A 72,089-nucleotide genomic window follows, 5' to 3' on the forward strand; every position below is an offset into this window, starting at 1 on the left:
TAGGATTTGCGAATGAAACTCACACATAAATCATATTCATAAAAAATTTTGTACTGGATCTTGTTGGGTAACAAACATCGTGGGTTGCGAATGTTTGATCAAGACCACACATGCGAATTGAATATGATTTGGAGTTTCGAAATTTTGGTACTGAAACAAAAGTTTTGTTAAAATCTGGAACTATGTTCCCCGTCAATTCCTCAAAGTTTATGATGTTTGGGTTTCACTTTCATCACGGACTCATGATGGCAGATCATAAACACAGAATTTTTGTATATCTAAGTCTCGATGGGTTTGATCAGAGACCTCTCGGATATACGTCTTTGTGTGTGATTTGTGTGAAGAATTTTGAGATGAAAAAGATTTGTTATAAGATCGAATGTACCTCTGTTATTTATGGACCAAACAGAAAACTCTTAACGCATATGAGAAGAGTAAGGTAGCTCTTTTGACTTATGCAAATACAAGCCTTTTGGGAAGAAATTTTCATGTGATAATTTCATTAAGGCTTTCTTTTTCTCACACATAGAGTCATATGAGGCTTGAGTCAACATGCTGCAGCATGCTTCTAGGGACATCCTAACTAGTTCAAATTAAAAAAAAATTGATACCTTCCCATAGAAACATATAAGCAGGACCTCTTCGCATTAAGCCCTGGACTAAACTCAAAACACACAATGCTTAAAGAACAAACAAAAACAAAAAAATATTTTTGTGATTTTTGAATTTTTCAAAAATAAAAACATAACAAAATAAAATCTTTTTGGATTTTTGATTTTTCGAAAATGAAAATGAATCAAAAGAAAATATTTTTGATTTTTCAAGTTTTTTTATTTTTTATTATTATTATTTTTTTAAATATAAAATGAATCGTAAGCCTAACCTTAGTTGTCATGTGTGCAAATGCGAAGAAATGTGGATGCGAAGCCTCTGGATGAACAGTAACATCTGAACGATTCTGACTCATAACTGCTGAATGAACCTTTCATGCTTGATATTTTGAAATTGAATTCACATCAATCATCCCCAAACCTGCTAAAATTCTTACAAATGATTTTTCATCAAAAGGTTTAGTAAAAATATCAGCAAGTTGTTCAGTTGTTTTAACAAAATGAATTTCAATATTCTCATCTTCCACATGATCTTTGATAAAATGATATCGAAGAGAAATGTGTTTTGTCTTTGAATGTTGTACTGGATTATGACAAATGTGAATTGCACTTTGCGAATCACAATACAAGGGAATCTTTTTCATGTTTATTGCATAGTCTTGAAGTTGACTCTGAATCCAAATAATTTGCGAAGTACAAGCAGCAGCTGCAATGTATTCAGCCTCAACAGTTGATATAGCCACACAAGTTTGCTTCTTCGATTGCCAACTTACCAACTTCCCATCCAATAGTTGACATCCACTACTCGTACTTTTTCTATCCAAAGTACATCCTCTTAGATCAGAATCTGAAAAAGCTTGAATGAAAAATCCCGATTTCAAAGGATACCAAAGTCCTAACGAAACTGTTCCCTTAAGATAACGAAAAATATTTTCACTGCAGTCAAACGAGGTTCTCTGGGATTAGCTTGATATCTAGCACAATTACATACCGAAAACATAATATCAGGTCTACTTGCAGTTAAGTACAATAAAGACCCTATCATGCTTCGATAAAGTGTTAAGTCAACAGCAGGAGCATCTAACGAAGGAGTTAATCTTGTTCCCACTGCCATTGGTACTCTCAGTTTCGTGCTGTTGGTCATTCCAAACTTTTCAAGCAAGTTCTTCATGTATTTTTCTTGATTGATTAAAATTCCATCACTGTTCTGTCTTATGTTCAATCCAAGAAAATTATTAATTTTCCCATCATACTCATTTCAAATTGACTCTTCATTAGATTTTCAAATTCAATTGACAATGTTGGGTCAGTTGAGCCAAAAAATAATATCATCAACATAAATTTGAACAAGCATTAGATGATTCCCAACTTTCTTGCGAAATAATGTGGGGTCAACTGATCCTTGTTTAAATTTAGATTGTTTTAAGAAATTTGTAAGTGTTGCGTACCAGACTCTTGGTGCTTGTTTTAATCCATACACTGCCTTGTCTAGAATGTAGACATGATCAGGATGTTCATCATTTATAAATCCTGGTGGTTGTTCAACATAGACTGTTTCTTTAAGTTCTCCATTTAAGAATGCACACTTAACATCCATTTGAAAAACATCAAAGTCTTTGTGAGCTGCATAGGCTAAAAATATGCGAACTTCTTCGAGTCTTGCAACAGGAGCAAATGTTTCTTCATAGTCTATTCCTTCTTGTTGCGAATAATCTTTAACAACTAGTCTAGCTTTATTGCGAATAATATTGCCATCTTTGTCGGTTTTATTTTTAAAAATCCATTTTAATCCGACAATTGAAACATTAGATGGTTTAGGAATTAATCTTCAAACCTTGTTTCGTTCAAATTCAGCCAGTTCAGATTGCATCGCAACAACCCAATCTGAGTGTTCCACAGCATCCTTTGCTGTCTTTGGCTCTATTTTCGAAATAAAGACATTAAACATACACAATTCTTGGTTCGCATTCAGTACCTCATTTTTCGCACGAATTTGAGCTCTTGTCAACACACCATCTTGTGGATTGCCAATTACCTGTTTTTTGGGATGATTTCTTGTCCATTTTTCAAGTGGTGGAAAATCAAGATTAAATTCCAATGGTGCATCTTCATACATATCTTCATTTTCAGATCCTACAACAGAAAAATTATCATTTAGTTCATGAAACTCATCATTTTCATCAAGATTAATTGTCTCTGTATCATCATGCTCCCCCTCAACATGATGTTCATCTTGATGCTCCCCCTCAAAATGATGATTCTGTTGAATTTGCGAATGCTCCCCCTCAACTTGATGATTCATATTTTCATTCTCCCCCTCGAAAGTTTGCTTTCTATGTTCATTGTTAATTGTATGCTCCCCCTCCATACGAACTTCAGGCACACTTTCGCAAGATATTGAACTTGTAGTGATTGTTGAGTCATCAGTATGTTTTGAAGATTTTGATGTTTGATTATCAGGAGCATTGTTTTCCGCATTAATTGCCCTGTCAGGAGTTCCAAAAATTAAGTCATAATCAAAATCATTTATTTCAGAATTATCAATTTGTGTATCTGAATCAACAAGAATTGATTTATTTTCAAATTTACTATCCGTTTGTTTGAGATAGTAATCATCAAAAGATAAGTTGAAAGTTTCTTCAACTTTTCTTGTTCGCTTGTTTAGCACCCTGTATGCAACTGAATTTTGCGAATATCCTAAGAATATGCCTTCATCAGCTTTAGCTTGAAAGTTTGTCAAATTATCTTTGAGATTCATTATGAAACACCTACAACCAAAAACATGGAAAAATTTGACATTAGGTTTTCGATTGTTGAGTATTTCATATGGAGTGATATTGAATCTGCGATGAATCAATGATCGATTCTGAGTAAAGCACGCAGTTGAAACTGCTTCAGCCCAAAGAGATTGAGGTAGATTCGCATATGTTAACATGGTTCTGGCTGCTTCGCATAGAGATCGCTTTCTTCTTTCAACAACACCATTTTGTTGTGGAGTATATGGTGATGAGAAATTATGCGAAATTCCTTTGCCTACGAGAAATGAATCAAGAGTTTGATTTTTAAACTCAGAACCATTATCACTTTTAATTTTGCGAACATTCTTTTTAAGGCTAGTCTCAATCATTTTGATAAAATCAATCATCGTCTAAGCAACTTCAGATTTTAACCTGAGAAAAAATACCCATGTGAATCGAGAAAAATCATCAACAACAACTAAAATGTACCGCTTTTTATTTATTGTAGCAATAGTCGACGATCCACATAAGTCAATGTGAAGAAGTTCCAATGGTTCTACGATTTTTGAATCTATCACAATCGGATGACCTTTTCTATGTTGTTTTCCTTGTTCGCAAGCTGCACACAGAGAATCATTGTCAAATTTTAGTACAGGTAAACCTCGAACTAAATCTTCAGTGACAAGTTTGTTAATATTGCGAAAGTTCAAATGTGACAATCTTCTATGCCAAAGCCAGCTGACATCATTAGATGCCTTTGATAGTAAACACACAGCAAGTTTGCCCACGATTGGTTTGATGTCCAGTGTAAACATATCACCATATCTTTTGGATTTGAGAAGTACTTCATTTGTCTTCGCATTTGAAATGATATTTCCTTCTTCATTAAACACAACCTGGTTTCCAGTACCCACAACAAGTTGCGAAACACTAATCAAGTTATGTTGAAGACCTTCAACATAAGCAACCCTGTTAACAGTGAATTGTCCATTTTTTACTTTCCCATAGCCTTTCACTTGACATTTGTGATTATTTTTGAATTTGACTACTCCTTCATTTTCCAAGCTTCGATAATCTCGCAAGTTCTCATTTCTTCCAGTCATGTGACGAGAGCAACCACTATCAATATACCATTTCGCATCATACTGCTCGTCACACATCACCTGCATTTATTGACAAAATTTACGAACCCAAGACTTATTGGGTCCTCCATTAGTATTTTTGAACAAATGCTTTTAATTTAAAAACCATGTTTTCACTTTGTCTGTGACACTATCAATTATATCAACATCATTAGATCGAGATATTGAAATATAGTTGTTCATCAGTTTTGGATTTTCATTGAGTTTCATCTCATCTTTCACAACATTCGCAACTTTGATAGCTGGTTTCCATTTTTGTACTGGAACTTCCGAATTATAAGATGATGAACTACCAGTGGAAGAGTTATTTGCAAACTTCTCAAATGCATTTTTTATTTGTTGCTCTGAAAACTTCCCATTTTGATATTGTCTTCCTTTCCCTTCAAGCCAACGATTGATCGTACTTACATCAGATTTTCCTTTTGTATACGAAACTTTGGTCGGTTTTGAGACTGAAGGATTTGGAAAATTTGGTTGTTTAGGAGAAAACTTCATTTTTGTTTGAGTTGTGACATTCAAAGATGATGAATCATTTGTGAATTTGCCAACATTTTGAAACTTTTGATTTTTCACAAATTTTTGCGAATTCTCAAATTTTCGATTGTTGTCATATTTGCGAACAAGTTTATCATTATTTTTCATTGGAATCTTGTCAACATAATATATTGGTTTATGAAAAATTGTATCCTTTTGTTTATTTATGCTTTGAAATTTTGACGATTTTGACTTTGAAATTTGTTCTTTTTCAAATTTTGATTTATCATTGGACACAACTTGCCAAAAAATTGCTTTTCTTGCTTTTCTTTTTGAAACATTATTTTCTGTTGAATAATTTCCAACCATCAATTTAAATTCATGAGAATTTAATTTCACTTCCACCTTTGGTTTTTCAAAAACTTTGTTTGCTTTTTCACCTTTAACTACCCATTTTTGTGATGATTTTTGTCTTTGAGAAACATAAGGATTTTAAGTTAAATTGTTTTCTTCTATGTTTTGATTTGCAAAAAAACCTTCACTAGTGGACCTTTGATTATCTTTTTCAACCATTTTGTTGAATTCAGGATGAATTTTCTCAGCATTCCCAGTAGTGACAAAAATTTGATTTGGAAAAATGGTGTTATCAGTGCATATAAAATTTGGATATACCACAGTGTTGGTTTCCAAATAATGTGCACGTTTGTCATTTAAAATTTTATCAAATTCTTTTGTATTTTCAAACACTTGATTAACCACAACTCGTGGAGGTATTTCATGTGAATTCTTCACATCTTCTTTGTTTTCATCAGTGTCATCAGATTTCTAGCTTTCAACTTCCACATTATCAAAATTACAATGTTGCGAAGTAGAGGGTTTTTCAATGTCATCTTTGACCATCGAATCAACTATAATTTCTTTACCTTTGATCTTAGATGTGATATTAATGATTGAGAATTGAGAACAATCAACCTCTTCTTCCTCTTCAATCTCACTGATTTCACTCACATTATCTGAATTGTCATCAATATCAGCATAATTGAGTTGAGAATCAAGATTTGAGGTTTCAGTTTTCTTTAAGATTTTCACTTGTTCATTCTTTGTCAAACTTTCATTGACAATACTAACCAACTCATCAACATTCAAAAATTCATCAATTTTGACAATACCATATGCAAATCTATCATCGGGTATTTTGTCAAATTGAGCAATTGTGTTTTCGCAATCATAAGACACAACATCAACTTTTTCACGATCATATTCAAGAAAAGGTAAAAGTTTCCTATGTTGTTCTTTGCTAATATCAAACGAATGATGTAAAGCAGTTAATTTTGCATACAAACACTTAGCAGAGTTACAGTATATATTTCTTTGAGCTAGCAACAACCTAACTTCATTTCCAAGATTGTCCCTATCACAATTTACATTTTTGATTTGCAATTGAAGTTTGTCTACTCTGCTTCGTTTTATTTCTAACTCTCTTCGTGTCTCAACTAGTTGCATATTTAAATTTTGAGCTTCAGTACTAGCAGACACAATAACATAATCAAAATAAGCAACAATATCATCAAAAGAGGTAATTTCAGTATCATAAGCAGATAAAGGAATATTAAAAGATTCAAGAATAGCACGTACCTTGGTGGTCATTGGTGATTTGTCTGTGGATTTGGATACGAAGCACCGACCTGAAACATTCTCTTCGCAATTTTCTTCAAAGCTTGCGAACATTGCTCCATGAGTTGGATGCCTCATTTCTTCGTCATCCGATCCTGAAGACCATATCTGATATGTTCCACTTTCTTCCTCATCAGACCCACCCTTCGCAACAAGTGACATTCCTTTTGTCTTTGCACGCAACTCTTCAATCTTTTCCGAATAGTAAGCTTCATCTTTCACTTTGTTCTTTTTCTCCTCTTTCTTTCGCAACATGCAATCAGCTGCGAAATGATTCGCACCATTGCAGTAATGACAATAAATTCCAGAATCACCTTTCAATTTCTTCATATCTTTATCATCTTTTTGCTTTTCATCAACTTTTTCCATTTTCTTCTTCTCCTCTCCTCCAGCTTTTGAGACTCCACTCTTTGCATCATTTGCCTTTCCTTTTGGATTAAAAGGCTTTTTGAAAAATTTCTTAACTCTATTGTTTGAGTAGAATGCCACAGCTTCATCATCTGAGTTCATTAAGAAGCCTTCATTGTCTGAAGCATCTGTTTCATTAATTTCGACTTCTGATACCTTTGAAACAAGTCCTAAAGGTCCTCCTATACTTTCTTTTGATTCTTCATACATTTCTGAAACTTCACTTCTGTGTGTTTTTAGCTGATTGTAGAGATCATTCAAGCTAGTTGTATCAAAACTCTGTTGATTCTTAATCATCATACTCACACTTCGCCATTCCTTGCGAAGACCCATGATAATGTTAAATTGAATTGCATGAGAGACCTAGTGATTCCATACCTATTGCAGCGATACACAAGTTCATTCAGACGATCATAGTAATTTTCAAGAGTTTCAGCATCCTTTTGTCTGAATTCCTTCAGTTCAACTAGACATTGCTTCACAGAGTTGATCTTCGTCTTTTTTCTACCTTGATACTTCTCTTTTAGAGTGATCCAGATCTCCTTGGCTGTTTTACAATTGCGGATGTAATTGTAAACCACAGGAGGTAGAGCACCTCTTAGTTCCCTCATGCATCTCTTTTCATTCTTCTTCAAACGGTTTTGTTGTTCAGCAACTTCAGCAGAAGTAGTAGACGATCCAATTTCTTGAACATTAGCAGGAGCTTGCACTGTTCCATTGATACAATTCCAAAGTTCTTCATCAATTCCATTTAAGTAATCCTCCATTCTATCAGCCCACTGATCATAGTATTCAGGGATTAACATCAGAATTTTGGTTGAAGAACCAAGCAAGTGAGAGAAAGAAGTCATTGTGTTCATGTTGAAGTTCGCCATTGATAAACACAGAAATTTCAGAAAGCTTGAAAAACTTGATGAATTTAAGAATTGATCAACTGAAATGATCACAAATTGCTAATTGATCACTCGACTAAACAATTCAAAGACAGAATCAATTCAAATCGGAAGATCAAATGTGATTTTCAAAACCAAAATGCGCGGAAAATTTTGAGTAAAGTTACTACTCAGAAAGCAAATGATTCTAACACGAAAATCAGATCGAAGCAGTTTGAATCATGCTCTGATACCAATTGTAGAGAATTGTTATCGAGATTATGAAATCAATTATGATTGAATGATTGAAAAGTAAGAACACAACAAGTAAATATTAATCAGATCTTATATTGATGAAGACTGATTACAAAGCTTAAGTAGAAAGAATACTCGAGAGCAAAAAGTTCTTTCTACTTCTATCCTCAGTCCCTATTTATAAGAAACCTGAGTGTACAAAAAATATAGTAAGTCTATTACAATACGCTTCGCATAAAACTATGAATTAGTAAAATAACTAAAAATGCGAAACTAAAGAAACAACCATTTCGACTTTTACAATTCATAACCTCTACAGAGACTGGTAGCTAAAGGTTTTACATAACTAGAGGGTGTAGATTTTCACGACACTTTTGCCCTAGTAGCAAATATTGTCATGATTCTCACATTCATTGCTATCATAAAAAAGAAAGATTCGTTCATTCATCAACTCAACATCAAAAATGTTTATTACATGGAGATTTAGATGAATAAGTCTACATGAAGATCCCTTAAGGTTTGGCAAAAGATGGAGACACTAAAGTATGTAGACTTTGAAAATCTCTCTATGGGCTTCGATAGGCTTCACATAATTGGTATTAAAAATTCACAACAACCTTATTGAGTATTAGTTTTAAATAATCACATGTCGATATGCGTCAAGGTAGCTACGTGGCTGCCCTCATTTATGTCAATGATGTGGTGATAGTCGAGAATGATACGAGAAACATTCAACAAACAAAGGATTATCTAAATGACAGATTTAATTTAACGACGTAAATTTCAAAACAAATTTTCACTTTTTAATAATGTAATTTGATTCATAAAAGTTCTCAATTCTCACTGTATCACATAACAAATCCATAAAATCACATCCCAAGATCAAATGTATGAAACTCCAATAGTGTGTACTGATCATGTCGACGCCTTCCCGTGATCCTCATTGGTACCTGAAACACATAACAGAAACACTGTAAGTACAAAGGCTTAGTGAGTTCCCTAAAATACCACATACAACACATACGCCACTCGAGGCTACAATACGACCCTCCTGTCGATGTGTCTCAGTGGGACCCTCCAGTCCTGTAGCTCGTTGGACGCTCTGGTCCGGTCATAGCTCGTCGGACCCTTCGGTCCAGTCTGTATCATTGGACTCTTTGTTCCGGTGTATATCTTTGGGCCCTCCGGTCCGGTTATACAACATACGACATACATACAACAAAATGCACATAATCTCATACATACACATAGCATACAAGACCCTTCAGTCTACACATAAATACCACTCTAGGTAATGTATAGCGAGAATACTCACCTCATGTATCTCGGATAGTCTTGCATACGAACACACTAATCTAGCCCCCGCCTAATCACATAAACAACACTCTCAAATAAATAATGGCTCTTAAAGGCTACATTAAATCCACTCCTACAATCCCACAGAAGGGTAAAAGACCATTTTACCCCTCCTTGACCCAAAAGTCCAAAGGTTGACTAAAACCCTAAAAGTCAACGGAAGTCAACAGGAGGGAGTACGCGACGCGTACCTTCTCTGTACGTGGGGCCTACGCCGGCGAACCATAATCGGGGTCTCAACCCTTACACTGCGCGTACTGAGAGTTACGCCCAACGTAAGTCTCAGTTTCAGCCTTTATTTGAATTTTGGTCTTAAACGGTTAAGACAGTCATTCAACTTTCAGATCTGACTTTCCCTATGCCTCTTATCCCATAAAGTCGGAACCTTTAAGCCTTTGCATGGCTGTAAAGGTCCCTAATCACTCTAACACCTTTCCTTCTTCCTTAAAAGGTCTAGATCTCATGCATGGCTCAATATTCACGTCCAAGATTGTATTTTTATGAACATACAACTCTTATAATCCTGAAATATGGTAGATCTAGGCCAATGGAGACCATTTGCTCATAAAGTCTCCACCTTGGGACCAAAAACCCTAGAAATTGGTCCAAGAAGCACAAATCACAAATGACAAGGAAAGTTTTGAGCTTTTTACCTCAGAAAGAAGCTCCAACCTCTGAAAAACTCGGATCTACTCTTGTCCACCAACTTCTAGCTCCCAAAATGGCCTCCTCTTCTCTTTCACCTCCTTGAAATGGCACTTTAAATCTTAGAACACAAATACACAAGCTAGATACGAAGGATGACTCTCTATTAGGGTTTCACTCTCTGGAATAGTGGCTGAAGATAAGGCCTTAGCATTCCTTTTATAGTGCACAAGTCACTTATTAGGGTTTACATCTGGGCTCGCTACGCCCAGCGTAACCCTAGGTACGCCCAACGTACCTAGGCAAGTCTGCGTCTAACTTAAGCGCGCGAGTACGCACAACATACTCTTCCATACGCCCAACATACTCATTTGCGTTAACATTTCACTATAGGGTCTTAACTTAACAACTTTGGGAAAATAAGAAGGGTTTAAGAGACGCACTTGAATTCGGGATGTTACATTTAACATTAAGGATCTTGGTCCTTTAAAATACTTCTTAGGTATAGAAGTTGAAAGAACATCTGATGGCTTCATTTTTAGCCAATGTAAATATTCATTAGATATTTTGGAAGATTGTGGTATAAGTGGTTTTCGACCTGGCATGTTTCCTATGGTACAAAACTTGAAGATGGATCAACATGAATACAATATTTGAGTTGATCCTAAGCAATACAAACAATTTATGGGAAGGCTCCTTTATCTTCAATCCACCCAACCTGACATAACTTATTCAGTGAGTATATTGAGTCAATCTGTGTCTGATCCATGACAAAAACACATGGAAGTGGTAGTTCATGTTTTGCATTATTTAAAAACCACAACTATTGTGATGTAGAATGGATCAGTTGTTAGATTACAAGACTTTCAAGAACTGGGTATTTATTGCTTTTAGGAGGTGCACCCATTTCTTTTCTAAAAAAAATCTATTGTTTCACGATTGTTAGGCGTGTCAGACCCAAAAAATAAAGGGGTTCGATATACTCCAAAATAACATTACTATATTGCACTAAAAGGCAGTACAAGGCTACTAGGGTCGATCCACAGAGACACGGGACAATTGGTCTATACCTCTTTGCACAAGGTACTATGGTCATCAATAGTAAAGAGAGGGGGGGTTTAGAATGATTAAACAAAAAATTAAAAACATAAGTAATCAACTAAATGAGTGAGTTAAATTCAGAATTTGCAAGGAATCTAACTGTATGTATGACAACTTAGCAATGCGATTCCAAGATAACATGATATTTGCTCAATTCAATCTAAGTTGGTACTTGAAAGTGTTAACAAGCTATAACACTTCCCATTCACCACATTAATTAACCAAAACAAGCTCTTTGATTAACCCTAACCTTACTAACTTAACCTAAAAACGCTCTTAGAATTAAATTGAAAGATTGCATTAAACTTTATGTGAAGGTTCCCAACAACACCCGATATTCCTCACAAGCTCGGGAGCGTAAGAGTGTGTGAATAAGATTTACACTAAATTCATTCAATGGAAATCAGTTTAGTGCTTGTTACTTGCTCAATTCCACAAAACAATTACGGATTTTGTAAAACAGATAACTTGAATGACCTAACCCTATTTCAAATGGCCAATAAGAATCACAATTAGAATCAAACATTCGATTGAAGCAAAATCAAATTCACTAGATAGAAATTAGAAGCAAACATCAAGTCATATGATTGAAATCACAACTAAGAAGTTAAAACATGAAGTTGGAGAAACTAGGGTTCTAGCCACACATGGCTAGAACAAGATCAAAAGTTACAAATATGGAAATAATGTGCAATTACAACTTACAAATACTAGAAATAATGTTTCGAAATGATTACTGATCAAACCCTTGCAAAAACCTTCTAAATCCCCTCACAAAATGTGCTCTGATATGTTGTGTATGTCTCCAAATGACCCAATTTCCGTAATATGAAAGATAGGAAAAACTGCCAAAAGTTGGTTTTTGGGTCGAACACAGCCCGTGTTGATTTGCACCAAATTGACACGACATGTGTTCAGCATGGTCAACATGGTCTGTGTTGATTTGAACTAAACTGGCACGACCCGTGTTCAACATGGTCAACAACTTCTTTTCTGGTCAACACGGCTTGTGCTCCTTTTGCAGTGTAAATCCAACACAAGCCGTGTACCCCTCTGACTCCAATTCCAAACTTGATTTTTCCAACTTTTCCTTTCTTCGCCCGATCATCCCGAAATCTTCACCAAAGCTTCCCGGCACCTCCCAAAGTGCGTTCCAACCTTCGGTTTACCTGAAAAAGACATAAAAGTGTGAAAATAAGGTTGTTCTAGAGACTAACATGAATATGATGAAATGTAAGAAAAATGAAGAACAATTGTGCTAAATAGATGTATGAAAAGGGACTAAAAGGTGTGCAAAAAGGTGCACAAATTGCACCTAACAAATCTCCCCAAGCTTAGAACTTTCTTGTCCTCAAGAAAGATCAAGAGCCGAACAAACATGACAATTTCTAGATGGCAAAAAGAAACATAGAACAAATGGGGACAAAAAGATCCTAAAAGCTAAGAATGAATGCATGCAATGAAGACCATGAAAAAGAAACATATGTACAAAAGATACTTAAGGAACAAAAATAAACCAAAGAAAAATTTAAGAACACAAGTAATCTTTTTATTTATTTTTATAAATATGGACATATACGATCAGACTTTACATCAATGGGGCTCCAATCATTAATACCTAGGCAACCATCCTGCTACCTTCCACATATCACAGACTCCCAAAGTGAGGAAGACTACAAAACGGTGTAATCCAATAATCCAACCATAGTTTTATTTAAACTTCATACCTTAATTAGCTTTTGAGAGTGAAAATAACACAGTTCGGGATCTCATGTCCTTAAGACTAGATGGTCAAGAGTCAGAATTGATGCATCCTTAAGAACTGTCACGACGAATCAACTTTTGCTGAAACCGTGAGCCCCCCCCCCCCCAAAGGGGCCCAACTACTATACTTTCACTTTTTAGAGAGCCACAAGTATCGTATCACACAGTTCTTCATTTGTCAGATTTGACTTGGAGATGGCTTTTGATTTTTGATTGAACTTGGATTTGTATCTTCGTTTTAAGCTTGAGTTCTTCAATCAGCTTTTGAATTTCTAAAAATTTCTTTGTTTGAGTACTTGAAATTTTGATTTGGGTACTGAATATGATAGTTGTACCCTTTCTTCCTTTTTGATTGTATGGATCTGATACTTAAGTCTCTGTTACCGCGAGGGTAACGCGTGTCAACAAATAGGACCGTGTTTTGTGGGTCCAGAGTTGCCAATAAAGATTTTTTTAAACATTCAGAAGCAAATCATCCTAAAGTTGTTATTGCCGCCCTAAAAAACGTTTCAATAAGCAATTTTTTATTATCTAAGGCGGGGGTATCGAATTACGATGTTTGGGTCCCCTAGTTATGACAACTGATTCTACACTTCCAGTAACTATCCGGTTGCTTTGGGTATTTTGTTTTTCATTTGATTTCTCGTTTTCCCACTTAATGGAGCTATCGTATGTAAAGATTGTCTCATCTCGTATTAAATCTTTTTTTAATGAAATGCATGGAGATGTTTTTTTAAAGAAACTATGAAGGAAAAAATGGAAACTAAGAACATAAACGAAAAATTCTTTTTTTAATTTTTGATTTTTTTGTTTTGGAAATTTAATGCATGGAGGTGATCATAATGTACAACTCTACCCCTCCCCAAGTTTGAATATAAGCATCGTCCCTGATGCTTGGAGAGGGTAGAACAACCTATCTAATCACTGGAAGGTGGTGGGGGATGGTAGTCGGGTTATGTAAGAGTCTAAAAAAGGCACAAGTGCGCACATATTGAATTTTAAAGCAAAATATGAACGATTAAAGATATGGAAGGAATTTACCGAATCATTCTTGGAGCCTTGTAGTTGGTGGCAACCTCCTCTTTAACCTCCCCAAACTTGCCTACATGAAATATCAAGCCCAAAAGCACAAAACAAGTTGTGAATGTTTCGGACCTAAGGGTTCTTGGAAGAGAGAAATTGTTTTGGGGGTGAGTTATGGGTGAATGGGGTGATAAAAACTATATTTGACACAAAACTTTTTTTTTGCTGCTATGTGAACACGGTCCGTGTTGATTTGAACTAAACTGAAATGGCCTATATTATCTTTGGTATTTGTTCATGATAAGTTATATAATAAACTTGAAGATCGATTAGATTTTTGTAACAGGTAGTATGAAGAACATAAACAGTAAACAAGACAAAGTTGAATCACAATATGTCGAATGATTGATTCAAACAATCCTCAGCAGAGCTCGACTAAGAACTTCCGCTGTAGAGGATTTAGGTTTACAAGAACGATAATGAAACTACTCTGATCGATCTATTCTTTTGTTACTATCGTTTCAGTCATTAACCTAAGATGCATGCAAGCACCTATATTTATAATAAACCCTATCAAGCTCACGGTTGGACAAGCCCAAACCGGAGTTACAAAACTGGACTATCTAGCGAGCCCAATCGACGCAATACATAACAAAACACGACCCAACAATCTCCCCCTTTGCGTCAAATTGGAGCGAGACTACTTCTTCTTCTTGCTTGGGCCAGCAGCGGGTGTCTTCTTTACAGTATCAAACAGACGTGTGATTAGGGCGAGAATAGTCTGTCTGAACCAAATGTACCAATGTATCATGTCGTCGAAGTACTTGACATCATCCGCTGAGTTTTGCTTGCATTTGTGGATGATCCCTAACACATGCTCTAGGCAAGCAGTGGTGTACAAATGTTTATCAGCTAAGGCAAAAAGACATTTATGTCCTTCATTCCTAGTGAACATGACTGAATTCCGTCTCGAGTCAATTTTGCCCATCTGCATTTGGTTCAGATCACTGGCCGAGCCAACAGGAGATATTGTTGGTTTCTTCTTGAAGATGCTTGCTATCTCCTGATCCATCAGTGCAACTTCCATGATGTAGCACACCAGCATCCTCTTGAGATGGTCGATGATCGGACCATATTCAACTTCGTTGGTCAGAAGGATGTTGTGCAAGATTATCCAATCATGGGGATTGAGGTTCGGAAGATCTGCTAAAGAAATGGCATGTTCGGTTTTGGCAGATCCCCGAAGCACCTTGAACCGAACGTTAATGAAGTTCCCTTCAGTGTACGGCTTCAAGACCCGAACGTTGATAATCTTCTGAGCGCTCCAAGTCTGATATGGAGGATGAGCAGCCTTCAGATAGAAATTAATCAAGTCCCGATCAAACTGTGGATGAGGATGAGGGAACTCTGAAACGTTGGAGAAGGCGTGAAAGATGAACGCCTTTCGGGTCAGTGGCATGTTGAACTGAGAATCGACACTGTTGGAACAATCAAGTGAAATAACAGGTTCCAGCCACAAGATGCTCAGAGTGTCGATGGCTTCTTTTATCATCCTCTCGAGAGTCCAGACAAGAAAAAGAGTTTTCATACTCTCAAGAAGGTCGTGGGCTTCCTTCTGTTTTTGTTCAGCTTCTTCAGCCTCTTTTACCACACGAGCACTATCATCAGCCTCATTGCGTCGACTTCTACGCTTCAATAAGTCGGCAATGGTTTCTTTGTTTTCTTCCTCTTCTTCCTCAGCAATATTTTTACCTTTGTCTTTCACACCCGAACCGGAGGCTTGGCCTACTGGAGGAGGTTCGGTTGTGTGAGTTGCCTTTGAGGATGGAGGTGGTTGAGACATGGACTCCTTTTCTCCCCCTTGTTTCGAAATGGACACGAAATCAAGTAGCCCTTCAATTTTGCTTAGCAGGGCAAGGGCAGGAGCGAGCTTCTCTGCAAGGTCTCGCCTCACAGTGTAGTTCAGGATGGGATCATGTGCTTCAAGGATATTGGATATGGCAGAGTGGACATCCGAAACACACGATTTAATCACCTCCCTTTTGGACCGAAGAGAATCAACCTCCTATTGAGAGTTAGAGAGTTGAACGCTCTTGACCTTCAGAGCGGTGGTCTTTCTGGCTAAAACATCCATCAACGAGTTCTCAACAGCCAAATCGGCTTGGAGCTTTGAGAGACGTTCGTCAATAGTAGCACGAAATGCTGAGTTGTCGTCTGAGAACGTTTGACGAAATGAAGCGAAGAACTTCAACTCAGTGGAGACAGACGTGGCCAACTATTGAACAATCGGTTCCAACGTAGTCTTTGTAGCATTTGCACTCTCCTGTAAAGACTTTAACAGGGCAGAGGCATCAGAAAATAGTTTATCGACTTTTTCGGTCGCAGCCTGACAGGCTTTTGTTGAGGCATCAATGGCGGAGGTTGCAGAAGCGAGAGAATCTTGCTGAGCCTTTGAGAAAGCATCAACAATCTTCTGAACTGCAGCTTCAGAAAGTGATGATTGAGATGTTGAAGAAGAGGCAATGAGCAAGTTAACCTTGTCATGGAGCTCCTTGAGATGTTTCTTTGTTACCGGAGCGTCGTCATCATCATCATCGCTCTGCACTTGAAACGGACTATAGTAGACCGAGTCAAACGTCATATTTTCCCCGCCAAGGAATGTTTCGTCTCCCTCCGAGGCGTGACCGGGAGATGGTGGTGGAGGAGAAGTTGGTGGAGCTGAAGTATGGGTAGGTTCGGGTTGGGTTGTTTCGGGTGTAGGTGTGGGGGTAGGTTCGGGTGCTTTTCGGATTTCGGTTGTGTTTGTGGTTTCGGGTGCTGGTGTAGGTTCGGTTGCATCAGTATGAACCCCCGTATCAGATACGTTGGCTCTAACATCTGCAGTGGATGTTGTGGTTGCATCGGTGAATATTGGTGGTGGCATTGGGATTGAAGTGTTTGGAATGTGTGTAAAGGGGTTTATGGTGGGAATGGAAGTAGGAATAGTTTTAGGAGGAGAGGGAATTGGAGAAGGAGGGATATGAATTGCAGGGGTAGGAGATCTGGGTGGAGTGTTGCCACGTGGAGAGTCGCCAGAATCCGAACTCTCTCCCTCAGACTCGCTAGAGGAGGAAGCGATGATCAGCTTTCGCTTGGGCTGAGTTTTTTGTCTCTTTTGCTGCGGAGACTGAGCAGCCTTTGTGGGTTTCCTCTTCTTTGGAGAAGGGCCTTTAGCCCCTTTCGCCACCTGTTTCCCTTTTTCAGCCTTCTTGCCTCTCGGAGCAGGCTTGTCGGCGTCATGAATAGACTTCAACATCTCCGGAGTGAGATCCCTCGGACCAGAACGCTTAAATTCTTTGTAAGTTCTGAAAATCCGGCTATCATTTGGAACGTCACCATACATAGACTCCGGAATTGAACCGTTGAATGGAAATTTGGAAGCATCTGAGACAATGATCTTCGTGGTATGAAATGCACCAATCGAAGGCATTGGAGCACCAGCAAAAACGGGGACGTTGTACTTGTCCATCACCCACTTCGTGACCAAAGTCCAGAACCTAGCGTAAGAAATTTCAGAATGCCTGGATGTAGAGGAGAGACTCTGGATGAGTTGTTGCCACAGAACAGACCCGTAATCCATGTTGATGCCATTGTAGACACCATACATTATTGACAAGAACAACCGACTGGCACCGTCAGATCCAGAGCTTCTTTTAGATAACCCTTTGAATAGAACAATGAACATCCTGTTCCACTGTGGCGGTAGGCACGACTTCTTGAACTTTGCGACTGAAGAAAGCACCTCCGTATAACCCATGTTGTAAAACATGTTGAACAAATGCCCCATTGGAATCGATTCTGGGTTAACCCTCGAGGAATCAGGTTCAAACCCTAACAGCGAGCAAAATCTTTGCTTTGAAATCGAGGCCTTGTGCTGAAAAATATCAAAGAAGATGCGATCAACGACCTTGTCGTAGTGAGCAGTCGCAAAGATCTGCGACAGGAACTCCATCAGAATGGATTCTGCTTGTGTAAGTGTCGGAGCAATCGGTGAAAACTTCAAGCATTCGATAATGGGGAGCATGAAGGCATCGTACACATGAGGGGATAAATCGATTATTAGGCTTTGTTGTGGGCGAATGGGCAGAATGTGGGATGTTGCGTGAACAGAAGATGAATCTGCTATTGCTTGAAGAAAGTGGAGAAGATGATGAACAGTGAAGGTTCAGGGATTTCTTGCACTCTGGGAATTTTAATTGCAGTAATGATGTAAACGGTGGAGGATGTTGCCTTTTATACTGTGGGGTAAGGAGAGAGAAAGATCTTCCCAAATCTTCTATCGAAAAACGAAGATTTTTCCTGAGTTGACTGATGCGTGACAGTTGGGGTAGCCGATGATCACGCATGAGAGAGAGTGTCAGACCCCTAAGAACACGCCTCCCATCAAGCGCCGTTTGGATATGAACCGTTTCAGAATCACACGCGCCTTTCTTGCATCGTTTGGCGATTAAACGTTTCCAATTCGCACGCTTTCCCTTTTGCGTCGTTTGAAATCAAATCGATTAGACTCCCGCCTGAGTCAGCAAGTCTTCATCTTATCCCTTTAAATTGTAACGGCATCTTTTTGAAAAATACCGCCACGTGGATTAAAATCAACCACAGCCTTTATTCTACTGCCAATCCAAGTAAAATGCCTTGTAATTATTAGAACCTGAATTTTGGAAAATCAAAGATTTTCGTGCTTAGGGTGTCAAAGAAAAGAAATAAAGCAAAATTTTTGTGAAAAATGTGATGTCAATAAAGACACGAAACAGATGATCCCGGGCACGAATCTCTTCCTTCAAAGTCAAGAGAGACCTTAAAGTGTTGGTGTGGTTTCCCGTTGAATGACGATCAAACACTTGTTAAGAAGTGTTGAAAGGCTTCTTGTAATTAGGCTTATTAGGGTGGCTTTCTCTTCGATTCAACATTCCTAATCTTGATATAAGATAGAAAGTGAACGAAGTACTAGTGAGACCGGTGTAGTCTGTTGAACAAGTAGGTTGGGAACAATTTAAATTGGCTGGGAAATATAAAATCTCAAGAAAAATTAAAAACTGGATCCCAAGGGAAGAAATGTTATGGGTGTTAACAATTTCATAGGAATCACAAAAAATTTGAGATTTCAAGGAGGTACGGACGTCAATTCATTAGTGAAAACTAGAGCAAATTAATTGTTCACCGTCAATTCAGATTGGGTATTGAATTTTGGGTTTCACTTAGATCGTAGTGACACAAAACTAAGATCATAAACACAGAAATTGTGTAACCATAAACCTCAGTGGTAATTTCTGAGAGTCTCAAGGGTTACTTTTGTGAAACAAAAGTGATGGAGAAATGCAATTTAGATGGTGTAAGAAAACAAAGTACCTCTGCTGTGAAAAACCGGACCAAGCAGAAAACTCTTATCTCATGTGAGAAGAGAGTTAGGTAGCTCATGATTAGAATAAATAAGAAAGCCTAATTGGGAAGACAAGGTTTGTTTATACCAAGTCAGTAAGGCTATTATTCAGAATCAGGTGAGGCTTTGGACACATACAACAGCATGCTTCTAGGGACACTTAGCTAATTCAATAATTTCCCCATAAACGAACACACACATAAAATTAAAGCCAAAAAGAAAATAAAGAACAAAATATTTTTGGAGTTTTTGAATTTATAAAAGAAATATTTTTGGAGTTTTTATGAATAAATAAAAGATGAAATAAAAAAATTATTGAAAAAAAAAATTGGAATTTTTGAGAAAAGAAAAAGAAGTAATGAAAATAAGAAAAAAAAATTAATTTAAAAAAAACTTTGGAACCTAACCCGAGCGTTCGGTCTATTTCGGTTGTTAAAAACTTTGGAACCGAACCCGAGCGTTCGGTCTATTTCGGATAAGAAAATTTTTGGAACCGAACCCGAACGTTCGGTCTATTTCGGTTACCAAAGAAAATAGATTTTCAAATAGAGAATAACTTAGATAGTAAAATAAATGCAATTGGAGAAATTATACATAAGATCTACAACCAAGAAAATCACCTTTGATCAATGAGCGAAAAGCAGATTATCCAACCGAACCCGAGCGTTCGGTTCATTTCGGTACATGAGTACAAGACCCGAACCCGAACGTTCGGTCTATTTCGCTTCTTACTTTTGAGTTTGAGAGGTAATGTTTGGTATTAACTCCGATTCCATCATACCTAGCCCTTGTAGATTTTTGTTGAACGATGCTTCAGGAAGAGCTTTGGTGAAGATGTCAGCCAGTTGATCAGTGGTTCGAACAAAATGAATTTCGACGTTCCCATCTTCCACATGATCTTTAATGAAGTGATACCTCAGTGCTATGTGCTTAGTCTTCGAGTGTTGCACTGGGTTATTACAGATCCTAATTGCACTTTTTGAGTCGCAATATAGTGGGATCTTTTTCATATTGAGTCCATAGTCCCGGAGTTGACTTTGGATCCAAATCACTTGAGAAGTACAAGAGGCAGCTGCAATGTATTCCGCTTCAGCTGTAGATAAAGACACACATGTTTGTTTCTTTGATTGCCAACTAACTAACTTTCCGTCTAGAAATTGGCAGCCTCCCATGGTGCTTTTCCTGTCTAGTCCACAACCTCCAAGGTCTGCATCTGAGTAGGCTTGAACGAAGAAGCCTGAGTTGGATGGATACCATAGACCTAAAGAGGTAGTTCGCTTGAGATAACGGAGTATGTTCTTCACTGCAAGCATATGAGGTTCATGCGGATTCGCCTGAAATCTAGCATAGTAACAAACGGAGAACATAATATCAGGCTTGCTAGCAGTAAGATACATCAGAGAACCGATCATCTGGCGATATAGCGTAATATCAATTGCTGGCTTATCTAATGATGGAGTAAGCTTGGTGCCGAACGCCATTGGAACTTTAACCTTTGAATCTCCCATCATGCCAAATTTTGCAAGGAGAGTCTTCGTGTAAGCTTCCTGATTGATAAAGATGCCTTCAGGTCCCTGTCTAATATTTAAACCAAGGAAAAAGTTAATTGGACCCATTGAGCTCATTTCAAATTTAGTCTCCATCAGCTTTCTGAATTCATCCGTTAAGCTAGGATTCGTTGAGCCAAAGATGATATCATCGACATAAATTTGAACAATCATAAGGTGGTTACCTTCCTTCTTACGAAAGAAGGTTGGGTCAACCGAACCTTGTTTGAATTTGGACATCTTTAAAAACTTGGTTAGCGTTTCATACCAGGCTCTCGGAGCTTGTTTCAGTCCATATACGGCTTTGTCCAAAATGTAACAGTGATTTGGGTACCTTTCATTTACGAATCCAGGAGATTGCTCCACGTACACGGTTTCTTCGAGCTCTCCATTTAGAAATGCACACTTGACATCCATTTGGTAGACCTCAAAGTTTTTATGTGCACCATAGGCAAGAAATATTCTAACTGATTCCATCCTAGCAACAGGAGAGAAAGTTTCTTCATAGTCGATTCCTTCCTCTTGACAGTATCCTTTCACTACCAGACGTGCTTTGTTTCGTATCACGTTCCCTTCTTTGTCCATCTTATTTCTGAAGACCCATTTAAGACCAACAACTGAGGCATCTTGAGGAGTTGGAATGAGATGCCAAACTTTATTCCTTTCGAATTCATTTAGTTCATCTTGCATAGCTTGAACCCAATCGGAGTGATCAAGAGCAGTGTTAACTGTCTTTGGTTCAACTTTTGAGACGAAGGAGTTAAACATACATAATTCTACTTTTGAAAATAAGGAAGTTTGTTTTGCCTTTAGTTGTGATCGGGTCAGGACCTTTTCAGAGACATTACCGATAACCTGCGAGACAGGATGATCCCTGGTCCATTTGACAAGAGGAGGGTAATTTGGATCATAAGATGGATCTAATTCAGCGTTTACCATCTCTTCTAGTTCGGATTGACTTTCATCGTCATAAGGCATATCAGTATTCTACCCCTCGACATATAAGCTTTCAGGTATTTCTTGAGTATCTTGAGCTACAGAGGTTTCTGGTGGTGCAAAGCTTTCGGGTGTTGATGCACCTTCGGGTGGTGAGGCATTTTCGGTTGGTGTGGCACTTTCGGTTGGTGTGGCACTTTCGGTTGGTGAAGTGCGTTCGGGAGCAGCTTGAGAACTGTTCTCCCCCTCAATATGTGAGCTCGCCTGTGATGACGAAGATGTGCCCTCCCCTCAACTGAAGTATCGTGCTGTGGAGGGTCATCAGAACTTGATCCTCTTTCATTCATTCTCTTTGCAGTGTCTTCGATGAGTTGCTTCAGATGATCTACTTTGTTGTCTGCTGCACTCGCTTCTGAGAGAGTTGCCTTCTCTGGTTCATCAAATAACTCGACGAACTTCTCAAATAGGTTTGCAATCGAGGCTGTGACTTTGCCTGTGTGAGAAAAGATTTCTCCAACTGTGTCTTCTTTGGCCTTAAGCTTTTTGACATAGCTATCATCAAAAGTCACATAATAGGTTTCTTCTATTTTCCTCGAGCGCTTGTTTAATACCCTATAGGCTTTAGAAGTGAGAGAATAGCCCAGAAATATCCCTTCATCGGCTTTGACATCGAACTTGTTACGATGTTCTTTAGAATTGAAGATGAAGCACCGTGAGCCGAATACATGGAAAAATTTGACATTTGGCTTGCTGTTGTTGATGATCTCATAAGGAGTGAGAGTGAATCACTTATTGAGATATGACCTGTTCTGTGTAAAACAAGCAGCAGCAATAGCATCAGCCCAAAAATATAAATGTAAAGAAGCAAAGCTTAGCATGCTTCGGGCAGCCTCACACAAAGATCGGTTTCGTCTTTCGACAATCCCGTTTTGTTGAGGAGTGTAGGGAGCTGAGAAGTTATGACTGGTTCCTTTGTCGGCTAAGAATTCTTCGAATTCTTTATTTTTGAACTCTAGACCATTATCGCTCCTGATGTTGCGAACGACTTTCTTTAGCTGTACTTCAATCTGCTTGATAAACGTCTTCAGCTTGAGAGTCGCTTCAGATTTGTGCTTCAGAAAGAACAACCATGTAAAATGCGAGAAATCATCAACGATGAGAAGAATATACTTTCTACCGCCGATGCTTTCGATAGATGATGGACCACACAAGTCAATGTGAATTAACTCTAATGGTTCAACAACCTTAGTGTTTACAATTGATGGGTGACTTTGACGACTCTGCTTCCCCATTTCACACACAGCACATAAATGTTCTCGATCGAATTTGAGCAATGGAAGACCTCGAACATGACCACCTGTGACAAGTTTGTTGATATCCTTGAAGTTGAGATGAGAGAGCCTTCGGTGCCACAACCAGCTTTCGTTAGATTGTGCTTTGGATAACAAGCAGATAGCTGGATTCCCTTTGATAGGTTTGAGGTGCAGGGGAAACATTTCGCCTTTGCGCTCCGATTTGAGAATGACTCTTTTCCTTTTCTTCTCAATTATTTCCGAACCCTCATCATCGAATGAAACTTTGAGACCGGTACCTCCAACAAGCTGAGATACACTGATGAGGTTGTGCTGTAGGCCTTCAACGTATGCAACCTTCCTAATAGTAAAATCGCCATTTGTAATCATTCCATAGCCTTTTATGGTGCCGAAGGAGTTATTCCCGAACTTGACATTTCCACCGTTTGAAAGAGACCGAAATTCCCTCAACTCTTCCTTCCTTCCTGTCATGTGACTTGAGCAGCCACTGTCAATGTACCATTCTTCGTCAAACTGCTCGTCACTGATAACCTGCAAAAATTAAGCAAATTTAGGAACCCAAAGTTTCTTGGGTCCACATGAGCCTTTCATAGGAACAGGAATAGTTAGAGAGATGTCAACAAGATATGTTCTTTTTATTAACGTTGTTTCATCTTTCTTTTTAATGGTGAAAACCTTAATTTTATTGGGATATGTTACAGTCGGTTTGGATTCAGGTTTAGGCACTGGGACATTGGAATGCTTTTGATCGGTTTTGACTGAGGAAACCTTTGATTTTCCTTTCAAAACTGTTGAAGATTTTAGATTTTGAGTATTAACAGAATTGGATTTAGAATGAGGTTGAGAGGAATTAGAAGAATTAGAAGAAGAAGAACGAGAGAAGTTAGACTGAGATGAGATCTTGGCTTGAGATTCTAAGTGACCCTTTTGTTTTTGATCATTAGTGGGACCGAACCTAGATCTTTGGTCTCTTTTGCTCTCTGAACCGAAGCTCTGCTTTCGGTAGATAGTGTTTTCTGAAACGAACCTTTGCTTTCGGTTGTCAAATTTTTCAGAACCGAACGTATCCTTTCGGTTGTTTTGACCTTCATAACCGAACCTCTCTCTTCGGTTGTTGTGACTTTCTTGTGATCTAATAGTGTTTTTCTCTGACTTTAAATTTCTGTCATGATAAGAGAAGTGGGCATTTTGAGATTGCCAGAACTGTTTTCTTTCAGAGAGATTCTTCTTGTATCTCTTATTCCTTTGCTGTTTCTGATTTCTCACCTGCTTCAGCTGACAATGGATATTCGCTTTTTGTTTTTGCTTTCTGTCAGCAGGTTCACTTTGAACTGACGAAGTTTCGCTTGAAGGAGTGACATCTTTTGCAGGAACTCCTTTTTCTTCAGGAACATCTTTTGTACCACTAGTACTTGGCACGTCGAAGCTATCAGGCTTGTTCAAAGGCTCTGGCACATATCTGCCTTTGGTTTTCCATGAAGTCCTTTGTGGCAGACCAACTGTTTCGTCAGCATTGTCGATAGGAGCAGACCAGAAGAACTCATCACAACCATCAGCATTGTCTTCGTTTACAATAGCTGTGAGTTCGGCTGCCTGATGTTCTGTTACGCCTGTGACTTTATACACCTGATTTGGAGTTGTTCTCACCTTTTGGTATACAACAACCTTTTCTTCAAGGATCGGGGACTTTTGTTGGGACAGTCAAGCAAACTCCACAGAATTTTCTGAAATAAGATTTTTGTGGTTTTCGGGTTCGCTCTTGACAAACTCTGAACAGTCAACTGTGTCTTCAACAGAAATTTCACTCATATCATCGTCCTCATTGAGTTTAGATGCATTTTCAACATCAATTTTATTTTCTGAGCTCAGGTTGGCATTCAATGAGTCAAACTTTTGTATGGTTTCGGTTCTCAGTTTACGTTTATCATTTTCATCCAAAAGATTTTTCAGCATGTATTTATGGTCCTTGGACTTTATGAAAGATTCGATTTTGTCTAGACCATACATATATGTCGGGTTAACATCCTCAGACGAAACAACACTTTCACAGTTATATGCTTCAGCGTCAATTTCATCCTCCTTAAACTCAAGGAAGGGCAAAATCATGCGATGAATTTTCTGCCCTATTTCACAGTTCAAATGAAGTTGAGTAATATTAGTGTAAAGACGCTTAGCAATTAAACAAAAGACATTTCTCTGTTTTAAAAGTTTTAAATTGTCTCTTTGTAAATAAATGTTTTCATCCTTGGATTTGATTAACTCCAACTCCTTTAGCTCGATCCACATCCTTCGTTTCTCACTCTTTGAAGATACCCTGCTTATTTGGTCAGTTAGGTTAGAATTGGTGACTCATGTTTGAGTTAAACTGCTGTCTAGATGAGAGATTCTTGAATTGACATTTTTTAATTCCTTTTCATATGAACTTTGTGGGACTTTGAATGAAACAAAAACTGATTGTACCTTCTTGATTAATTCATCAAGCTCGTTAAACTGCATGCTGAGAGGTTTTGCTGTGAAGCACAAGTCCTCTCGCTCTTTTGTGTCTTCATTCCCACCATCTGTGTTGTATCCCCTCATCTGAGACACGTCTGACACCATTAAACACTTTCCACCGCTCTCTTCACCTTTTGCCACATAGGCCTTTCCATGAGATGGCTTCCTGACTTCATCGTCTTCAGAATCGGTTGACCAGACCTCCACGCCACTGAACTCATCATCCGCTACCGAACCCTGCACAATTAAAGCATTCATAGAGGGGTTAGCAGTGGATTTCTTTCTTTTGACCTCTTCCAGCTTTTTCAACAGCACAATTTCTTCGTCTTTTTCCTCATCCTTTTCTGGCATTTTCTTGAGAACACAATCTTTGGCATAGTGGTTCTTTCCTCCACAATAATAGCAGCTCACACCCGAATCTCCTTTAGCTTTCGGTTCCTTCTTTGGTTCTTCTGCTTTCGGTTCTTCCCTAACCTTTTCAGAGCTGTAACTTCCCTGCCAATTTCGGTTCTTATTTGCAGGGAACCTTTTCTTGATGAACCTCTTTGGGTTTGGGACCATCATTGCATAGTCTTCAGAGGTAAGGTCATAATCCTCTAGGTTGAGGTCTTCATCTTCCATCACAGCTTTGCTTTTGGACAGAAGGGCCAATGATCCCAAGCTAGAAACCACATTTTTCTCCTGCAACACGATCTTTTCTTGAGATTTCAGAATGCCTACCAGTTTCGCCAAAGAGTAAGATTTGAATTGTTCATGCGCTTTAATTGTGGACACAACCGCTCTCCACTCAGATCTGAGACCGTTTAAAAATGTAACCTTTTGTTCAATCAATTTCCTTTCAATGTCATGCTTAATCATCTTACTAAGAAGATGATTGAAGCGATCGAACGTCTGAGTCACAGTTTCTTCAGGACTCTGCTTGAATTCACCAAATTCGGACAAAAGCAAGGTTTGAATGGAATGCTCGAGATCTTCGTCCGTAGAATATAATTCTCGTAGCCTGTCCCATATTTCTTTGGCAGTTGAGCATGAACTCACCAGCCTGAAAGTGTCAGATTGAAGAGCGAATCTGATTAATCTCAATGCTTTAATATTGCACTGAAATTTATCTTTTTCGTCTTGAGCGATATCTTTAACGTATTTCAAAAGATCATTATACTCCTTCTGAGTTTTAATAATTCTTGAAGTTGCTGAATGAGCGAAAGGTCCAGATACGATTGCTTCCCAGATGAGATATCCATTGTCCTCAGATCCGATGACATAATCTTCAAAGTGATGTGCCCAGACCTCGTAATCTTGGGTGTAAAGGATGGGAATCTTTGTCGTTGATCCAATGCTGTTTGAGATGTTGATGGGATTGGATTGTGATTCGTCCATGCTTGATCGAATAACCTGTTTAAAAGATCAGACTTGTAATATATTAAATTAGGGCAACACAGATAAATGTTGAGTTACGTCAATTATGGGATGACGGCTCAATAAATATCAGTAAATGCGGAATAACCCTAATCGCAACCTTTTTCACAGAAAAGATGTGTATAAATTACATAGCCTCCTACTCTGATACCAATTGATAAGTTATATAATAAACTTGAAGATCGATTAGATCTTTTTAACAGGTAGTATGAAGAACATAAACAGTAAACAAGACAAAGTTGAATCACAATATGTCGAATGATTGATTCAAACAATCCTCAATAGAGCTCGACTAAGAACTTCCACTGTAGAGGATTTAGGGTTACAAGAACGATAATGAAACTACTCTGATTGATCTATTCTTTTGTTACTATCGTTTCAGTCATTATCCTAAGATGCATGCAAGCACCTATATTTATAATAAACCCTATCAAGCTCACGGTTGGACAAGCCCAAACCGGAGTTACAAAACTGGACTATCTAGCGAGCCCAATCGACGAAATACATAACAAAACACGACCCAACAGTTCAGCGGTGTTATCAACTCATTCTCTTTCTTCTTCGATAGTTTATTTGAGTTGATGACCGGTTGAGTGCTCTCCTTCTCGACATCTATTATCTTTAAAGGGTCTGGTAGAGTTTTTGCTCCTGAATCTTGTGCCTGTTCCACCAGTAAAGGAATTAGGCTTTGGTAGTAGGTGGCTTGGGTTTCATATCATCAATCCTCATATGCTTCTTGTCATCAATAAACTCCAAAATCTCCAACACCTCATTATTCATATCGAACTCCTTTGCAATCTCTTTGGCTTTGTTCCTGTCTAATTTTCATGATAAAACTAACTCTAGAAATTCATTGTTAGACAAGTTTAAACCCTTTCTAGTTGAGGGCTGGATCAAATTCACAAGATTGACAGATTGAACATCGGAAGGAACCTTTTTTGATTCGTGGACATTGAAGTTGATAACTTTACCATCAAATTCCATACTTAAAGTTTCGTTGTAGACATCAATTTTTGTTTTAGAAGTTTTAAGAAAAGGTATGGAGCTTGAACTTGGAGAGTCATCGTCTCTCATATCTAAGACAGAAAAATCAGCCGGGAAAACAAATTCATCAACTTTCACTAACACGTCCTCCAATACACCTTTTGGATGTACCAAAGACCGGTCGGCAAGTTGGATGATCACACCTGTTTTTCTCAATGTTCTTACACCAATTGATTTAAAAATAGAATATGGTAGGACATGTATGGATGCACCTAGATCGAGCATGGCTCGAGGTACATAAAGATTCCTTAATTTTCATGGCACGATAAAGACACCGGGATCATTGCGCTTCGGGGGCATCCTCTTTTACAAAACCGCAGATACATTTTCCCCAACTTTATGATTTGGTTTCCTTTCAATTTCTTTTTAGATACATAAAGATCCTTAAGGAACCTTGCATATCTAGGTACCTGCTGTTGGCCTTGAGGAGTGGAATGTTAATGTGAACTTTCTGGAACATTTTCATAATCTCACTCTCCTCCCGTTCTTTCTTCGTGCTCTTTAATCGTTCGGGAAATGGAGTAGGTGTGGCTTTAGACTCAGTGATGAAGGGCTTCTTTTTGGTTGTTTTATCTTCCTTCTTTTCTTCTTTGGTTTCCTCTTCGACCACTATTTCTTCTTCTTCTTGATCAACCGACGCTTTTGGACCATCGTAGCTCTTTCCGCCTCTCGAAGTGATGGCACACATGTTGTGCCTTGGGTTCGTTTATGTTTGGTCGGACAACTTTCCTTGAGATTCTAGTTTGCTTACAGAAATAGCAAGCTGTAAAACTTGTTGCTCTAAGCTTTTTATACTTGCTTTTGTCTCTTTTTGGAAAGTTTGGGTGTTAGTGGCTAAACTCTTCACTATGTCCTTTAAGGACATACTTGATGAACCCGCTTGTTGAGGAGGGTGTTGTGGCTGCCTTGGTTGAAAGTTATGTGGTGGAAATGGTGGTCTTTGTTGGTATTGATGTGGTTGACTTGGTTGATAACTTCCCTGTTGATTTCCTCCCTAACCTTGATTGTTGTTCCATCTTTGGTCACCTCGTGGCCGATTGTATCCTCTTTGATTTGATCCAGAATAGCCTCCCATGGCTTTTTCTTCTTTATAATCATCCTCCTAAAGTTGAGGGCACATGTCGGTTGGGTGCCCCACTTGAGTGCAAATACCACAAGGGCGGGGCGTGGGTTGCATACATTTATCTTTAGCTAGCATCATTACCACTTTCGTAAGCTCGGACAATTGGGCTTCAATTTGAGGAGTCTGGACTTCCTTTACACCTTGGGGTGCGTCTGTGTACCATTCTTCGTCATGAATTGAATGCTTAGAATCTTCAGCCATGTTCTTGATTAAGTTGCGGATTTCGGTTGGAGTCTTGTCAGGTAAAGATCCGCCACTTGAAGCATTAGGAAGCCTTCTTTCCATTGGATTCATTCCTACAATGAAATATTGGAGGAGTTGGTACTCGGTGATTCCATGCTTTGGACAACTGGCACAAAGTTTCTTGAATCTCTCCCAATATGTGTGAAAGGTCTCTCTCTCTTATGTTACTTGATTCCAATGATTTCCCTCCGTAGGGCTGAAGCTTTCATCTCAGGAAAGTATTTATCAAAAAATAATCATGCAAGATCTACCCAATTAGTAACCGTCCTCGATGGGAGGTCATAAAGCCAATAATTGGCTGCATCTTGGACCGCAAAGGGAATGCCCTAAGCTTGATTTGATCCTACGTGACATTGTGTGGTTTCATGCCCACACACACAACATGGAATTCGGTTAGAAACTTGTGAGGATCTTCATTTTGTAGGCCTCTAAAGGTTGAGACTAAATGGATGAGCCCGGATTTTAGTTCTAGGTTGGTGGATGCCGGATATGTGATGCAAAGAGGTTGTTGAGTAACCTCTTGCGTCGACCATTGACGGAGAATTTGTTCGAGTGGTGGGTTTGGAGGTGGATTCCCTCCATGGTTATCTCCCATGTGTGAGTAGTGGTTGAAGTTTCCGTGGGTGTAGTGTTTGGGATATTATAAGTAGGTGAAGATGGTGGAGTGGTATTTTTGGGCGAGGATGGTTGAGATGAAGAAGTCCCAGAACCCGGTTGCCTCTTACGAAGCTTGGCTTGCTTCCGTAACCTCTTTGCAGTCTTCTCTATTTCAGAGTCAATTGGCAATGGCGTACCTGTATGAAAAGATCTAGGCATAAATAATTAGTAACATCGTGTCCCCGGAAATGACTCCAATTTGTTAGGCGTGTCAGACCCAACAAATAAAGGGGTTCGATATACTCCAAAATAACACTACTATACTGCACTAAAAGGTAGTACAAGGCAAGTATGGTTGATCCACATAGACACGGGACAATTGGTCTATACCTCTTTACACAAGGTACTATGGTCACCAATAGTAAAGAGAGGGGGGTTTAGAATGCAATGATTAAACAAACAATTAAAAACATATGTAATCAACTAAATGAGTGAATTAAATTCAGAATTTGCAAGGACTCCAACTTTATGTATGACAACTTAGCAATGCGATTCCAAGATAACATGATATTTTCTTAATTCTATCTAAGCTGGTACTTGAAAGTGTTAACAAGCTTTAACACTTCCCATTCACCACATTAATTAACCAAAACAAGATCTTTGATTAACCTTAACCTTACTAACCTAACCTAAAAACGCTCTTAGAATTAAATTGAAGGATTGCATTAAACTTTATGTGAATGTTCCAAACAACACCCAATATTCCTCACAAGCTCGGGAGCGTAAGAGTGTGTGAATAAGATTTACACTAAATTCATTCAATGGAAATCAGTTTAGTGCTTGTTACTTGTTCAATTTCACAAAACAATTACGGATTTTGTAAAAGTGATAACTTGAATGACCTAACCCTAATTTAATGGCCAATAATAATCATAATTATAATCAAACATTCGATTGAAGCAAAATCAAATTCACTATATAGAAATTAAAAGAAAACATCAAGTCGTATGATTGAAATCACAACTAAGAAGTCAAGACATGAGGTTGGAGAAACTAGGGTTCTAGCCACACATGGCTAGAACAAGATCAAAAGTTAAAAAGATAGAAATAATGTGCAATTACAACTTACAAATACTAGAAATAATGTTTCCAAATGATTACTGATCAAACCCTTGCAAAAACCTTCTAAATCCCCTCACAAAATGTGCTCTGATATGTTGTGTATGTCTCCAAATGACCCAATTTCCGTAATATGAAAGATAGGAAAAACTGCAAAAAGTTGGTTTTTGGGTCGAACACGGCCCATGTTGGTTTGCACTAAACTGACACGGCCCGTGTTTAGCATGGTGAACACGGCCCGTGCTGATTTGCACTAAACTGACACGGCCCATGTTCAGCATGGTCAATCGCTTATTTTCTGGTCAACACGACCCGTGCTCCTTTTCCAGTGTAAATCCAACACAGCCCGTGTACCCCTCTGACTCCAATTCCAAACTTGATTTTTCCAACTTTTCCGTTCTTCTCCCTATCATCCAAAAATCTTCACCAAAGCTTCCCGGCACCTCCCAAAGCGTGTTCCGACCTACAGTTTACCTGAAAGTACATAAAAGTGTGCAAATAAGGTTGTTCTAGAGACTAACATGAATATGATGAAAAGCAAGAAAAAGGAAGAACAATTATGCTAAATAGATGTATGAAAAGGGACTAAAAGGTGTGCAAAAAGGTGCACAAATTGCACCTAATAACGATCCTCTGTTGAGGCAGAGTATTTGTAACATCCAGTGTTAGAATATTACTGATTTCATGATATCAGACCATAATTTTATCTAGTAAAGGTATTGGGGTTAAATGCAGAGATTTATACCTTATTGGATGATCATAATGTTGGTTAAGTTATTTAAGCCCTTGAATTGGGCATTGGAGCCAAAGGAGTATAATAGGAAAAGTGATATTTTGTACTTTTGTATGTACTAATAAATTAAGTTATGTATTCTTTATGTAACGTCCCATTTTTCATAATAAATTTTTTTCATTATTAATTGAGACAAAACACCATTTTCTTAAAAACCCCAAGTCAAGAAATCTCATTTGTTCAAAATACAATTTTATGAAAATCAGAGTATCATCATAAATATGGAACACCAATGTTGTTGACGGGTGTGTACAGTCACGCCTTCGCCTTCCTACGATCATTGGAAGTACGTGGAAACATTTGATCTACAACAGTAAGCCAAAGCTTAATGAGTTACCACAAAATACCACACATCATAATATACATACAAACATACACGCAATGGTATCTTAGCCTACCACACGAAGCAGGGTCACCTCAACCCACCACAAGATATTTCGACATATATAACAAAAAAAGAATCCAACAACACATGCAACTGTCTACACCAGTCTACCTATCTAACAACCTACTACCGCATACATGGTATTATACAACACACTATGTCACAACTGAAAGATCATGCATAAGTGCATGGTTGTATAAAATCAGAAGTAGGATAGACATTCAAACAGGTTATCCTACTTTGAAGTCACAACCAAAGAAGGAACAGAAAAGAAAGCCTAGATCAAGAGTTCTCAGGCTATCCTACATGACGACAAACAACCCTAGGGCACTCATCTAGACGAACACCGAACTACTGATACTATAACAATCATATACTACCACTTTATTTCCTATCATGCAAGGATATACATCATAACACATAGTATAATGAGGAAACCAACCTGAAACACAGAATCGAAGAAACACTGCTACACTCTAAACTCCTCACACTGGACAGACCTACAAACTGACTATCACCTAAAAAAGTTCAAACTTTAACCAGTAACCCAAATCCTTTAAGTTAGACCTAAGTCCAATTTGGTCAAAAATCAATGGTCAAAAAAGTCAATGGTCGCCACGCCATGTCAAGCCCTTGGCCGTGTCGTGGCCAAGTCTGGATAAAACAGTCGAATGGATGAGCGCTACCACTCCATGGAAATTCCTTGGAAATTCCGTGGTTTCATTCAGGAAGTATTCCTTATAGATCAAGACTCATAACTTCATACATGGTTCTTCTCAATAACTTAATGGACAAAGTTTCCAAGTTTATTAATTAGGGCATCATTACAAGGCACGATCTATAACCCTAAGTTCATTATGTCCTCCATAGGTAAAGATTTTGTCCATGGACTCAAGATAACCCCAAACATGGACCCTTTTCTCACTTAACAGAAGTCCATTAACCATTAAAGTGCCATAACAAGCTCTAGAGTTCCTCAAACTCCAAGAGCATTCATGAAAGGGGCCAAAACTATCCATAAAGAGTATAATCTTGAATCAAAGAGAAGACAGGTCAAGATACAAGCTTTATACCTCAAATGACTCAAAATTTTGAATAAGATGAAGGATCTAAGCTAGATCTTTGCTTCCTTGCACCAAGATGGAGTTCCTTCATAACAATTGTGAAAATTGTCGCCAATTGCTAATCCCTAAACATAAAGAACGTCAAATATAATAGACTTAATATGAAAGTTGTGTAAATCTATGATAAAAAAAAATACAAGAATTCACAGTCGAAAATATAAGAAAAATCAGTCAAAACATCCGAAAATGTAAAAATAAGTGCACAAAAAATTGTGTTGTTTTGTATAAGTAATAACATATTTTGAAAATACACATCACCTCGATCTCATAAATATAAATTTTGTAAGATTTTGACTTCGTATGAAAAATTTATAAATTTTCTTAATTTTAAAACTCAACTGCGCACTAGGAATGTGTGTCGCAAAAAGTTAAAGGAAAATTGGTTGGGTTTTAGCAAAAATGATGTGTTTTTTATATATATATACTAAAAGCTTTAAATTTATAACTTAATTAATTTTTCCAACTAAAACACAAATAGGCAGTGTATCTAGTTGAATTATAGTATAGTAAAGTAAGTTGGATGTCAAACACATGGAACAGTATTTTAATTAATAAAATAAATGCTAAAAGGAAAACTAATGAAAAACAACTAAAGATTGGGGGATTTTCTTATCTGATTTTGCAAGTTCATATTAACTTAAATTAATTACTAAAAACTTTTAATCTAAAGTAACAAGAAAAGACAAATTTAACATCAAGAGATAAAGATACTTACGTTTAGCTTCAAATCACCCTTTTTCCTATGGTTAATTTCAATACATGGATTAATTTCACTTGGTTACCAATGTAAATTTTACTAGAACTCTTAGTCTGATATCCTAATGTTTTCACCAATTCATGCACTACTAGACAATGCTCTTGCACAAGTGGGACACTTAATTGATTATGAAGATTTTTGGGCTATATATAATAAATCTAAGGATTAATTACTATGAACAAGAAAAATAACCCACGAACATATTATGATGAAATAATGCTCCCTAACAAAATTTAAGCAACTAACTTTACCACCTAATCTAGGATTTGGTAAATCTCTAGCGCTTGAAATTTAATAGTCATAAATAACTAGGAAACAAGTTTATGCAATCAAAGTGGTCATCTAACAACACAAAAGTTGAATGATAAGCAATTAAGATATAAATTGTAACATACTAGGTAGTGATTTATCAAACACAAGCTAAACCAACTTCAAATATCCATGAAAAGAGAAACTATGTAACAACCCGAAGTTATCCATCGCCAAAACCCAATTCGTCCGTAAGACCCGTTTTTAGCAATTCATTCCGGTTTCGTTTTTGGGCTAAGTCATTCAAACTTATATGATTATTATAATCTAATGAGTGTCCAAACCCCTTAGGAACTCATGAAATTGGCCCAAATTATTGATTGAAAATTTTTAGAATCGTTCCCGCCGGATTATGACAACTTAATCGGGTGCGACCAAAAGCCACGTTTAACGTCGGTATCGGGTAGAATTCCACCGTGTCCAAATCTTGAACACTATTTAAAGTGGTCTAAGCTTCCATTTGAAGCTTTTACCCTCTCTCACTACTTTCTCTCTAACCTTTCTCCTCAAACCAAAGAACTAGGTCCAAAACTTCAATTTAAGGCTTCAAATCTTCAAGGTAACATCCCTAACTTGTTGTTCAACCTCATTAGCCTTCAAATCCGAGTTTAATCAATGATTTAGGACCTCAAACATGAGTTTACGGCCCTGAAGCATGCATGGGCCGTAAACACATAAAAAGTGGGTTTTCAAGCCTTAAAACCCCTCCAAATCAATCTTGGGACTTAGATATGACTTTATGGCTTACCAATTCGGACTTAGGACACCTTAAACATGATTTTTGAGGAGTAAACATGAGTTTACTGCCAAAGAACATGCTTGGGCCGTAAAATCTTCATTCATGGAGAGTAAACTCAAAATCAAGTGTTTAAAAGCCTTTTATACACACCATTAGCCTTGGAATAAATCCTAGAACCAACCACAATCAATTTAGGGACCCTAAACATGATGAAATCCCTCCATTTGATAGTTTACGGCCATAACCCCCCAATAATAGGTTCCAGGGCCGTAAACTCATAAACATAGGTCAAATGGTGCCCAAAATTCATCCTAAGGCTTGTAAAAATTGTTTGAATCACATGTGATTAGTCTAAGGCCATTAAATCATCCATTTAAGAAGGGTATAGGAGCTTATGGCTATAAACTCCATGTTTAGGGCCGTAAACTCCATTTGATGGTGTTTATGGTGATTTAATTTATTCCCAAGCCTTAGATAAATTCATCTCAACATTTCCCAAGTGTTATTTGAACATTTAGCACCATAAAACCTACCAACCATGAGTTCACGTCCGTGAACTCATGTGGTTATGGTCTTAGAGCCGAAAACTCCATAAGGAGTTTACTCTTGAAGAGTAAACTCATTTTCCAAGTCCCACACGTCCGTAGATGTCACTCGGGTCACTCCAAACACTTGTTTTGAAGTGTTTTCGCGTCTTGGAGTGTATTATCATATCTAATTAGTGATTTAAAATCTAATTAGATATATTTGTATATCATTTCATATTACATAGGAACCTCGCACGTTATCAAGTCCCGAACCGACACTTAGCATCCAAACCGTCGCGTTTTCTCGTCTGGTGAGTTCATACCCCTACCCTTTTCAATGGTTTTTTCAATGTTTTCATGGGGGGAATGCAAGCAAAAGTACAAGAATATCTTGTACTTAAATTTATTATTTCATTTAAATGGTTTCATAATTCGTACACTTTTAAGAATTGGAAACATATTAATAAACTGTTTTGACTTGCAGAGTTGTTGTTCAAACCGATTTCAATTCTTATTATACAGTGTTATACTTTATATTTTACAATTGATTGTTCACACTTTTACAGTTAAAACCATAGATCTTTTGTATTGTCCTTAATAAAAAACCCCCTAGATGCGAGTGTGAAGGACAGGTATCATTAGAACTTTAGTCAGGTCCTTGATAGTACTCCTCCTAGATACGAGAGTAAAGGACTAATAAAAGTAGATTTTTCCGTATAAATAACTTTCAGCTTTAATTTCATTAATCTTAAGGTTGGAGACACGTCCTCGGTGAACACTCCACAGAGATACGCGAGTGGAGGACCGTACCCGTAACCAGAATCTCTTAGATAGGGAGCGTGACTTGAGTGTATAGATCTATACGGGACTGACTATCCCACACCTGGCTGCTAGCTACAGCCGAACCGAAAGGTTCAAGGGTGACGAAAGTCATAAAAAGATATTAACCCTGGTCCGAGTCATATCTAGTCTGTAGTATGGTTATGGAACTCGCAATCAAGATTATGAACACTTTACACTTAATTATTAGTTTTATATATGTGTTAAAACTAATGTACATTTAAGGGTAATCAGACTTTCAGGAGACTCCACACAGACACTTTAAGTATAGTAGATACTTGTACATTACTTTCAGATTCGGTAACAATTCACACACATTTAGGAAAATATGGGATTTTCCTGGGATAACTTTTGTACATAACCAGAAACGTGTAATAACTCAGATAACTAAACTTTACAAACTTTTTCAGAAACAGAAAGGAACTCGTACAATTTCAGAAAACAAAACCGCTTATGAACTCATCAGCTTTATGCTGATTTTTTAAACTGCTTGTATTCTCAGGTCCGCATTAGACAGGTACCCGATGATCCCTTTTGTCGAAGATGGAGTGCGTTGAAGTCACGTCTTACTTTTGTTCATATATACTATGTAGCACACTTGTACAACTTTACTTTTAAAACAAATGTAAACTTTTATATGTAATGTAATGGTTGTTTACTTTGCTTACTATGTGCATTGGATTTGATACTCAACGTGGAGTCCACCCCGGAAATATTTCCGCCTTTGGTTTTCGGGGTGTGACAAACTAGCACATAGTATTAGGGGTTATCTAATCTAAATGAAAGTTAAAGGGTATTAGCCCATAATTATAGAAGAAGAACATAAAATCAAATAGTAAGCTAGGTTAAACATGATTAAATCTAGGCAAACCGAATAAATTATGTGATCTTCTTTCTCTATTCTCTTAAACTCTTGATCTTTAATCTTCTTCTGCCTTCTAATGGTTCTCAGAAGGGTATATGTTGATTTTCAAACACAACGTTTTTCTCTAGTCTCCCTAGTTTTGACCTAAAATTCTTTATTTATACTTGCCTTAATTCAGCTTTCACGTCGTGACAATATGCATGTCACGTCGTGAGAAACATATTAATCATTTATGAACCAAGGTTTTCGTGGATGCTAGAGAATGTTCTATTATTGACATGTCTTCACGTCATTACAAATAGATGTTCACGTCATGAGAATCTCTTGATACACGAATCGAGAAGATTCCAACTGCCACGTAGTGGGATGTAGTAATCCACGACGTGGGAACTTCAGTATGCTTGATTTTCCTTCTCTCTTTTTCTCTTAATGTATTTTCCAACCTCTAAGTTTCTAGCTTTCATCAGTTTTAGTTCTTTTTTCCTTGAGAATGTCCTTTTTGAATACAAAATAGAATTTAAACTATATAAATACCAAATATCTTTATATTTAACCAAAATATAGCTCAAATGTATTAGAATAATACATAAATATGACACTATCAAAATACTCCACACTTGTCTTTTGCTTGCCCTGAAGCAAAACATATTTGAATACATCACATAGAACATAGAATACCAACATCACACAAAACAATATGCATTGAACACACTAGTTACGTCTCACCTCAATGCATGTATTTATTTCTAAATTATTCTATATACTTCCCAAGCACTAAATAAAGTTACGTCTCACCTTAATGCATGTATTTGTTTCTAAATTATTCTAAATACTTCCCAAGCCCTAAATAACTACAATCCTCATAAACATTCCCTTTTTATTTTGAATAACATTAATTTCTGGCATTCCTACCACATACACCATTTTATTTACCCCCTTTCTTTTCAAAAGTAATTGTCAAATTCCAAGTGACTCAACTTTAAAAACAAAAAGAATACTATATAATATAATTATCCTAAAAATAAAACTAAGCTTTTATTGCAACTTCATATTTTTGTGGATCTTTTTCTCTTTTTCTCTTTTTTTAACAACTTTTTCCATTTTTTTTAATAATTTCTCATAACTTCAACTTTCACACAAGTAAGCAGACAAATGTCACACCCCCAAACCGGAACAGCGGAAACGTTCGGGGGTGGAGGACGTCATGTTTACTATCACAACACATGCATCATAGTAATCAAATTAAAAAACAACCATTGCATTAATATGAAAGTGTTTACAAAGTATGTTGTTCACATAAGATTGACTCCAAAAGTAAACAACAAAACAAGACATGAAGCTACTATGCTCCATCTTCTGAATCCCAGTGCACGTACCCGTTTACTAGTTTCCTGAGAATACAAGTTATTTTGAAAGAGTAGATCAACATTTAAGCTGGTGAGTTCATAAGTATTTTAGTGATGTAAATTAAACTGAAAGTTCATTTTTGAAAAGTTTGCCTGTTCCTTCAGAAAATCCTATAATGAAAGATAAGTAAAAATGACTCGACAATTCCTTCTATGAGTACTACATAGATACAAGTTATATACAATCCAGATCAAACAGACAATCGGTTGTGTGAATCTGCCCTAAGCCCACAACCAAATAAGGAACAGGGAATGAGGCGGAAAGAACACATCCCATTGTTTGTTAGATCCTCATTGTATACAACCCTGGTGTATTTATTTGGTACTTATGGAGTTAACTGTAATAGTTCCTTTATTTGATGAAAACATTCTTTACGAAAATCATATATTTCCTTTAGTAAAAATGGTAATGTAACGACCAAAATTTCAAAACAATTAAAACTTTTCAAAAACCACCCATTTCAATAACGTTGTTACAAAAGGTTTTCAATACATTATTTAACAGAGTATTTTTCCCAGGTTCAAATCATAAAGCACTAACGCGGGGAACGGTACGATCACGCCTTTGCCTTGCCACAGACTCCTGAGAACCTGAAAACATAAAACCACAACTGTAAGCCCAAAAGCTTAGTGAGATACCCCCAAAAATACCAACCACAAATACGCCCTTCCAGGCCGCGACCTTCCGGTCCAAAACATATCGCCTTCCGGCCCATAACATATCAGATCATAGAACAACCATACATATCGGGTCAAACCCCAGACCGAGCAACCGTGCACATAACATATAATCATATAACAGATCACAGTCAGCAAATCGATCAACAGATCACATAACATATCATTACTCTAACCAAGATACCGGCCTAGCCGGTCACTAACATAACATCACCCTACGAATCAGTCAACATACCAATTACACACATACGCCTTTCCAGGCCATGACCTTCCGGTCTACATCGCAATGCCTTCCGGCCCATAACATGTAATGCCTTCCGGCCCACAACATATAATGCCTTCCGGCCCATAACGTATTGCCTTCCGGCCCATATTCCGCAATATCATAACAACAGACACTACCCGGATTTCCATCCGATAAAGGGTCGGCATTGGTGCCATAAACCCTAGCGATATAGTGAGGATAACTCACCTCGAAACTGCTGATTGAACAGATAGCCCAAGCTGCTCCGATCACTGATACGATCTCCACCACCGGACAACCACCAATGCACTGAACTCAAACAATAATCAACAATTACCAAAATACCCCTGGAAACCACTGGTCAACCCTTGGTCAAAGACAAGGTCAAAGTCAACCCCTGACTGACCCTACTCGCCGAGTCAACCCGATGACTCGCCGAGTTCCCATACTCAGAACGTCACTCAATCCGCGACCTAACTCGCTGAGTCACCCCGAGACTCGCCGAGTCCCACAACTTCAGAGTCCTCTCGCACACAACTCACCGAGTCATCCCTTAACTCACAGATTCTCGACTCAACCAGAGAATATCGAAACTCTTCGACAAGACTCACCGAGTCCAAGAACAAACTCGCCGAGTCTATGGCTATCTTCAACCTACTCGCCGAGTTGTTCATACAACTCGCCGAGTTCCAGGCTATCTTCATCCAACTCGCCGAGTTGTTCTTCCAACTCGCCGAGTCCCAGCTCATCTTCAAACAACTCGTCGAGTACACTCATGTGACTCGCCGAGTACCACTGGTCTGAATCCAGACAGAAGCACTCCAAGCCATGCAAGTGATCCAAAACATAGATCTAGCTTCCTACAACCCCTTTATCACGTAAAGTGGCAAACTTTACGTGAATCCAACGAGATCTAGGCTATTTGCACAATGGTTTAGGGTTTGGGACATGTAAGCTTCACTAAACACTCCAACACAGGAACTTTCATGCTCTCTGATTCTTCTTTATTCCAGATCTGAGGTAGCAACCTCAGATCTAACCTCTAGACTTCCAATTCCACCCATAGACAAGTTCCCACAAACCCCAAAATGAAGAAATAACATAACAATAGCCCAAGAACGAGATATTACCTCCAATGGACGCCCAATCTGCAACACAATTTGATTCCAAGCAAAGACCCTTGCTCCAAGCCTTCAATCTCTCAAAATTCCTTCAATAATTACTTCTCCAAGCTCCAATCCACTCAACAATGGTGCTTCTCCGCGATTTAGGGTTTTCTGGGGCTCAAGGGGGAATAAAGAGGCTGGAAGGAAAACATAATGTTCTTTATATAGGGCTCAACCCCGAGAATTAGGGTTTTCTCCACTCAGCACCTACTCGCCGAGTCCTCCTTACCGACTCGCCGAGTCGGCTACTTAACACGCGTCCCAGCCGCGACTCTACTCGCCGAGTCCATCCATGGACTCGCCGAGTCACTCTTCCACAACTTACTCTTTTAGCCCTTCAACTCTACTCTTGATATTTCGGGATGTTACAATTCTCCCCCACTTATATTAGGCTTCGCCCTCGAAGCCTACAGCAACTCAACTCCAAGGATACTCCCACAACGCTCCACCTGGCCTTAACCGGACCAGGTCCCTCAAGGCATACTTATCGAAACTCGAACACACTTTCCCCTCCTTCACGGTGCCCTGACCACCGTCTCAAACCGGGCACCGACTGAACCCCTGATCATCATTCTCAATAACCAAGAATTACCCAAGATGCAACTCTGCTCTAAATCTCAACAATCACTCGACCCATAAGGGTTAGAAAACCAAGGACCATTGGATCCCCGATCCGAATCCCACTTATCCATTCCGGAACGACTGAGAGACCCATTCTCAATCTCAGAGCAACTCTCACGAGTTCTCCCCTTGCAACCGCATACACATGCTGAACTGGCTCTAACACCCTCAGGTTGGGAAAACCTGATACACTGATAATACCCTCAAACATCCCCCAGGATGAACCACTAATATACAACCCATACCCTGATCAGAATCACACTAAGAGTTCAAGACTCTCTCTCTCCCTGCATCCCTTCCGAGCCCCTTGGCTCTACACTTGCGGATTTCCCTCCGCGACCTCAGCAGACATTCCAAACCGGATGAGCTTCTAATCCGTTGCCGCAAACACGCTGCTCAATAACCATACTCGAATTGCCCTAATCATAACTCTGCTTTGCCGCTTTCACTTCCGTGAACTTGCACTCCCTCTCGGAGTTACACGCCTCTTACCTCTTTCTCTTCCTTTACCAAGGAATCCACCCGGTCACAATGTCACTCCGACAAATGCCACGGCGCTCACCCGACACTACACCACCCTTAGTGTGACCGCTAACCATCCAACACACTTACCCTGACTCTCCTCGTAGGGACTCTCAAGCCCATGCACTACCTCACTTAAACAAGATCACTACCCGGGGCTAGACCTTCCAATGCAGTCACACTGCAACATACACAATACAAAATCTCAAACTGATCCAACAATACCAACGTAGTCTCCAGCATGACTGGACCGACTCACATAACACATATTAGCCACTCGAGGCTATATCTCTGTGGGTCCGTACACCCAAACTCTGTGAACCCTCAGGTTCTAACTCTAGGAACCTTTCGGTTCCAACTCTATAAACATACACAACATAAATCCCATAGAATTAATGCAGTACAACACATCACGTACATAAAGCATACAGATACTCTGATCACATAACCCCGGTTACCCACTCAAACTTGATCCCGGCCTGCTTCCAGGCCTCCACAATCAAATGCCCTAGGTCTGTATCCCGCCCCGCATGCCCGACACTCGCTCCTATCAGCCTATACTCTGGGCTGACAGAACACAGCTGAATCCCAACAGCTAAGCACCCTCAAATACTCCTCGATCTCCCGGAGAATTCTCCAATTCTCCCCCACTTAAAGCACTGACTAACAACTACCGGTCGCCGTTAACGACCTTCCAGAACAACCCCGCACAAAGAGAACACTTACACACTAACTGCTTCCCACAAGCATTAGCAACCCTCAGCAAAACACATCTCCTCACTGATCAATCTGCTCACCGAGAATCCGATCTCCAATTATCCCTTCCATGAATGTAGATGCTACCCGACATTCAACCCAATGCCGCATCTCCACTAATAACCCTCACGAACGATAACCAAAGAAATCCCCAAAACAATAACCCATAACCAAACCACAACCCGCAAAATGACGAATACCGCATCGAAAACCGCACAAAGATACTAGCACAAAACACCAAACTATAACCATACCAAACCTTCAGGGAACAACAGATACCAAAACGGAAATCCGAAACACAAACCCATAATCATGCCAAGCCCTCAAGAACAACGGATACCAAAAAGAAAACTCTCCAGCGGAACTAACAGATAAATGATACTCCATAATAATCATAATTCCACAAGGCGACAAGAAAGAAACATACCCGCAGCTGCACCCGACACTGCTCTGACCTCCTCCCCTGCAAGCTGAAAAGCACGATTCTAAGCCCTTGGGGGCTCCGCTCCATCCTGACCTCCACCTGAAATCCTCAAAGTGGCCGGTGCTGGAGCCTGCACCGGTCCTGCAGAAAGCTGTGGACAGTTGACCCTCAAATGTCCAACCTGACGACAATGATAACAAATCCTCAAATCCCGAATCGGCACTGACTGTCGACAATCCCGCGCATAGTGCCCCTCCTTTCCGCACTTGCGGCATGCACCACCGGACCAACAAACTCCGGCGTGACCCCTCCCACACTTCCCACAAGTGTGGCCGCTCCGATCCCCCACTCTAACATCAACGGTCCTGGACCGTTTCGGCGCCGGCTGCGACTGCATCGGAGCCTGCCTCAGCTCACGCAACTGCAACTCAACCTCTAACTCACGCCGCATGGCGGCCTCCTGCAACTCCAACAAGATCTCGCACCTCTACGCGGACACGAACTGTCTGATATCCTCCTTGAGCGTACTCAGATATCGGGACATCTGAGCCTGCTCCGAAGCGAACTCAGGGCAAAACATCGCCCTCTCAGTGAACATCCTGGTGATCTCAGTCACCGACTCCGAATCCTGCTTCAGCTCGAGAAACTCCTGAGCCAATCTCTCCCTCTCATCCTGTGGAACATAGCGAGTGATGAACATCTCTCAGAACTGATCCCATGATACCGCAGCCCTCTGCGCATCTGAATATGACCCCGTGGTCAATCTCCACCAATCCTTCGCCCCGAGCCTCAATAGGTTCAGAGCACACCTCACCCTCTGATCAGCAGGGCATAAACACGTGAAGAAACACCCCTCCACGTTTGATAACCATCTCATAGCAACAATCGGGTCCTGAACTCCATCGAATGTGGGAGGCTTCGAATAATAGAAGTCCCGATACTGAAAACCCCGACTAGTTCCTCCCCCTGCCGCTGCTACAGCCACTGTAGCCGCCGCGGCAGCCGTCTCTGCGAGAGCTGCATAGTGCTCATCAAAATACTCAACCATGGCGGTCTTGATCGACCCAAAAAACTCCGGCAACTCAGCCCGGAACAACTCAGCAATCTCATCACGCAGGATCTCACGAATCCTCGCATCCAACTCGCTTGTGCTCATCTGACCGGTGACCTCGGGCGGCACCGATCTGCCAGGAACTCCCTCCCCTGCTCCCGATCCTGATCCGGATCCACTCTCATCATGCCTCGGAATCTCCATACTGAGAAACACCATACCACATCTCAGACTCATCCTACAAACCTGGGATCCAACTCTCTCAACCCAACCCTATAGATCATGGTTTTCCTGATACGCGTATGGGTCCTGTGCTTTCAGTAGTACGGGCCCATACTACCTTCCACACCTACCCATATTTGTATGAAGAACTACCACAATACCCTAGAGAACATGCATAACAACTATCAACCCTCACCACTTAGAGGAACACTGAGAATCTCCCATAAGGGACCCTAGGCTACAGGCATCACAAATCAGGCAACATTATCATGAAATCCTAAAGATCCCTAGCCTAACTCTAGCATGCTGTTCTATCAAAGCTCCATAAAACAAATATCACGTATGGTATCTTGGGGTTACTTACTGGCTCCGACTGATCGTACCTCCGCGTCCTCCTTTTACTTAATTTAAAACCATTTTAATTTTTCTTTTAAAACCTTCCTCGATTTGAGACTGGAGTTACACGAGTGTTCCTCCAATTCACTCAAACCAAGGCTCTGATACCAACTTGTAACGACCAAAATTTCAAAACAATTAAAACTTTTCAAAAACCACCCATTTTAATAACGTTGTTACAAAAGGTTTTCAATACATTATTTAACAGAGTATTTTTCCCAGGTTCAAATCATAAAGCACTAACGCGGAGAACGGTACGATCACGCCTTTGCCTTGCCACAGACTCCTGAGAACCTGAAAACATAAAACCACAACTGTAAGCCCGAAAGCTTAGTGAGATACCCCCAAGAATACCAACCACAAATACGCCCTTCCAGGCCGCGACCTTCTGGTCCAAAACATATCGCCTTCCGGCCCATAACATATCAGATCATAGAACAACCATACATATCGGGTCAAACCCCAGACCGAGCAACCGTGCACATAACATATAATCATATAACAGATCACAGTCAGCAAATCGATCAACAGATCACATAACATATCATTACTCTAACCAAGATACCGGCCTAGCCGGTCACTAGCATAACATCACCCTACGAATCAGTCAACATACCAATTACACACATACGCCTTTCCAGGCCATGACCTTCCGGTCTACATCGCAATGCCTTCCGGCCCATAACGTATTGCCTTCCGGCCCATATTCCGCAATATCATAACAACAGACACTACCCGGATTTCCATCCGATAAAGGGTCGGCCTTGGTGCCATAAACCCTAGCAATATAGTGAGGATAACTTACCTCGAAACTGCCGATTGAACAGATAGCCCAAGCTGCTCCGATCACTAATACGATCTCCACCACCGGACAACCACCAATGCACTGAACTCAAACAATAATCAACAATTACCAAAATACCCCTGGAAACCACTGGTCAACCCTTGGTCAAAGACAAGGTCAAAGTCAACCCCTGACTGACCCTACTCGCCGAGTCAACCCGATGACTCGTCGAGTTCCCATACTCAGAACTTCACTCAATCTGCGACCTAACTCGCCGAGTCACCCCGAGACTCGCCGAGTCCCACAACTTCAGAGTCCTCTCGCACACAACTCACCGAGTCATCCCTTAAATCACCGATTCTCGACTCAACCAGAGAATATCAGAACTCTTCGACAAGACTCGCCGAGTCTATGGACATCTTCAACCTACTCGCCGAGTTGTTCATACAACTCGCCGAGTTCCAGGCCATCTTCATCCAACTCGTCGAGCTGTTCATCCAACTCGCCGAGTCCCAGCTCATCTTCAAACAACTCGTCGAGTACACTCATGTGACTCGCCGAGTACCACTGGTCTGAATCCAGACAGAAGCACTCCAAGCCATGCAATTGATCCAAAACATAGATCTAGCTTCCTACAACCCCTTTATCATGTAAAGTGGCAAACTTTACGTGAATCCAACGAGATCTAGGCTATTTGCACAATGGTTTAGGGTTTGGGACATGTAAGCTTCACTAAACACTCCAACACAGGAACTTTCATGCTCTCTGATTCTTCTCTATTCCAGATCTGAGGTAGCAACCTCAGATCTAACCTCTAGACTTCCAATTCCACCCATAGACAAGTTCCCACAAACCCCAAAATGAAGAAATAACATAACAATAGCCCAAGAACGAGATATTACCTCCAATGGACGCCCAATCTGCAATGCAATTTGATTCCAAGCAAAGCCCCTTGCTCCAAGCCTTCAATCTCTCAAAATTCCTTCAATAATTACTTCTCCAAGCTCCAATCCACTCAACAATGGTGCTTCTCCGCGATTTAGGGTTTTCTGGGGCTCAAGGGGGAATAAAGAGGCTGGAAGGAAAACATGATGTTCTTTATATAGGGCTCAACCCCGAGAATTATGGTTTTCTCCACTCAGCGCCTACTCGTCGAGTCCTCCTTACCGACTCGCCGAGTCACTCTTCCACAACTTACTCTTTTAGCCCTTTAACTCTACTCTTGATATTTCGGGATGTTACAGGTAACCACAATAGTTCCTTCTATAATCACTTAGTTTATACTAGCTATATATAATCTAATATCGAACAGATAGTTAGTTGTGTGAATCTGCCCTAAGCCCACAACCAAACAAGGAACATGAAGTAAGGTGGAAAGCACACATCCAACTACCTATTGGATATTAATTATATATAACCATGATGTATAAACTAAGTTATTATAGAATTAACCAGTAAAGGTCCTTTAAGTTAAACTGGTTTAATAAAATGGATTAAACACTTTTTCTGATAAGTTTATAGTTTAGCCTACTAAATGTTCTATCTGAAAAGTATGTTTTTGTACTAGAAAACGGTAAATTGAATTTGTATACTACCACCTGCCCATACCTGGTACCCCTTATGATTACTTGGTGTATACGAAATATATATATATATATATATATATATATATATATATATATATATATATATATAGCTAAGATCGAATAAATAGTAGACTGGGTGCATCTGCTCTAAGCCCACAACCAAACAAGGAACAGGAAATCAAGCAGAAAGCACACATCCTACTATCTACCAGACCCGATTCATATATATCCCTGATGTATCTGTTGGGTTATGTGCATTCTAACACTTCCTAAGTGTACATGCAACCCTAAATACCTTGGATCTATGTTTTCTCTATTATACATGCAAATAAGAACATCCAAGGTATTATCCTAATCTAGCATACAAAAACTATGAATGTAACAAGATAGAATACATACCTCTTGATGTAGCTTGATGTCTTCAAGCTTTAAGAGCTTAGCCCCAATAGTGTGGAAGCCTCAAGTGGAATCACAAATCACCAAGACACCTTGGAATACTTTAGAGAATATGATTACTTGGTTCTCTCTAGTGAAATTGGCTAGCCCTTCTTTAGTGTATCCACACTAGTGCCAATTTCACCAACCAAAGACATGTTTATATAGTATGGAGGATTAGGGTTAAACCCTAATACCCATGGCCTTTCATTTCCTAGGATCTATGGGTTAAACACTCCATGGACTATCCATCAAAGCTTAGCCCAAAATGAACTTGGCCCATTCGATATATATAAGAGTCCATATTTAATTAGTTCCTTTTGATCACTTAATTAATTATAAATTAATTCTTGATCAATACTAATTAAACAATATGATTCCATATTAATATATTAGAACTTATAATATATTAATATTAATCATAAACATACTATTCTCAAAAGATTATCCATATAAATTGTGTCGGTGAAGTGCAACCCAAATGGACCATGCCGGGTCGGGTCAAGTACATACCAAATATAGTTATGGACTTAGACATTAATCCAACAGTATCTACCAATGAATCATAAAGTTAGCATTATAGGCCCCTTTTTTACTCAATGTACTATGACTCAACTGTAGTGTTTGTCTTTTGTAATGATGTAAGTTTTCCCAAGTTTAAGCCTATCTTTACTAGAAAAATACTTTGCATTACCTTTATGTGAGAAGATCATTGTGACAATCCGGAATTTCTATTCTGTACAACATTTCCATTCAATAGAAGTCAGAACAGTTTCTGGAAAATTTCAAGCTTTTTGGAATAAGTTTGAGTATTTTAGGATTAACAACTTAGGAGATATCAGGAGAGAGGATGCCCTAGGGTTTATTGTGCAACAATAAAGTCCCGACACATCAAAAGTTTAGAGTTTATGGCCTAAACAAGGAGTTTACGACCGTAAACCCTAAAGGAAAGTGGTATAAAGGTGACACTTAGTTATTTTTACCATTTTTCCAACTTTCAAGATCCAAATCTCAAACTCTCTCAAGTATCATCCAAAGATTTCTTCAAGATCTTCATCTAGTAAGTGTTTCTAGCCCTTTCAAGTTAGTATATCACTTAATCTAGTGATTTAACACACTTTTATCCATGAAATCTTTCCAAAAGGTTGATTCTTCAAGTTTCACCAAGAACATCAAGAACACACACTAGTGTTTTTGGACTTTTGGACCTTTTCAAGCTTCTATATTGTAAGTACTTCTATCCTAGAGAATGTTAAGGCTTCATACACTTATTTACATCAAGAAAACACCATTGAAACCCTAATTTAGGGGCCAAAGTGACCCTAGTCCCTTCACAAGCTTTGGAAACTAGTCTAGACTCATTCCTTAATATGTTTAGGATTTGAAAACATCAAAATACCATATTCCATAAGGGTTTACGGTAGTAAACCCAAAAGAAATGGTCTTAGGGTCGTAAACTCCTCAAAGGAGGGAAATGGTGCCCTAATCTCTTCCAAAGGCTTAACTATCAAGTAGAAATGATTCTAATGGACTTGTAGGGCTTAAAATCAAATCATGGTCAAAAGAGTAAGAGTTTATGACCGTAAACTCATGAGTTTACGACCGTAAACTCAATGAGTGATGGTCACAAAACCGTAAACTCATTTAAGGGGGTTTCCTTGAACCCTAAACTCAATAGCAATGTCCTACAACACTTAGATGCAATATTTGGGACTTATAACACTTATATAAGGTGTTTAGCATGTCCTAGGGTGACTTAAATTTGTTAATTAGTTGTTTAAAGACTAATTGGATACATATATGGGGTATTATATGTTAACTAGGATCCTTGTGTGTGCTCAAGTCTTCACTTGACACCTAGCAATCCTGTTTCATGAGTCCATCCATACCACTCACTACAAGTACGTTCATACCCCTTAAATTGACATTTTAATGTTTTTAAATGATTTTATAGGGGGGGGGGGGGGAATACAAGTTGAATAATTATAGTTATTATATCAATCACATGTGATTAATAACTATCAAACAAGTGGTTTTCTTACTTTTCAAACTGTGTTATCAAACTGTTTTGCTTCAAACTATTTTACAAACTCTTTTGTTGTCAAATACTTTTACTTAAACTCTTTTTATACTTTTATATTGTCAAATGCATGCCTATGGATGTATAGTTATATAAGTAATGTTTAAAGGACTTAGGAAGGATAGCTTGCTTTATCTCCTTTTCCTTGTTTGGATGGGGCTTTAGGGCATCTGATATCCGTACGAAGGTCATCTAAATATTAGTTATATATTATGTATACATATATAGACATAAAAGTTCTATCAGCCAATTCAATACCCTTGGGTAGCAAGGGTATACGTTCATGTTTATACGTACAAGTCATATTGCTAGTAAACTATGATAGGCGTAGTTTAGGAAGTTACTAATACTATTACTAGAACAAAGAATCATACAAAGAGTCAGTTCATTCATGAGTCAATACAGCTAGTACACACAGTACATTACTACACATGCTAGATAGAGAGAGAACACACATTACAGCTAGTACACGCAGAACATTACAGTACATACATGCTAGACAAAGAAAGAACACACAATACAACTAGCACATACATTACATATACATTCATGCAGTTATGTGAGCCATTAAACGGGGCATGGCACTACCTGCCATGACCGTTTTTGTATCCAAAATCTCCTTAATTGGGGAGCGTATGAGTTTGCGTATAGATCTATACTGGATTGACTATCCTACACCTAGCTGCTCGCTACAGTTAGACTTGCAAGTCTACGGGTGCCAAATGGCATTTCTTACAGCGTCTTACATCGTCGTTTTACTAGATTTGGTAGCAGGGTACAGGCCGATCACATGTTACTTTAAATTTACAATTGGTTTAAGGTAGTTAGTATAGCAGTAGTTACTTATTACAATACTACAGTACTATGATATTTTCCCATTACTTTCTCTTCGTGATTATTCACACGATGCAAGGTAATGTAAAAACTATATTTTTGGTTAATGATAGTCGGATTTGGGAAAATACACATTCTTACAAGAGACACACACATATACTAGATGCCTTGGTAGAAGGCTAGTTTTAGTAGGAAACATAGGGTTTTCTAGGAGAGTTCAAAACATCTTACAAAACATTTTACAAATACTTTCATACAAATACAGACACTAATATACTTATGATCTCACCAGCTTTAAAGCTCATACTCGCTTTCAAAATAACTTGTATTCTCAGATCACCAGTAGACAGGTACAGGTGCCAGGTTTTTGAGAAGATGGAGTTCGTTCAAGATTCGTCTTTTATTTTGATATGTATTTTTGGTGTCTATATAACTTGACAAAACACACTTGTATAAAATTATATTATTAATGAAATGGATGATGTTGTTGCTTGTTTACTACTATTCATTGTTGTGATACTGTACATGACATCCTCCGCCCTAGAACGTTTCCGCCGTTCATTGTTTTGGGGTGTGACAGATTGGTATCAGAGCCAGGTTCATAGTGAATTGGGTATATTAACCCATAAAAGATATACTAACTATAAATACAATGGGATAAAAATACTCTGACCAAGAGTTTATACTTTAAATATTAAAATAGTTAATTAAGTATACGTGCCTACATTCATACTAAAATCAGTGTCACAAAGACAGTACAAAAGTATTACGATTGTTGGGCAGCACAAGTGGACTTAGAGACATATTGTCAAACCTGGGAAGATATAGCGTGATCAACTATATTATCCGAGGGTTGAATAGCATGTGCCTAAGTGTGGTTGTGAGGTTGCAATAAGTCTAAAAACTTACCCACAATACCACAATGAGAATAATAGAACCTAAAATTAAAATACTATAGGAGTATTTTGTGTTACTACAAGCTACTTATGTACTAGATTCTTATACCTCTCTTCTCGTGTAGATTTAATGGTTGGATTCCACCTTCCCGGAGACCTGTACTACCCCAACCATGACAATGCAGGATGGATGGAAGAAGAACCAGAAGATGATTACCCAATCCCTTTGGATGATCATGAAGCTGAAGGCTTTTCTGATGGTTCTGACTCAGAGCCAGAAGTCAACAACCTACCTCCAGCTGATCAAAACCCAAACCCTCGCCTAGCATTTCAAGGACCCACACCTTTGTGGGCCACAAACTTGAATAGATGGAGTCAGGAACAAGGACAACCTATCCCCTATAACGGAGACATAAGCTTCTACAACCTTACTGAGGGAGTTTCTGCTGACAGAGTCCTACCCATCATAGTTCATAGGATTGCTCGGAACACAGAGCAGGGTCGAGCGCCTATCGGCCGAGTCGGGGAGATTGACACCAACTCTGGCGTTAACACAGTCCGTATTCGCCAGCTAGAGTCTGCTCATGAAAGGACTCTGGTCCACAATGAAGCTCTTCAGAGGGAACTCGCTGAAACCCAAGCTGAAGTCAGGGAACTTCGAGCTCAGCAAGCAAGATCTGATAGGCGCGTGAGGGACATAGAACGTCTCCTATCGGGATCAAGAACTCACTCTGGTAGTTCTCTTCACCGATAGATTCTCATCAACTTCTCTCTTTTGGATATAACCTAGTTATGTAAAACTCTAGTCTAATTCCCTATCTTTGTAAATCATAGGCCTGTTAGGTCTTGGTTAGGTTGTAATTCTGTCAGAATTTTCCCATTTTGGTTGATGTAAGGCCTCCTTCTGTTGGCCGTTTTTCTCGAACTTGTTACATCTGTAATTCTGGTAATATTGACAGGTACCTAATCTCATGGGAATTATTATTCAAATGTGATCATCTATTAGTTCTAGATCTACATTCAATCGTATTGTTGGGCTATGAAGAGTTAGTCCATGAGTCATTCTCATCAATTCTTCCATTAAATTCTTATCAATGTTTTCGTCTTCGTAAACATATAGATCAAAGATGCCGGCTCGCAGAAATCCAAGGCGAAACCCTAATAACGAAACACCAATACCACCACCTCAACCACCTACTCCTCAGTTCGACACGACAACCCTAAATGCTGCTGTAGCTGCAGCTGTGGCTACAGCCATGGCTCAATATCATTTATCCGGTTCCACTGGAGGAGGAACCCCTGTCCTGTCTACTCATGGTGAAATCCCTGTGCTCTTGAAAGAGTGCTCCTACAAGGACTTCACCAACTGCAAGCCATCATCCTTCAAAGGACCGGCGGAGTCATTGCCCTCTCGCAAAGGTTCGAGAAAACCGAATCGGTTTTCGAAATCTACTGTCACACCCCGAAAACCGAAGGCGGAAACATTTCCAGGGTTGACTCCACGTTGTGTATCAAATCCAAAGTACAAAGTAATTAAATTGAAACAAACATTACATTACATATTGAAAAGTTTTACAATTGTTTCAAAAGTACAGTTATACAGTTGTGATACATAGTATATAATAACAAAACGAACTAGTCTTCTGCGCACTCCAACCTGGAACAAAATGATCTTCGGGTACCTGTTCTAACGTTGACCTGAGAACACAAGCGGTTTGAAAATCAGTATAACGCTGGTGAGTTCATAAGTGGTTTTTGTTTTGTGAAAATGTTCCTGTTTCCTTTCTGTTTCTGAAAATGTTACACACACCAAGAAAATCCCATATTTTCTTAAAAGGTTGATTACTGTTCCTCAACATGTAAACTAAAGTAAAGTTGTACACTGAAAAACACGTTTATCCAAAGTGAAAATGTACAGTTAGGTTATCTGGTTCGTTATACTGTTTTGGTTATGTACCAATGTATTCCCAGGAAAGTCCCATACTTTCCTGATTATGTGTTACCAATTGTAAAAGATGTAAAGTTATCCGATTTGTTACACTTTTCTAGTTATGTTCAATGTTCCCCAGGAAATCCCCATGCTTTCCTGAATGTTGGTTTCCATTGTGAAAGATGTATTCCGTTAGACCCGGTTATGTACAAGGTTTCCCAGGAAAGTCCCATACTTTCCTGAATAGTTGGTTATCAATGTAAAAGATGTATTATATTGAACATTATTACTATTAAGTAAATCTCTGTTATCCTAATTGCGAGTTCCATAACCATACGATAGACTAATTGTGGCAATAAGTAGTCCACATCACCTTATGGCTTTCGTCACCCTTGAACCATTTCGGTTCGGCTGTAGCTAGCAGCCAGGTGTGGGGTAGTCAGCCCCGTATAGATCTATACACTTAAGTCACACTCTCTAATCCCAGAGATTCTGGTTATGGGTGCAGTCCTCCACTCGCGTATCTCTGTGGAGTGTTCGCCGAGGGCGTGTCTCTAATCATACAGGACTAACAAATTTACTAGTAATAATATGATAATCCTCCACTCGCGTATCTATGTGGAGTGTTACCGAGGACAAAACAGTGTATAAGTTTTATGTTCATATGTTCTAATGTCAAGCTTTTAACTGATAAAATGTGGAAGACCATTTGTGAAATATATAAAACATAACAGTTTATAAACCCATTTCACAAATAAATGTTTACACGATCTGCATGTTCAAACGGTTATCAGTTGTGTATATCAGTGTTAAAAGCATATGAAATGTGAAACACACACACGAAAATAAGTTTTGAGTACAAGACACCCTAGTACTTTGCTTGTGTTCCCCCCTGAAAACAGTTAAAAACAGTGAAAAAGGGTAGGGGTATGAACTCACCAGACTCGGAATTGCGACGGTTTCGGACACTAGACGTGGGTTTGGGGCTTGATTACTCATGATGTCCCTATGTAAAATGAAATAATGTCCATATATATCCAAATAGATTTACAATCACTAATTATATGTAACATTACACTCCAACGAGGTTAAACACCTCAAAACGAGCGTTTGGAGTGACCCGGGTGACATCTACGGACATGAAATGGTACTAGGGACTCGGGATTTGAGTTTACTCCCCAAGAGTAAACAATTAAAAGAGTTTACATCCACATAACACACACGTACATGATTTCACGGCCGTGAACTCATGTTGGTGTAATTTTGAGTGTTTAATGGCTTGTTTGGACTTGGGGATTTTTGGAATGGACATCTAAAATGCCTTGAATGATTTAAAGGGATTTATACCATTTAAAAGGGAGTTCACGACTATAAACTTGGAGTTTACGTCCGTAAACTCTCCTATGGTCAAGAATAATTGTTTTCAGGCACAAGGAACAATCACATGTGATTCTAGTAATTTTTCCAAGCCTTGGGATGGTTTAAGGGCATCATTTGGCACACTTTTATGAGTTTACGGCCTAAGGGTATGTGCCATGGCCTTAAACTCTTGAATGATGTATTTTGTTATGTTTAAGGCCCCCAAACTAATTTTAGATGGTTCTAGGATTTACCACAAGGCTATTGGTTGAGTTTCAAGGCAATCTAACATGTAAAAAGGTGTTTAATCCCCAAGTTTGAGGGGTTTACAGCCCAAGAAGGAGCCTTGGCTGTAAACTCCTTTTTATCCCTCAAAATTCATGATTTAAGTGTTTCAAGTCCCGATTGGTAAGCCTCAAAGTCGTATCTAAGTCCGAACAACGATTTGGAAGGGTTAAATGGCTCTAAAACCCCATTTTTAGGTGTTTACGGCCCAAGCATGTGCCTTGGCCGTAAACACTTGTTCCAGGTCCTAAATCCTTGTTTAAACATCAATTTGAAGGCTAAAGAGGTTAGATAACAAGTTAAGGATGTTACCTCTTTGATTTGGAGCCTTAAATCTTTGTTTTTGGACCTTGTTTTGGATGAGGAGAGAGGTTGGAGAGTGATTAAGGAAAGATAGCCAAAAGCTTCAAATGAAAGCTTTGAGTCCTTTATATAGCATTTGGGAATTGGACACGGCGGAAATCTACCCGATACCAGCATTAGGCGGGGCTTTTGGTCGCACCTGACCAAGTTGCCGTAACCTGATATGGTCGATTCTAGAAATGTTCCGATAACTATTATGGGGTGTTAGGATGGTTTCTAATTGCATTAAGACACCCATTAAGTCATTTTAGGTCGATACAAGTTAATGACATAATTAAAAAACGAAATCGGAATCGGATTTGAAAATGGCGTTTGGTTGATCGAATTGGATTACAAGTTGAGATACAAGAAGTGATACGGAATTTCGGGTTGTTACATCTACTCCTGTCCAGAGGAGAGCAAGGTCAAGTTTGCAGCTTGCACCTTTAAAACAAAAGCCCTAACATGGTGGAATAGCCATGTTAAGTCACTATCTCTTATAGTGGCTAATTCTATGGGTGGGAAACTTTGAAAGACCTCATGATTGAGGAGTATTACCCGAGGGGTGAGATCCAGAAGCTAGAGGAAGAACTGTGGAGCCTAACCATGAAGGGCTCCAACGTAGTCGTCTACACCACCAGGTTCTGTGAACTGGTGGCCCTCTGTCCCAACATGGTTCATATAGAGGGAAGGAAAATCGAGAGGTATATATGGGGGCTGATGCCACCATACCAGGGAAATGTATTGGCATCACACCCCCACTACATTTGATAGTGTTAAACGATTGGCACAGCGGCTCATAGACCATGGGGTTCATACCCCGGCCGCAAAAACAACCCTGGCCATCTCAGAACCTTCCAAAACCGCTGACCCCAAACAGAAGTTCTGGGAGGACAAAAAGAAGGCAAAGGCTACCAAGAAGCAGCAGGTCGTGGCAATTCATGCTGCGATAGCACCTGCCGCTGCTGCTCCGATAAAGCAGTACGCTGGAAGTTTGCCCAAGTGCAACAAATGCAACTTCCATCACGTTGGTGCCTGCCGGGAAATGCAGTGTTTGAACTGCAACGGGAAGGGGCACACTGCCCATTTCTATAAAGCTCTGGCGAAGCCAATCAACCAAGTCCCCGGTGCTAGAGTGGGCCAAACTTGCTACAGATGTGGCGAGGTAGGCCACTTCAAAAGGAACTTCCCGAAGGCATGGTTTGCTGGTGGAGCGGCAAGAGTTCTGGCCATAGGCCATGAGGAACCGGTTGCCGATCCCACAGTGGTCACTGGTACGTTTCTCCTCGATAACTCTTATGCATGCATTCTATTTGATAGTGAAGCGGAGAGGAGTTTCGTGAACCAAAAATTTGCTTATTTACTTAAGCAAAAATCACGAGCACTTAATGAACCGTTCACTGTAGAAATGGCTAATGGAAAGACAGAGAGCACTAGCAGCATATTCATAGGGTGTACCCTAACTTCAGATAGCCATTCATTTTTGATCGATCTCATGTCGGTCTCAATTAAAAGTTTCGACGTCATTATCGGCATGGATTGGTTGAGTTTACATCGTGCCGATATCATGTGTTACGAAAAGGTTGTTCGCCTTAATCTACTGTCTGGCGAAACCCTAGTAGTTTATGGCGACAAACCCAGCACGAACCTTCGTATCATTTCGAGCATTCAAGCTCAGAAATTCTTGAGAAAGGAATGTTGAGCATTCCTTGCTCATGTGGTCGATGTGAGCCAAGAAACGAAGGACATTCAGAACATTCCAGTAGTACGCGACTTTGCCAACATCTTTCCAGAAGAACTCCCAGGATTACCTCCGCAACGTCAAGTCGAGTTCTGAATCGACTTAGTTCCAGGGGCTACCCCCGTAGCCAAATCGCCCTATCGTCTAGTACCTGCAGAGATTGAAGAACAGTCCTGTCAACTTAACGAACTGCTCAATAAGGGCTTTATAAGACCAAGCTTCTCACCGTGGGTAGCTCCAGTCTTGTTCGTCAAGAAGAAAGATGGATCATTTCGTATGTGCATCGACTACAGGGGTCTCAACAAACTGACCGTCAAAAATCGTTATCTGTTGCCTCGTATCGACGATTTATTTGACCAACTTCAAGGGGCGAACTTCTTTTCGAAAATCAACTTGAGATCCGGATATCACTAATTACGAGTGCTAGGGTAGGATGTTCCGAAGATAGCCTTCCGGACTCGTTATGGGTGTTGGAATGGTGTCTAAGGCTGTAACTATATTTGGCAAGTATTTGACCCGGTTGTGCATGGTCCTTTTGGGTTGCCTTCACCATAGCAACTTGACAGGATGATTTGTAATGAGAGAAGAAATATTATTAATATATTATTACAATAATAATATTAATAATAATATTTTTATTTGATTAATATAAGTCATAAATTAATTAGGAATTAATTTGGTGACTTAAAGAGATTAATTGAATAAAGGGGCATAAACTGTCAAATGTGTGATACTTATATTTTGGGTTATGAATCCTTATGGATAAGAGGGTGGACGATTTTAGGGTTTGGAAGAACCTAGAAATCGTCAAAGGCCTAGTCCATAGGGATCATTGGATTGCTTAGGGCCTAAGTTATCCGATTAGGGTTTTAAGGGTAAAACCCTAAGAGCTCACTAGTATAAATAGACCCATAGGGTTGAGGAAATCTGCACCCTTGTTATTGGAGTAACCCTGGCCGATTTCTCGCCCTTCTCTCTCTCTCTCTCTTATCATCCTCTTGCTAGTTGTTGTTTGTAAGCCATTAGAGGAGTGACAATCGTGAATCTAAGCTCCAAGGACAAGAAGATTCAAGCAAGCAACTCAAGGTATTCCTTTAGATCTGATTTCATATGTTATGATTTGAATTTTTATACTAGATCTATCAATCAAAGTCTTGGATACATTGCATGTTCAATTAGAGAAACCTAGATCCAAGCATTACGGTTTGTATGTGCACATAGGAATGTTCTTATGGCTCAAACCCATCAGTGGTATCAGAGCCTTGATTGGTTTCTATTGAATTGATGCATTGGTTGATTGCTTGTTGATTAAAAAAATCGTTTTTGTCCATCTGCCTGATGAACTCAGCGAGTACCACAGTGGTACTCGGCAAGTTCAAGCGTCAGAGGGTGCTACTTTCGGGATTTCTTGTTGTTTTTTCTTATGGAAACTTGCCTTAATCTTCATGGGTCAATAAAATCCGATTTTAAACATATATGTGAGTATATTCTTGACCTAGCAAAAGATATTTACCAATTAATTGAATAATAATTTCCTTATATGATATTAATTGATTATTTTAATTAAATTGGTGAATTGTTTTGCAAGAAACATTTGATTAAATCAAATATGGATAATTATGATATTAAATGGTTAATTTAAATTATTTGTTACATGATCCCTTATGTTTTGAAAAGTTTAAAATTTGTCCTCAAGTTTTGAAATTTATGTTTTGTGATTAAAAGTTTAATTTAGACAATTTAAATTTCAAACCCTAGAATTTTACAAGTTTAAAATTCAACCCTATACTAATATAATATTACAAGACTAATATATATATATATATATATATATATATATATATATATATATATATATATATGTGTGTGTGTGTGTATGTATGTATAATTAAAATGCTAGTCTTACCGTTAGTAGGCCTCATTCACGAAGCCGGTCTATAAGGTGAGTATAAGGTTGCGGCCTATAAAATGGCGCTTAATGGGTGTACACTCACACCCACCGCTTGCTTGATCAGTGGAGGGTCGTTAGCCGAACGGGTAGGATAGGGCAACCCTATCTCCTCATTAAAAGTATAATATTAAAATACAAAGTAACTACATGTTTTTCAAATTCCCAATCCTAGTTACTTTAGGAAAAGTGAATTGATGCAAACCCATGAAATTACACTTTGCACCCTTGCTAAGAAGTTAGTGGAGCGTGTGTGGTTCACCGGCACACTAATTGGTTCTAAGCAAAGGTGGCAAAGGGTGATTCCTTGTTTATCATAGTTTGGTGGAGCGTGTGTGGTTTACCGGCACATCGAATAGGTGATTGTAACAATGAAGGCACCGTGTAGATTTGCATGGTTATTCACACCCACTTTGTGATCCTCGGCATCCCAGTCACAAACGAGAGGGGCATATCGAGATTTAAACATGCCATTAAAAAGTTCAATGAATCTCATCGAAATCTAGGAATTCTCAATACATTTAGAACTTAAGGTTATGTTTTCATGGTGGAGAATTAGTGAATCGTCATTCACTTACCTTCAAATTGTTTGCATGTTGGATTACGGCATCCCTTTTCTAATGTGTAAATAATGTTGTTGGATCCTAGCCCTAATTTTTCATATTGGGTGATAATTAGGGATTCAATTCTAATCAAACTTTGTCCTTTCTATTTGTAGATGTCGAATGCGAACAGCGCTGCTGCTAGCTCATTCACGCTAATGAGCCTTTGCCAAAAAGTGACTTTCGATGGAACGAACTTTAGCGAATGGATAAGATACATTCGAACGATTGCTCGCTACGAGGATAAGGAGTATGTCCTTGACGAGATGCTCGAGAAGATCTATCCAGAAGTCGCTACTCTGGCTGAAATGGCTGCTTTTGAGACTCATGAACGTGATGCAATAAAGGTTCATTGCATCCTGATAGCCACAATGAACGCTGAATTCCAAAAGTCCTATGAGGACATGTATCCGTACGAGATGCATCAAGACTTATTGGAGAGATCCCATCAAAACGTGAGGCAGGAACGTTACGAGATCTTCACAAACATGATCACCACTAAAATGGGACATGTAGATTCTCTAACCGTACACTTGCAAAAGATGCAAAGGTATGTCGATCGTCTTCGCAAGTTGAATGTCGACTTTGGGGAGGATTTGGCGATCGACATGGTACTTCATTCCTTGCCTCCGTGTTACAACCAATTTAGGATGACCTACCACATGAACAAGGAAGAGGTCACCCTAAGCAAACTCCAAGGTCTCCTAAGGGTTGCTGAGAGCAACCTCAAGGACAAGTCTGTTGCACCGACTCCCAATCCACCCGCTGCTCCTATTTTGGCTATTAGGCAAGGAAGGGGAAAGAAGAGGAAGGCTCCGTCAAAGAGCCACCGCAAGGGAAAGTCCCGAGATGGTTCCTTTTCTAGTGGGACCAAAGTTGAGCCTGCTAAACCCAACCCTAACTCGAAGGAGGCAGAGTGCCACCATTGCCACAAAATAGGGCATTAGAAGAGAAGCTGCCCAGAATATCTGCAAGCCATCAGGGAAGGAAAGATCAAGCTGTCTTTCGCAGGTATTTACACAATTAAATCTAATGATTCATCTCATGCTATTTCTTGAATCCTTGATACCGGGTGTGGTTACCACATTTGTTATGAATTGCAGGGACTAAGAAGAAATAGGGATGTGGAGCGTGGAAGAATAAATCTAATCATGGGAAAAAGAAGATCGTCGCCTGTCACCAAGATTGGAGTGTATTCTTTAGTGCTTAGTAATGGATTAAGTTTAGATTTGAATAATTGTTGCTACTTACCAGATATGGGAAGAAACATCATTTCATTTCATGGTTTGTTTAGACAAGGATTTAGATTTTCGTTTAATAATGAGAATGGTTCGATTTATGTTTATCTAAATCGTGTCTTATATTTTGAAGCAATGCCTTGTAATGGAATTTATGAAACTATTATGATTGTAGATAACCTAGGAAATGATGTTTTATGCATGGATTCTTCCAATAGTATGGATAAAGCATGTTTGTGGGATTGTCTTCTTGTACATGTCAACAAGAAGCGCATAAACCAACTCTAAAAGGATGGAGTGTTGGAGTCATTTGACCTTAGGGAAGATGACACGTGTGAGTCTTGTTCGCTTGGAAAGATGACCAAGTCACCCTTCACTGGTACTTGTGAGAGGGGTGAGGGTTTATTGGATCTCATACATACCGATGTATGTGGACCCTTTAGATCCACCACAAAGGATGCGAACCGCTTCTATGTGACTTTCATCGATGATTATAGTAGATATAAGTATATTTACTTAATCAAGCACAAGTCTGAAACGTTTGAAAAGTTCAAAGAATTCAAACATGAAGTGGAGAATCAATTGGGCAGGAAAATCAAGATGCTTCGATCCGATCGAGGAGGAGAGTACCTAAGTCTTGAATTCCACGACTATCTCAAAGAATGCGGAATAGTTTCATAATTGACACCACCTAGGACACCGCAGTTGAATGGTGTGGCGGAAAGGCATAATCGAACCTTGTTGGACATGGTTCATTCTATGATGAGTCGTGCTTCACTACCTATCTCATTCTGGGGGTATGCCTTAGAGACTGCCGCCCATATCCTTAACCGAGTCCCTACAAAGAAGGTTGCCAAAACACCTCACGAGATGTGGACAGGGAAAGCTCCCTCGTTGGCACATATCAAGGTTTGGGGTTGCGAGGCTTTCGTAAGACGAGATACTCACGACAAGCTCGAACCTCGTAGTGAGCGATGTATTTTCATCGGCTACCCGCATAAATCCTTTGGATATCTCTTCTATAGACCGAATGACAATGTTGTCTTCGTTGCATGAATAAGGGTTTTCCAAGAGCGAGAACTCATAAGCCAAGGAGACAGTGGGAGGCAGATCGAGCTTGAAGAGATTCAAGAATCGAGTGATGAAGGAACATCGACCGCTGGCGCTCAACCCGAGGAGGAAACTCCGGTTGAACCAATTGACGAGTCCTTACCTCTTAGACATTCCGAAAGAGTTAGAGTTCAACCCCAGTTTATGGTTTTCATATTACTACCAAAGGGGAATCGTATATTAGTGATGGTACACTAATAAATTTAGATGAACCTAATAGCTATAAGGAAGCCGTGGCAGGCCCGGAGTCTGCAAAATGGAAAGAGGCAATGGACAGTGAGATTCAATCCATGTATGACAACCAAGTTTGGAATTTGGTTGATATTGTGCCCGGACGTAAGACCGTTGGGTGCAAATGGATCTTCAAGAAGAAGACCGACGTGGATGGGAATGTACACACATATAAGGCGCGATTGGTTGCGAAAGGCTTTACTCAAACTCCCGAAGTTGACTATGATGAGACCTTCTCACCAGTTGCGAAAATAAAGTCTATTAGTGTGATGTTAGCCATTGCTACATGATTATGAGATATGGCAGATGGATGTCAAGACCGCTTTCCTTAATGGGAAGTTGGCTGAGGATGTTTACATGGCTCAGCCAGAGGGTTTTGTCAATACGAAGCATCCTAATAGAGTGTGCAAGCTTGAGAAGCCCATTTATGGGCTTAAGCAAGCGTCTCGCAGATGGAATCTCTGCTTCGATGAGAAAGTCAAAGAGTTTGGATTTCTACGAAGCGAAGATGAATCATGTGTATATGTCAAAGCCAGTGGGAGTACAGTTAGCTTCCTCGTTTTGTATGTTGATGACATACTACTCATAGGAAACGAGGTCCTGACACTGTAGGAGGTTAAGTCCTGGCTTGGGAAGTGCTTCGCTATGAAGGACCTCAGAGAGGCTTCCTATATTTTGGGAATAAGGATAGTGAGAGAACGAAGTAAAAGACTAATAGGACTTAGTCAGAACACTTACTTAGATAAAGTACTAAAACGTTTTAGTATGGAAAATTCGAAGAAGGGAGAATTACGGATACAAAGTAATGCCAAGTTAAGTAAGACTCAAAGTCCGAGTACCGAAGCCGAGATAGTAGAAATGAGTTGAGTACCATACGCTTCCGCAGTTGGCTCAATCATGTATGCTATGACTTGTACTCGCCATGATGTAGCCTTTGTGTTGAGCATGGTCAGTAGATATCAAGGGAACCCTGGCAGAGCCCATTGGATTGCGGTCAAGAATATCCTTAAGTACCTTCGGAGGACCAAGGAATGGTTTTTAGTCCTCGGGGGGAGTGATGACTTAAAGGTGCGAGGGTATAGTGACGCCAGCTTCCAGACCGATAAGGACAACTACCATTCGCAGTCGGGCTGGGTCTTTACCCTTAATGGAGGAGAAGTAACTTGGAAAAGTTCCAAGCAGGAAACCGTAGCTGATTCAACGTGCGAATCAGAGTAAATTGCAGCGAGCGAAGCGTCGAAGGAGACAATATGGTTGAAGAACTTCATCGGTGATCTTGGAGTTGTACCTGCCATAAAGGAGCCTATGGAAATTTTATGTGATAATGAAGGAGCGGTTGCCTTGACCAAGGAACCAAGGGATCATGGTTGATCTCGACATATCGACGGAAAATATCACTTTATTAGACATCGAGTAGAAGAAGGACACCTCGTGGTTAAGAGGATATCATCATAAGATAACCCAGCAGATCCGCTTACGAAGGGATTGACTAGGGTTATGCATTTGCAGCATGCTAGGAGTATGGGGCTGATGTAACGACCCAATTTTCACGTCCAAAAATTTCGTTATAAAACATTACATAAAAGCATCAATAGTTAAAACATTGTTGGATTAAACCATTTCACATCGAAAACCAAGTTGAAAACCACAACATTCGATCAATCAAATATCAGAGTATCAATCCCAGAAAAAACTCGTAATTGTGGAAACAAGAGAGTGTGTGTGTGTGTGACATGCTGCTACCGCGCCGGCTCCTTTCCCCTAGCTGAGGAGGTACCTGAAACCAAAACTGAAAACCGTAAGCACAAAGCTTAGTGAGTTCCCCCAACCTACCACATACCATGCAAACACATAACACAATTACTGCCAGGCTATTCTGGGGTGCCTGACTACCCGATACGGCCATTCTGGGGCGCCGACTACCCGTGCGGCCAATCTGGGGTGCCGTCCTACCCGTGTCAAGCCATTCTGGGGTGCTGACTACCCGTCGGTCCTAACAATCGATCCTCGGGGACTAGTCCCCTCCCACTACCTCTATCAGATATAACATAACAAGCCAGCATGCAAACATATCATCACGTACTGTCAGACATTTCTGGGGTGTCTGAACTACCCTTCATGCCCTAAGTCAAAGTCAGAGTCAACTTTTAGTTGACCCGACTCGCCGAGTTGGCTTTCCAACTCGTCGAGTCCCTACCCAAACGATTGTCCTGAATCCCGTTTCTACTCGTCGAGTTAGGCGACGACTCGACGAGTTCTCCTTCTAAACTGATATTCAAGTTCTTCATCCTACTCGCCGAGTTGTATGAACAACTCGTCGAGTTCATCTTCAACCGATGAACACTTATGCTAAGACTCGCCGAGTTGTATGACAACTCGCCGAGTCCATCTTCATCCGAAGAACACTTATGCTGCGACTCGCCGAGTTGTATGAACAACTCGCTGAGTCTGTTCTTGATCTAAGGAGATTGCCTTGAACTCGCCGTGTCAGGGTATTGACTCGCCGAGTTCCACCATAGATGAGTTCAGCTTCCAACTCACTGAGTCACACACAAACTCGGAGACTCGCGAACAGACTCGCCGAGTCACATGAACGACTCGCCGAGTCATTGCCATGCACCCACTAAATACACAGATTTGCTCGATTCTAGTCCATGCCATTCACAGATCTGGACTCCTAGAACACGAATCACACGTAAAGTTTCCAACTTTACGTGTAGATATTCACCAATACGGATTTTAGGGTTAAAAATGTACTTAAAATGGTAGATCCAAGGTTTTCAAGCAATGAAGGTCCATAAAGGCTACAGATCCGAGCCCTTAGAGCCCAAACATGCCTAGATCCGAAGTCCCTCAACACTATAAGCTCATTACACAAAGGTCAAGACTAGAAGAAGCCTTGAAATGGCTATCACAAGCTCTCAATGAGATAATAATGAAGGGACAGAGAGGGTTTCGAGTCCAATACCTCTAAAAGTTCTGAAATGGCACAAAGATTCTGGATCTTCTTCCTCTCCTCTTGATCTACCTTCTTCTTCTCTTCAAAACTTCAAAGAAATGCACCAAAATCATCCAAATTACCAAAAGAGGAGTTAGAGCTTCGAGAGGGAGTGTTCTGGACGCAATGGGGGCAGATATGAGGCACAAAATATCGTTTAAATAGGGTGCAACCCCTGAAACTTAGGGTTTCATCCAACAGCGGTGACTCGGCGAGTCCAGAATATGGACTCGCCGAGTCGCCAACTTAAACATGTCCCGGGTCCCGTCCTTACTCGGTGAGTCGGACCTATGACTCGCCGAGTCCAAGGCTAAAAAGAAGGAAAATACTCAATAAGATTTACATACCAGGAACCAGGTGCTACAAATCTCTCCCACTTATTTTAGACTTCGTCCTCGAAGTCCGCTGCTCGGTGCTGAAACAGCTCGGGATAATGCTCCATCATCTCGTCCACTGGCTCCCAAGTCCATTCCGAACCCTTGCGGTGCTGCCATTGCACCTTCACTAGCTCCACCCTCTTGTTCCTCAAATCCTTCGACTTCCTGTTGAGGATTGCGACTCGGCGCTCAATGTAATTCAGGCTGTCATCAACCTGAATATCCTCCAAAGGCACTACTGCTGAATCGTCCACTAAGCACTTCCGCAACTGGGAAACATGGAAAGTGTTGTGGATTTGGCTGAGCTCGACTGGCAGATCCAGTCTATACGCCACCTTGCCCACCCGGGCCATGACTCGGAATGGTCCGATGAACCTCGGACCTAACTTTCCTCGCTTCCTGAATCGAATGACGCCTTTCCAAGGCGACACCTTCAGGAGGACCATATCCCCGACTTGGAATTCCAAGTCGGATCGACACTTGTCAGCATAACTTTTCTGCCGACTTTGAGTAGTCTGATGCCTGCTCCGGACCTGCTGGATCCTCTCGGTCGTCTTGAGCACCACTTCGGTGCTCCCCATGACTCTCTGGCCAACCTCACCCCAGCATATCAGGGTCCTGCACCTCCGACCGTACAACATCTCAAATGGGGAATGGTCAATACTTGCGTGGTAGCTGTTGTTGTAGGAGAACTCGGCCAGGGGAAGATAGGTATCCCAGCTACCACCGAAATCCAACACGCATGCCCGCAACATATCCTCCAAAGTCTGGATGGTCCGCTCGCTTTGACCATCCGTCTGCGGGTGAAAGGCGGTGCTAAAATGCAAACGAGTGCCCAACTCGTCATGAAATTTCTTCCAAAACCTGGAAGTAAAACGCACATCCCGATCCGAGATAACTGAAACTGGCACCCCGTGCCGTGCCACGATCTCCCTGATATAGATGTCAGCCAATTTCTCGGCCGATATGCTCTCCTGAATCGGGATAAAGTGAACACTCTTGGTCAATCGATCCACGATGACCCAAATCGAATCCACTCCACGCGCGGTCCTGGGAAGTTTCGTGATAAAGTCCATCGTGATATCTTCCCATTTCCACAGTGGAATATCCAACGGCTGCATTTTGTCATGCGGTCTCTGCTATTCGGCCTTGACCTTCCTGCAGGTCAAGCAGCGCTCAACGTACAATGCCACATCCCGCTTCATGCAGGGCCACCAATAATCTAGACGAAGATCCCTATACATCTTCGTCGCCCCGGGATGAATAGAGAATCGGGACTTGTGCGCCTCCTCCATCAAAATCTGGCGCACGCCTCCGTGATACGGTACCCACACCCTACGGTGTAGTGTCAATAGTCTTCGGCTATCATAATCAATGGAGGAAACCTGACCCACCACACGCTCACTCTTCCGATGTTCCTCCTTGATAGCCTCCTGTTGGGCCTCCCGAATCTGCTCCAACAAGGGAGTCACTACGGTCATCCTCATGCACATATCCCTGATCGGTGCCGCCTTGCGGCTAAGCGCATCGGCCACCACATTGGCCTTCCCCGGGTGGTAGAGGATCTCGCAATCATAATCCTTCACCACATCTAACCACCGACGCTGCCTCATGATCAGATTCGGCTGATCCATGAGGTACCTCAAACTCTTGTGGTCCGTGTAGATGGTACATCGAACCTCGTAGAGGTAATGCCTCCAAATCTTGAGGGCAAAAACCACCGCCCCCAACTCCAAGTCATACGTCGGGTAGTTCACCTCGTGAGGCTTGAGCTGCCTCGAAGTGTAGGCAATGACATGCCCCCTCTGCATCAGTACCGCGCCCAGCCCAGAAATGGACGCGTCGCAGTATACCACAAAATCCTCTACGCCCTCTGGCAGGGCTAAGATCGGCGCCTCGCACAGTCTCTGCCTCAGCGTCTTAAACGCAGCCTGCTGCTCAGGTCCCTACCGAAAGACTACGGCTTTCTTCGTCAGCCGCGTCAGGGGTATGGCTATCTTGGAGAAGTCCTGAATAAATCTCCGATAGTAGCCTGCTAATCCCAGGAAACTCCGAATCTCAGATGGAGACTTCGGAACCTCCCATCTCATCACGGCCTCGACCTTGGCCGGATCGACCAGAATCCCGTTCTGGTTGACAAGGTGTCCGAGAAATTGCACCTCACGCAACCAAAATTCACACTTGGAGAACTTGGCATACAAGCTCTCCCTCCTCAGGGTCTCCAACACCTCTCTCAGATGCTCCTCATGTTCCTCCCGAGTCTTGGAATAAACCAAGATGTCATCGATAAAGACTATCACAGACCTATCCAGCATCGGTCTGCATACGCGGTTCATGAGGTCCATGAACGCGGCAGGAGCATTGGTGAGCCCAAACGGCATCACCATAAACTCATAGTGGCCATAGCGCGTCCGAAACGCGGTCTTCTGTGTATCCTCCTCCCTGACCCTCATCTGATGATAACCCGAATGCAAATCAATCTTGGAGAACCAAGATGCTCCCTAAAGCTGGTCAAAGAGGTCATCAATCCTCGGGAGCGGGTAACGGTTCTTCACGGTTACCTTGTTTAGCTCCCGGTAATCTATACACATCCGATGCGACCCGTCCTTCTTCTTCACGAACAAAATTGGGGCTCCCCAGGGTGAACTACTCGGTCGAATGAATCCTTTGTCTAACAGCTCCTGCAACTGTGTAGACAACTCCTGCATCTTAGGAGGAGCCAACCGATACGATGCCTTGGCTATCGGAGCCGCACCAGGAACGAGGTCAATCCTAAAGTCAACCTGTTGTTCCGGAGGTATCCCAGGAAGCTCCTCCGGGAAAACATCTGCAAAATCTCAAACCACCGGAAACTTGCTCACTGTCGCCTTACCCGCCTCCCGGTTATCCATCACATACGGGACATATCCTGCGCATCCCTGCTGAAGATAGCGCCTAGCCCTCGCTGGTGAACATACAATGGGTCTGCAAGGTGGCCTCTCGCCATGAATCACTAACTCTCCCCCACCTGGGTCCTGACTCGCACCAGCTGTTGCGCGCAATCTATCACTGCCCCATTAAGGCTCAGCCAATCCATGCCTATAATCACCTTGTTCCCACGCAGCGGAATGGGAACCAAATCTACCAAGTAGCGCTCCTCAAACAAACGCAGCATGTAATCTCGAAATACCATCGATGCTCGCACCGATCGATCATCAGCAATCTCCACCTCCAAAGGGCAATCTAACTCGCCCGATGACTCATGAAACTTCTTGCTAAGCACAAGGGAAACAAATGATCGGGACGCACCCGAGTCGAACAACACCTGAACTGGAAGGCTGTTCACATGGAACGATCCTAATGCCTACATATACATACGGAGCACATATCAATAACATAACATCATAAAAATAAGATAGAGGGAAAGAATCATACCCGTCACCACATCGGGTGCGGAGCGTGCCTCCTCGGTAGTTAGCTGAAATGATCGGCTCCTCACCACTAGAGCCTCTGCCTTGCCCTGCCGGCCATCCGTGATCCGCAGGGTTGCTGGAGCTGGCGCTGAAACTGTCAACTGGGGGCAATTAGCCTTCTTGTGGCCCCTCTGGTTGCAGTGGAAACACAGCAACTCAGATGTCTGAATAACTGCTGCCGGACCAGTGCAATCCCTGCTGAAGTGCTCAGGCTTGCCGCACTTGTAGCAGCCCGATGATCCCAACTTACACTGCTAACTGTCCTTTGGGTAAAATGACCATTTTACCCCTGATCATGCCCTAAGTCAAAGTCAGAGTCAACATTCAGTTGACCCGACTCGCCGAGTTGGCTTTCCAACTCGTCGAGTCCCTACCCAAACGATTGTCCTGAATCCCGTTTCTACTCGTCGAGTTAGGCGACGACTCGACGAGTTCTCCTTCTAAACTGATATTCAAGTCCTTCATCCTATTCGCCGAGTTGTATGAACAACTCGTCGAGTTCATCTTCATTCGATGAACACTTATGCTAAGACTCGCCGAGTTGTATGAACAGCTCGCCGAGTCCATCTTCATCCGAAGAACACTTATGCTGCGACTCGCCGAGTTGTATGAACAACTCGCCGAGTCTGTTCTTGATCTAAGGAGATTGCCTTGAACTCGCTGAGTCAGGGCATTGACTCGCCGAGTTCCTCCATAGATGAGTTCAGCTTCTGACTCACTGAGTCATACCCCGTGACTCACTGCTCACTCGACACTACGAAAAGGGGACAAACTCGGAGACTCGCGAACAGACTCGCCGAGTCGTTGCCATGCACCCACTAAATACACGGATTTGCTCGATTCCAGTCCATGCCATTCACAGATCTAGACTCCTAGAACACGAATCACACGTAAAGTTTCCAACTTTACGTGTAGATATTCACCAATACGGATTTTAGGGTTCAAAATGTACTTAAAATGGTAGATCCAAGGTTTTCAAGCAATGAGGGTCCATAAAGGCTACAGATCCGAGCCCTTAGAGCCCAAACATGCCTAGATCCGAAGTCCCCCAACACTATAAGCTCATTACACAAAGGTCAAGACTAGAAGAAGCCTTGAAATGGCTATCACAAGCTCTCAATGAGATAATAATGAAGGGACAGAGAGGGTTTCGAGTCCAATACCTCTAAAAGTTCTGAAATGGCACAAAGATTCTGGATCTTCTTCCTCTCCTCTTGATCTACCTTCTTCTTTTCTCCAAAACTTCAAAGAAATGCACCAAAATCATCCAAATTACCAAAAGAGGAGTTAGAGCTTCGAGAGGGAGTGTTCTGGATGCAATGGGGGCGGATATGAGGCACAAAACATCGTTTAAATAGGGTGCAACCCCTGAAACTTAGGGTTTCATCCAACAGCGGTGACTCGGCGAGTCCAGAATATGGACTCGCCGAGTCGCCAACTTAAACATGTCCCGGGTCCCGTCCTTACTCGGCGAGTCAGACCTATGACTCGCCGAGTCCAAGGCTAAAAAGAAGGAAAATACTCAATAAGATTTACATACCAGGAACCAGGTGCTACAGCTGAAGCATGATATTAGTTTAGATTAGATAGTTTTTGAAACTTGTAATAGATAAATGTAATTGACATTTGATGATTAAATAAAGGAGTATTATTTATAAGTAAAGTTACTGTCTCATGTTAATTGTTTAACTATTGTTTCACTTTGCATGTTTTGACTTCCTGAGTAATTGAGTTATTAAGAATAATTGAATTATTCGAATAGTCCACAATCGTTCATATGTTGGAAGTAGATATGAAAGAAGATTGTCATGAATTGGTATGTAGATTGTCTAGATGGTATTAAACATAGCAAAGGTTTGCTACAACGTTCATGAGTGCTTATGAACTAGTTTTGAGCATTGGAACAAACCCGCACTTGCTGGAATCACTTTAAGATATATATATATATATATATATATATATATATATATATATATGTATATTGTAAGTGATCGCAAGATGATAATATCATATGGTCTTAAAACCTAGATATATGGTTTGTTATTTGTTAATTGGTTGTACATTGATGATGCGAAACCGCATCAGTAAATTGATGTTTTAAAACGCATTGTTGTGTATAATTGATTAGTGAATAAGTAAATGCATATAAGTCGAAGTTTATCTATTACTTTTATACTAAGAGGGCAAAAGCGATATCTTGGCCACTCGATGATTTGATTTGACTTATGTGTCGGCCCCGGTCAGAACTGAATTGATGTGTTCGATTAAGTTCTATGTCGAATAAATCTGAGATCGAGAAACTAAACGCTGGACTATGATTGTGTCTGCATGATATCTAAACAGAGGACTATACGATCCCTTATCTAAAGGACAGGACTTATGAGATCAGAGTTTGACAGCGTCTTTGAGAGCTACGATTGCGAATCGGATTGTGCTTGTATATATATAGTTACTAGACTTATCCAAGTGGGAGACTGTTGGAATCGTGTCTAAGGCTGTAACAATATTTGGCAAGTATTTGACCCGGTTGTGCATGGTCCTTTTGGGTTGCCTTCACCATAGCAACTTGACAGGATGATTTATAATGAGAGAAGAAATATTATTAATATATTATGAGAATAATATAAGTAATAATAATATTGTTATTTGATTAATATAAGTCATAAATTAATTAGGAATAAATTTGGTGACTTAAAGAGATTAGTTGAATAAAGGGGCATAAA

The sequence above is a fragment of the Lactuca serriola genome, chromosome 8 (assembly GCF_051521515.1).
Source record: "Lactuca serriola cultivar US96UC23 chromosome 8, Lser_US96UC23_V15, whole genome shotgun sequence".
NCBI classification, from domain to species: domain Eukaryota; kingdom Viridiplantae; phylum Streptophyta; class Magnoliopsida; order Asterales; family Asteraceae; genus Lactuca; species Lactuca serriola.